The sequence below is a fragment of the Pelophylax lessonae genome, assembly GCF_965119305.1.
Source record: "Pelophylax lessonae genome assembly, chromosome: 6".
NCBI classification, from domain to species: domain Eukaryota; kingdom Metazoa; phylum Chordata; class Amphibia; order Anura; family Ranidae; genus Pelophylax; species Pelophylax lessonae.
In genome coordinates, this window is record NC_138773.1 from 30,328,848 (window position 1) to 30,400,936 (window position 72,089).

General features: G+C 45.4%; 2 protein-coding genes across 2 annotated transcripts; both read right to left on the reverse strand.

Moving 5' to 3' along the window:
• Positions 1 to 3,037: 3,037 nt before the first annotated feature.
• LOC309558515 (NACHT, LRR and PYD domains-containing protein 1a-like) lies at positions 3,038 to 37,598 on the reverse strand (the record flags this gene model as incomplete). Its single annotated transcript, XM_082261595.1, has 11 exons — positions 3,038 to 3,366; positions 7,739 to 7,789; positions 9,487 to 9,622; positions 11,429 to 11,554; positions 13,720 to 13,997; positions 18,007 to 18,233; positions 23,420 to 23,475; positions 24,440 to 24,552; positions 34,531 to 34,815; positions 37,420 to 37,485; positions 37,574 to 37,598. The coding sequence occupies 11 exons, from the start codon at positions 37,596 to 37,598 to the stop codon at positions 3,038 to 3,040; spliced, it is 1,692 nt and encodes a 563-aa protein (XP_082117721.1).
• Positions 37,599 to 56,527: 18,929 nt separating this feature from the next.
• Positions 56,528 to 65,102, reverse strand: LOC309557571 (uncharacterized protein; the record flags this gene model as incomplete). The annotated part of the gene is made up of 3 exons (XM_082260358.1): positions 64,788 to 65,102; positions 62,123 to 62,210; positions 56,528 to 56,792 (listed from the first exon to the last, which is right to left on the reverse strand). Exons 1-3 carry the CDS (start codon positions 65,065 to 65,067, stop codon positions 56,528 to 56,530), a joined length of 633 nt encoding a protein of 210 aa, XP_082116484.1. The 5' UTR covers positions 65,068 to 65,102.
• Between the last annotated feature and the right edge of the window lie 6,987 nt (positions 65,103 to 72,089).

The window sequence follows — 72,089 nt, forward strand, 5'->3', positions numbered from 1 at the left end:
ACTGGAGAGGATCTGCAAGGAGGAATGGCAGAGGATCCCCAAATCCAGGTGTGAAAGACTTGTTGCATCTTTCCCAAAAAGACTCCTGGCTGTATTAGATCAAAAGGGGGCTTCTACTAAATACTGAGCAAAGGGTCTGAATACTTAGGACCATGTGATATTTCAGTTTTTCTTTTTTAATAAATCTGCAACAATGTCAACAATTCTGTGTTTTTCTGTCAGTATGGGGTGCTATGTGTACATTCATGAGGAAGAAGAATGAACCTAAATGATTTTAGCAAATGGCTGCAATATAACAAAGAGTGAAAAATTTAAGGGGGTCTGAATACTTTCCGTACCCACTGTATATATACACATACACACAGTATCTCGCAAAAGTTAGTACACCCCTCACATTTTTGTAAATATTTTATTCTATCTTTTCATGTGACAACACTGAAGAAATGACACTTTGTTACAATGTAAAGTAGTGAGTGTACAGCTTGTATAACAGTGTAAATTTGCTGTCCCCTCAAAATAACTCAACACATAGCCATTAATGTCTAAACCGCTGGCAACAAAAGTGAGTACACCCCTAAGTGAAAAAGTCCAAATTGGGCCCAATTAGCCATTTTCCCTCACGGGTGTCATGTGACTCGTTAGTGTTACAAGGTCTCAGGTGTGAATGGGGAGCAGGTGTGTTAAATTTGGTGTTATCGCTCTCACTCTCTCATACTGGTCACTGGAAGTTCAACATGGCACCTCATGGCAAAGAACTCTCTGAGGATCTGAAAAAAGAATTGTTGCTGTACATAAAGATGGCCTAGGCTATAAGAAGATTGCCAAGACCCTGAAACTGAACTGCAGCACGGTGGCCAAGACCATACAGGGGTTTAACAGGACAGGTTCCACTCAGAACAGGCCTAGCCATGATCGACCAAAGAAGTTGAGTGCACATGCTGAGCGTCATATCCAGAGGTTGTCTTTAGGAAATAAACGTATGAGTGCTGCCAGCATTTCTGCAGAGGTTGAAGGGGTAGGGGGGTCAGCCTGTCAGTGCTCAGACCATACGCCGCACACTGCATCAAATGGGTCTGCATGGCTGTCGTCCCAGAAAGAAGCCAGCAAACAGTTTGCTGAAGACAAGCAGTCTAAGGGCATGTATTACTGGAACCATGTCCTGTGGTCTGATGAGACCAAGATAAACGTATTTCGTTCAGATGGTGTCAAGCGTGTGTGGTGACAACCAGGTGAGGAGTACAAAGACAAGTGTGTCTTGCCTACAGTCAAGCATGGTGGTGGGAGTGTCATGGTCTGGGGCTGCATAAGTGCTGCTGGCACTGGGGAGCTACAGTTCATTGAGGGAACCATGAATGCCAACATGTACTGTGACATACTGAAGCAGAGCATGATCCCCTCCCTTCAGAGACTGGGCCGCAGGGCAGTATTCCAACATGATGATAACGACCCCAAACACACCTGAAAGACGACCACTGCCTTGCTAAAGAAGCTGAGGGTAAAGGTGATGGACTGGCCAAGCATGTCTCCAGAACTAAACCCTATTGAGCATCTGTGGGGCATCCTCAAACGGAAGCTGGAGAAGCGCAAGGTCTCTAACTTCCCCCAGCTCAGTGATGTCGTCATGGAGGAGTGGAAGAGGAGTCCAGTGGCAACCTGTGAAGTCTGGTGAACTCCATGCCCAAGAGGGTTAAGGCAGTTCTGGAAAATAATGGTGGCTACCAGAGATGTAACTAGAACCTTCAGGGCCCTGGTGCAAGAAACCATGAAGGGCCCCCTGGACCCCTGGCCGAGGCCCTTCCCTTCAAGTCTGGGGCTCTTCCCAATGATCCTGGGGCCCTTTACTCTCATTGTGGGACCCTTTATTATGGTCCTGCAGCAGGACCTTTTCACAAGTTCTGCAGTGGGCCCCCTTCCTGCCATCTTGGGGACTCCCCACGGTGGTGGGATGCCAGAGCCCGGTCGCAAGTGTGACCTTTGCGATCCTGGAAGTTCACCCACTGGTGTCAGTAGTTTTTATATTTTGGTACTTTAATTGTATTATTTTTTATCATTTTATTTTATTTTTTTATAATGTCACTGACTATGACTCTGTCCATTCAGAAAAGGGAGGAGCTGGTAAATTACATAATTACATATTTACCGACCCCTTCCTGGTTCTCTATTGTGGCACATCCCCTGCAGCAGCCGGCAGGAGAGGGAAGGGAGCACAGAGGGCGGGGTTCAGCACAGTGGGGGGGGAGGGGGCAGCACAGTGGGGGGGGGGGGAACACAGGGGCCCAGAGACAGCAGAACACAAGTGAACTGAATACAAGGAGTGGCGGGGGCAGCATACAGAGGAACTAATCTCCTCGATTTTCATCCTGCAGCTACAGGAGGTAAAAGGAGGACAGTGATTTCTCTACATGCTGCCCCCGTCGCCCCTCGTATCCAGGTGTACAGGGGAGCCGCAGAGGCCCCCTGGAGCATGGGGCCCGGCTGCAATTGCAACCCCTGCAACCCCTGTAGTTACGCCCTTGGTGGCTACACAAAATATTCACACTTTGTGCCCAATTTGGACATTTCCACTTAGGGGTGTACTCACTTTTGTTGCCAGCGGTTTAGACATTAATGGCTGTGTGTTGAGTTATTTTGAGGGGACAGCAAATTTACACTGTTATACAAGCTGTACACTCACTACTTTACATTGTAGCAAAGTGTCATTTCTTCAGTGTTGTCACATGAAAAGATATAATAACATATTTATAAAAATGTGAGGGGTGTACTCACTTTTATGATATACTATATATATATGTACATAAGCAGGAACTATCCTTATGCAGTAGCCTAAGTAGATAGGAAAGGGAGAAACAAAGAAGAGGGGGGAGGGAGTAAAAGTGGGTAAGGATGCCAGGAACATCCCAGTTGGAACCCCAGGGCCTCAGTGCTTATAGCAGTATATAACTGCCCATGGTATAGAACGGTGAGTGTATTGGATCCATGGAGTCCATGTTTTTAGAAATTTCTCATACGTATTTAGAAGAATAAAATAGCACTGATTTCATTGTAGGTCTTCCCACTCAGATAGAACAGTCCTTTCCCAATCCTCAATCAGATGGTCGATGAGAGGAGCACTGTGATTCTCCAGAGCATCATAGAGCCTGGCCTTGTCAGACGCACGCCAGCCCCTGATGATCCTGTACAGCTCCCTCATCTTCTCCTGGGTGGTGGTCTTGCTGCGGATGTTGTCATACTCTTCATCGGTCAGCAATTCCTGAGCCAAAAGAGTGTCCAGGGTGCGATCCACGAGGGCCACGCCTTTAATCAGAGCCTCCCGATACTTATCGATAAATTGTTCCTTATTTTTATCACTGTACGGGCCCGATCCATCTGCAACAATAAAAATGTAGGTTACCATGAAGTCTCTATAAGTATAATTATTATTATTATTATTATTAAACAGATAAGAAGTTAGCCTACCTAAAAGTCATATTTTAATTATAGGTGTAGCACCCTCCTAGTTAGGTGCTAGGATTAGGTGAATAGGTATTAGGAATTGGTCATTTAGGTTTGGGCTCACTGTATCTAATGGAGCTGTGGTTCATTGTTAGGTAAATTTAGTTTGGCTCACTGTAGTCAGTGTGGATGTGTTTACTGCTCTGGTCTGTTCTATGTTTCAGAGGTTGCCGGATTGACTGCTTCCCCCTGGTTGCCCATAAAGCTCTGGTAAGTTAGTGGGCAGGAAGAGTCTAATCAGCAGCTGTATATTTATACAGCCCTGGCCAATCCCTGGGGGTGGATGCCCAGATAGTGACTGGGAGACTGTATAAATACTCTGTCACTAAAGGCTCTGTTCGCACATAGGCATTTTGAATCCCGGGCAGATTAAATCTGGAATTTCTTTTGGGCAACACGCATCGTGCATTTTGGTTTGCATGATTGCAGCACAATATGTCACGTGGTAGAATCGCATCATGTTTTTAACCGCTTGCCAACCGCTCACTGAGCTGGTACTGCGGCAAAGTGGCTCGTTATCGTCTGGCGACGTAGACCTTACGTCACCAGACTCTCCGCTCTCTCGGCGGCGGGCACGCACCTCCGGAGGCTCACTGCCACTGTATTCAGACACAACGGGAGTCGGGCCAGGGGAGGAGAGGCGGTGATCACCGCTGCTCTTCCCCGATCGAGTGAGGAAATCCGCCCGCTTGTGTAAACAAAGCGGGCGGATCTCCTATTCACAGATTACAGGATTCAGCATAGCTGAACCTGCGATCTGTGTCTGTGTCACACAATCCCCTCCCCCCACACACGTCAGTAAGCATGAGGCATACATTTAACCCCTTGATCACCAACAGTGTTAACCCCTTCCCTGCCAGTGTCATTATTACAGTAACAGTGCATATTTTTAGCACTGATTACTGTAGTAATGTCACTGGTACCCCCAAAAGTGTCAAAAATGTCAGTTAGGGGTCCGATCTGTCCGCCGCAATGTCGCAGTCCCGCAAAAAAAATCGCATTACTAGTAAAAAAAAAATAAACAATAAAAATGACAAATCTTTCCCGTAGTTAGTAAACGCAACTTTTGCGCAAACCAATCAAAATACGCTTATTGTGATTTTTTTTTACCAAAAATATGTAGCAGAAAACAAATTGGCCTAAAATGTTAAAACATTTTGATTAATAAATTTTTTTGGGGGCATGTTATATAGCAGAATGTAAAAAACATTGTTTTTTTTTTTTCAAAATTGACGCTCTTTTTTTCAAAAATTAAAAATCGCACAGGTGATCAAATACCACCAAAAGAAAGCTCTATTTGTGGGGAAAAAAAGGACATAAATTTAATTTGGGTACAGCATCGCACGACTGCGCAATTGTCCGTTAAAATAACGCAGCGCCGAATCGCAAAAATAGACTGGTCAGGAAGGGGGTAAAATCTTCCGGTCTTAAAGCGGTTAAAAATACACTCATTGAGAATTTTTTTGTCAAAGACATGTAGCTAAATACATTTTGGCCTAAATATATGACAAAAATTGAATATATTGGATATTTTTTAACTGTAACTAGAAAATGTAAATTTTTTCGCAAAATTTTCGCTCTTTTTTTATTAATATCGCAAAAAATGAAAAGCGCAGAGGTGATCAAATATGACCAAAAGAAAGCTCTGTTTGTGGTTAAAAAAGGACGTAAATTTCGTTTGGGTACAGGGTTGCATGACCGCGCAATTGTCAGTTAAAGTCGCGCAGTGCAAAGTTGCAAAAAGTGGCCTGGACGTAAAGCAGGAAAATTCTCCGGTAGTAAAGTGGTTAAGTGCCATTGAAATGAATGGGACATGAACATGCTGATGTGTGATTTGACATTTTAACAGCGTGTTTCTGCGATTCCGCCCAAGATTCAAAATGCCTATCTTTGAATAGGGCCTGAGAGCAGCGGGGAGGAGAATGCAGTCTAGGGGGGCTGCTTGCCCCCTAAGCCTTTCTGCCATGTGCCTGCGAGGTGTCGGTGCCTGAGGTGGGCAACCTGGAGGCATGCTTTGCTAAAAGCCGCTGAAAGCTGACTGAAGGGCCCTTTTCTGAGGATCTGGTCTGGTATGACACGGTGGAAGTTTCGCGAGGATATTGGAAGGAGGCAACCAATATTTCCAGGGACATTTGTGAGTACAAATTGATGAGCGAGATCCTGGAAGCTGTGTGCCGAGGGCATCCCTTGTGTTCTAAAGTCAGTGGGTTCAAAAGGGACATTGGGGTTTATTTACTAAAGGCAAATAGACTGTGCACTTGCCAAAGCGCAGTCGCACTCTCCAAGTGCAGTTCCTCCAGGACTTAGTAAATGAGGTAAAACGTCATTTGCAAAGAATACCCAATCACATGCAAGGAAAATAAAAAAACAACAGCATTTTTACTTGCACATGATTGGATGATGGAAGTCAGCAGAGCTTCTGCTCATTTACTAAGCTCTGGAGCAACTGCTCTTGCAGAGTGCAACAGCACTTTGCAAAGTGCACAGTCTATTTGCCTTTAGTAAATCAACACCATTGTGTCCTGAGGAGCTCAGCCTATTAAGATTCCTAGCGAAAGGACTTTGCTTGGACTGTCCATACATTTCCTCAAGTCGCTACTTTATAGCCCGGTTCACTCTTTACTTGTACAAGGACTTGGCTCACAGTTCTGCAAAAGAAAGTTTAGTGTCTTCAAATTGTTGCTAAGGGTTACTGGAGTTTCCTACCCTTACCCACTACCTATCCAAGTTCTACATTAAAGCATCAGAAAAGGCATTCCCCTAGACTGGTTAATGAGCTTGAATAATGATTGATCTGTGCGTTGTGCTGCATGGGAACTATTGGGAAAAGGATCCGGGCAAACTTAGTGGCTACTATGGAGGTAGGTAGGTATAGAGTAAAGCCCCGTACACACGTGTCGAAAATTGGCAGGGAATTTTCGTCCAACGTCCGATCTGCCGATTTTCAGATTGTTAGTATGATGCTTCCGACAACCGACTCCAACTTTTCGGCCGAAAAAAATCTGGTGTGTATGCTATAAAATTTTTGTTGGCCGTCAACACAACGGCCGATTTTCGTGCAGTCAGTACAGATTTCTACAGGGAAAAATCTGATGAGCAAGACTAGGCATGCTCAGTGAAGAAAGAACACAAAGAAAGTAATCCAACACATGACATCACTTCTGAAGTAGATTTTTGTTGGCCGAGAAAATTCGTTTGCAGTCTAGAGCACATTCCAACCAACACAACACAACTCTGGACAAAAGTCGGACGATCGGTCGGCCGATAATCGTTGCGTGTGTACTAGGCTTTAGTCTCTGGATTTTTTTATATCATGGATATGCCAAAATTGAGATCTCCCTTTCATAGTTCCAGACTATTTCCCTTTTCAGTTGGGATTTTTGAGTGTATCTACCCACTTTTTGTGTTCCAACTCCTCAACAGGGATGGTTGCAGCCCTTCATAATGGTCACAGTAGATGTGCAGACCCGGAACCTCAGCACAGGGATGATTTGAACCCTTTAATGGACACAGTAGGTTTGCAAGGCCAGAAACCCAGCCCGGGGATGGTGGGAACCCCACATAATGGGCAAAGTAGATGTACAGACCTGGGAACTCAGCACAGGGATGGTGGGAACCCCTCATAATGGGCACAGCCGGTGTGCAGACCCAGGAACTCAGCACAGGGATGGTGGGAACCCCTCATAATGGGCACAGCAAGTGTACAGACCCAGGAACTCAGCACAGGGATGGTGGGAACCCCTCATAATGGGCACAGCAGGTGTGCAGACCCGGGAACTCAGCACAGGGATAGGGGAACCCCTCATAATGGGCACAGCAGGTGTACAGACCCAGGAACTCAGCACAGGAATGATGGGAACCCCTCAATATGGGCACAGCAGGTGTACAGACCTAGGAACTTGTTGCAGGGTTGACGAGAGCCCGATCATGAGTGAAGCTGGGAACAAAACTGTCAGAAGATTTAACTCTATAGCATCTACCAAATGCTAAAATATCAGTTTGTGATGGACTGACAGAGTGCTGATCTCATCCTCAACTGTCCTCCTGTAACAGTTTTGAGAAAAGGAACTGGGAAATGATCTGTAGACTGACAGGTAAACAGCAAGTTTGTTCCAAAAATGTCAGGTTACAGTTCTGCATCACAAACCAGTACAGACTTCTTTAAATTATCTAAATACAGTGTGTATATACAGTATATATATATATATTTTTTTTTTTTTTGCACAATAAAATCTCTATGTATTACCTTTGGGCTTTGTGGGTTTTGGCACTTGTGCACGTAATTCCTCAACTTCTCCTGCAAAAAAGAAACCGGTTAAATCTTTTTCTTATCTAAAAAATGTATATATATATAATAGATATAGATACAGGGCTTTTTTTCAGCGGGAACGCAGTTCCGACACCTCCAGCACAAAATGCTTGCAATGGCAAAGGGTAGTAGAGTGTGCTGCTGAGGGATCTATGGTCACTGGGGGGGAGGGGGTGGGGTATATTGTTGTGGGGGGGTCTAGTGTTGCTGGAAAGGGATCTACTGTTGCGGGAGAGGTCTATTGTTGCTGGCTGCTGGGAGATCTATTGTTACTAGTGGGGGTTTATTGTTGCTGGTGGCAGCTCTATTTTTGAGGAGTAGATCTATTGTTGTAGTAGGGGGGATCTATTGTTGTTGGCTGCAGGGGATATATTTTATTGCTTTTCTTGTTAGTGTCAAATTCCATACAAACGACTTCAATACAAATGATAGATAGATAGATAGATAGATAGATAGATAGATAGATAGATAGATAGATAGATAGATAGATAGATAGATAGATAGATAGATAGATAGATAGATAGATATATGTGTGTGTGTTATAGAAGCATTGTCTGTTTCATGTTTATGGAGATATATTCCTTTTTAACAAATATTTGTATAAGTGAAATGTAAAAACCTTTTTATTACATAATTTGTGCTACTTTTTGGGTGCCAAGATAGTCCTTTCTCCTCATGCTGAGGGTTAAGTAGGGGTAACCCTTGGCTCTATTACCATATATTGATATATTAATATATAGATATATATATCTATATATATATCTATATCTTAGTAATTACGTTATTTAGCTTGCTGTGAGCAAACAGTTTCTTCTACTTGCTGATCGATATGTATGTGCAGTGCTGTATTCTGGCCTAGGCCAACAAGGCCCAGGCCTAGGGCGGCACTTTGCAGGGGGGCAGCAAAAAAATATTTCATTTTTTGTATAATGACTATGGGCTTCCTATGTAATATACAAATAAGTGAAATAATCCTATAATTACAATCAGTGGCAGCAAACACAAGTCCAAATATCTTAAAAGAGTAATCTTACTAATCCCGTGACATAAGGCTGTACTAATGGGCACTGATGAGGCTGCACTGGTGGCCACTGATGGGGCCACACTTATATGCTGCACTGATGGGCAGTAAACAGGTGGCACTGATAAGGCTGCACTGATGAGGCTGAACTTATGGGAACTGATGAAGCTACACTGATGGGCACTGATAGACTGTGGTTATGGTCTATGGTTTACAGATGACAGGGTGCGTCATAATTAGGAAGGGGTGTGGCCTTTACAGGAAGGGGTGGATCATATTTAAATTAGAGGGTGCACAAGTTTAGTCAGGCCTAGGGCAGCATAAAACCTAAATACACCACTGTGTATGTATTGCTATTTACACCTAATCTGTTACAATATAGATACTTTATTTACAGCTGAGTGGTCTGGTGCCTATTTTCTAATGTCCTAATGTAGTTCTGTATAGGAACCCTTACTCAGCCTGGTGTGTCTCAACCCGGTCTATCAGCATGGAAGAGGCTGTTTGCAGGGTCAAGACATAAGAAAAGAGAACCTGATATACCAAGTGGCTCCTCCAGGGGTAAGTACTACTTAATTATTAGTAACTGAGCTCCTATTTAAGATAGATGACATCACTGATACATACAAGCAGCCAGTCACATCACAGAGTCTGTAGATCTTACCTCTGGACATACGACAACCCCAGATCTGGTCCTTGCCACCTTCTTGCACCAGACATAAGTCAATCAGTTTTACTTTAGCATCCATGGTGATATCTGTGTAGCTCTCAAATGGGGAAACACACTGCACATCCAACCCCTAAATCATGTGTAAATAAAAATGTATATTATTATGTGTACAATTCTTATAGCGAAGGGCAAAAAAAAAAAATGATATATATATATATATATATATATATATATATATATATATATATATATACACACACAGCTGAAGTTATATGCTAATCTCTTTCTTCCCCTTGAGCCTTCAGCTTGCCTTCCCACCACCATTCGGTCTCTTATTGCTCACCTTCACCCTCTGCCTCACTTTCTTTCATTTCACCCCTATCCCGATCCTCTCTCAGATATTTTTTTTAATTACCTTTCTCAGGGAGAATTTCCCTTTCCTCCTGGATTCTCGCCTAGGCAAGAAGGACGTATGTAATATCCCGCAGGGGTACTCTCCTGCACATGCCCTGTGGTGCATCATCAGAAGCCAGCTGTCCCTTCCTGGTTCTTGCAGCTGGCCCCCTGATATAGGGCTAAGGCACATACGCGTCATCAATGGGCAGCTACATAACTCAAAAGAGACCACTGGCTTCCTGACGATGTCAGAGAAAAAGATGGTGGGACCAGGTGTAAAACAACAGAGAAACAGATATCTAGAGAAAAAAGTTGGATGGCTGTGTGCATATTTTTTTTGTGGATAAACCAGCAAAAAAAGCATGGGGGAGAATAGTGGGTGGTAAAGTTCCTTCTTTAACCACTTTACCACTAGAGCATTTTGCTGTCTTACGTCTGGGCCACTTTTTGCGATTCGGCGCTGTGCAACTTTAACTGACAATTGCGCGGTCATGCGACGCCGTACCCAAACAAAATTTACGTCCTTTTTTTCCCACAAACAGAGCTTTCTTTTGGTGGTATTTGATCACCTGTGCAATTTTTACTTTTCGCGCTATAATTTTGAAAAAATAACAATATTTTTAACATTTTTTTATATGAAATTCCCCCCAAAAAAGATGTAAAAACCAATTTTTTTTTAAATTTTTGGCCAATTTGTTTTCTGCTACCCATGTTTGGTAAAAAAAAATCGCAATAAGCGTATTTTGATTGGTTTGCGCAAAAGTTATTGCGTTTACTAACAAAGGGAAAGATTTCTGTCATTTTTGGTGTTTTTTTTTTTTAACGAGTAATGGCGGCGATCTGCGATTTTTTTTTTTTGCGGGACTGCGACATTGCGGCGGACAGATCGGACCCTTGACTGACATTTTTGACACTTTTAGGGGTACCAGTGACATTACTGCAGTAATCAGTGCTATATATATGCACTGTTACTGTAAAAATGACACTGGCAGGGAAGGGGTTAATTTTATTGGAGAGGGAGGGGTTAATGTATGCCTGGTGCTTACTGACGTGTGGGGGGGAGGTGACTGTGTGAGACAGGGACAGATCGGATGTCCAGCTATGCTGAACAGTCCGATCTGTCACTCCCTGTCACTGAGGAGATCCGCCCGCTCTGTTTACACAGGCGGGCGGATCTCCAAACTGGATTCCCCGACGATCAGGGCAGAGCAGCGGTGATCGCCGCTGCTCCTCCCCTGGCCCGACTCCCGCTGTGAATGAAAACAGCAAGAGCGCGCCTCCGGCGGCGCGCGAGCGCCGCCTACAGGGGGAGGAGTCTGGCGACGTAGGTCTACGTCGTCAGACGGGATCGTGCCACTTTGCCGCAGTAGTACTCTGGTACATAGCGGTAAAGTGGTTAAATGGGAATGGTGGTCCCACTGACCAATAGGAAGGTTTGAGGTAATAAGAGGACAGGCTCGACTTTAGCAAAAAAAAAGTAAAACTTTGCATATAAGTTCACAATATATCTATATGTACTGTATGTGTTTATTTATCTTACCATGGGTTGTACATGGGCATTCTTTGGTCCCTTCACAATGTAGCTTTTCTTAGTGTAGATGGTTTTGGTTCTGGGGGGTTTATCTATCTTCACAAATCCATTACTAGTCTTTTCTTGTAAAAAATCCTGGAATTGATAAAAGCACTTTTAGCAGAAAATTTGTACAGTAACATGTGTTTTGTCTTTGAATATTTCTTTGATTAAGATTTTTTTTCACTAAAGTGAATAAATATCCTAGGACAGCTATGTGGTGATGAATAGAGTAGATATAGGGGTAAATGCTCAGTGTAATTCAACCTGGAAGACTGAGGACATTCTGTGGGTGCAGAGGGTCAGACACACATCAGAGGAAGTCTCACTGTGGCACCCTGCCTTCACATCATTGAGGACCTCCCACCACTGGGAGAGGATCTGAAGAAGACCCAGTGTATCATATTACTGAAAGCTTCTGAAGAAGGTAAGTATTAAAAAAAATAATACATAAAATACAAGTCTGATTCTGGGGGGTCGACTGAAGGCTGGGAGTATGAGTCCCAACTTGGGCTTTAAGTTAAGGTTAAGTGTTAAGGATTACTTAGTATTTAGGAAGTTAGAATTAGTTTTAGGGTTAAGTGTTAGGGTCAGGATAGGTATAGAGTATTAAGAGGTTAAGGGCTCATTTTGTGGGTTTAAAATGCTTTCATGTAGGGAAGGGGGTGACTGAAGGCTAGGAGGATTATTCCCAACTCTGGCTTTAAGTCATAGCAGATCTTCCTCCTCCAGATCATGATCCCTCCTCTCTAGACCTCTTCTCGTCCTCATTAGGAATAGGGCTGGCTTTTTTTTTCTTTGTTTACCTTTTTTTTAATTATTATTATTATTTTTTTTTTTTAAATAAAAGGTCTGCCTTGCCCTCTTTGCACATCATTCGCCTATTGCAGGGGTGTTAAATTCAATTTCATCATGGGCCGCATCAGCATTATGGTTGCCCTGAAATGGCCCGTTATATCTGTAAGATTAGATGTCTAGAGCACCCCACGCCCTCTTACACCCTTACATGAGATGTCAAGAGCCCCCCCCACCATCAGAAGTCAAGAGTCACCCACCTTTCCTTACATCACAATGCACCCCCTTACCTTGTGCTGCTGTCAGAAAGAACATGCGGGTGGGTCTGGGAAGAAGAAAGTGCACAGGGTCTGGAGGAGAACCAGAGGGATGGCTGGAGTCAGCTTCCAGAGTCTGGTGAATGCTGAGACCAGGGGAGGCAGAGGCAAGGTGGTGTTGCGGCTGCACAGAGAGGTGCGGCATCTGTAGGAGGAGTTCTGCTCTCCTTTCTGCTGCAAACTGCTGAGAAAGGGGGGGAGACAAGCCTTTCTGCAGCTTCACAGAGGAGTGCAGGATCTGGCAAAGGAGTCCTGTCCTCTCTGCTGCCGACTACTGAGACAAGGTGGGGGGCAGAGATAAGGGGAGTGCCACAGCTGCAGGAGAGGTGCGAGGGCCACATGAAATGGCCTAGGGGGCCGCATTTGGCCCACGGACCTTGTGTTTGACTCCTGTGGCCTAGGGGAATGATGTGCACTCTCCTCCCTTTATATGTGACGTGCATATCCCAGGAGGCATAGCCTTTAATTTGGGAAAGGAGAAGGGGGTGGGCCTGTCTGCATGTCTTCGGAAGGCACGAAGGCTGAACCCAAAACAGCCGGCAGCTAATAGATGGCGCCATAGGGAAACATGGTGGTGCGGGACCAAGCGTTGCCAGAAGAGAAGAGGCTCTCAGCTGGCTAGTGCTGGATCAGCTTGGTAGGTGAGTATCTAACCTTAGCAGAACTCTCCACCAGGTAGGTAGGGGTTTAGACCAAAAAAAACAGGGAGGGGAGGTGAAAATCCTCTTTAAAAATAAATGTTACCTTAGTGTTTATGGAGCTAGGTTAAGTTTTAGGGTAAAGTGTTGGGTTGGGTCAATGTTAGGGTCAGGTTAGGTGTCAAGTGTTAGAGAGAGGTTACGGGTCAATTTGTAGTTGTATGGAATGTTTTACAATTTATGCACTAGACTAGTCAATCTAAAGAGGAGGTCAAGATTTGGGATTAAGACAAGTGTGGGAGTTTGTTTTGACCTTAAAAACCCCATGCTGAAACATACAAACACCAGGTCATGTTGAGTGTTTCAGACTACAGTAGCAGCCTTAATTAATAAAATTAAGTACTGGTAATTGCCAAACAAAGCTTATCTGTGAGATCCATTGTTTCCCCCAAGGTTTACAATAAAAAACAGTCCTGGCCCCCCATAACTTTCATTGACTGGTTTTATTTACCTTGTCTATTGGGGCAAACGCAGGCAGAAGATACAGGTGAATTTTATACTCCAGACATTGCATTCCAGCTTTTTTGAAGTACAACAGAACTTTGCCATGAATTGGGATGTACTTGGTCACTGCTTTTGGTAACAAGTTCCAGAAGAAAACCCCAAGCGAGGAAAATGAGGGATTTTCCAGAACAACATGGAACGGTAGAATTTGTGTTGGTGTTTCCACATTCAGGATTCCATCTTTGAAATGAGCGCATTTAATCGAAGATATGTCTCCACTCAGTTCTGTAAAACAAGATGCCAAAGTATACACATATACAGTATGTGATACAAGCATGCATACATAGCATTTCTATCATAATCTTACTGTAAATGTAACAATATAAGTGTATTGTAACCTATTTGAAGCAGATCCCCACTATAATGTTTTAAAGAAAAACAGCCAAAGTACTTCTCATCCTTTCAAACACCCGAGCACTGACTTCTATGGTCTCCTCAGCTGCTGGCCACCATTGGTCTTCCAGGTGCCATGATGTCTAGCGTCATTCAACCCACTTTCTTCAAGCCTAGGCAGGTACGGTGATGCTCCTCCAAGCTCACAGAAAAATGCTGCAGAGAACAACTGTCAGGAACATCCTTCCGGCTATCAGGAAGATCATTCCTGTGCAAATCACAGTACACATGGACAAATGGGCATGTCCAACACAGAGCATGGGGGGAGGGGCAGCAGTGCTATCCCACGGTACATAGTCTACAATGTAACTCAGGCAGGCTTGATGGAAAACCTTGAAAAGTTTATTTATAAAAAATATATATAGTGATGATTAAAACATAATAGAATGTGTTCCAAACCAGATCTGTGGCGTTGCTGGGGGGGTCACAGGATGACCGAGCTGCTGGGTGAGCCGGATCTGTGTAGATGATCACAACAGGGAACCAGGCAGAAGGGAGAAGGATCTTATGTGTCAAAAGCAGACCGGACCAGCCGGTAGGGTGGCGTGGCTTCCTCCCATCCGATAGTGTGGCTGCTCGCACCGAAGCAGTGTAGACGTGCCGCGGAGCCGCCACCCAGAGGTATCCACAACGGAGGCCGCTACCTGGAAGTGACGTCAGCAAGCGTCAGGACCCGGCCTGGAAAGCATCAGGGTTCCCGTGACGACATGTTTCGCACTGCTGTGCTCTCTGGGTGGCGGCTCCGCGGCACATCTACACTGCTTCGGTGCGAGCAGCCACACTATCGGGTGGGAGGAAGCCACGCCACCCTACCGGCTGGTCCGGCCTGCTTTTGCCACATAAGATCCTTCTCCCTTCTGCCACAGTTCCGGCTCACCCAGCGGCTCGGTCATCCTGTGACCCCCAGCAACGCCAAAGATCTGGTTTGGAACACATAATTTTCTATTATGTTTCAATCATCACTATATATTTTTTATAAATAAACTTTTCAAGGTTTTTCATCAAGCCTGCCTGGGTTACATTGTAGACTATGTACCGTGGGATAGCGCTGCTGCCCTTCCCCCCCATGCACTGACTTATGCTGAATCAGCATTAATTAGCAGCAGCACCACACGGTAATTTGACTTTATTCATTCCTGAGAGTGAGAGATATCACAGTTAGCGCTGGAAGTCCCTTTGTTGTTCGATGTCCAACACAGATACTGGTGCCTAGATGGCTAATTAAACCTGAGTTCTGCATAGAATCATTGCTGAATTGTCTTTGAGTCTTTATTCATGATCCTGAACCTTATCTTGACTTTTTTATTGACCCGGATTTCATCTGACTTGCCTCTGGATTATCCTTGACTGCCCATTTTTGCTGCTCATCTCGATTACCAACCTTTAACTAGATGTCTGATCAAGATTTTGACTATTGACTTGGTACCTCACTGCCTGCACATTGTCTACCTCTGCTTGTTCCTAAACCTTGATTCTGCCTATGATTTGGTGCCTTTCCGTTTGGCTGTTACCGAACATGGCAGGGCTTGTGACCTGACTCCCTGACTCCACTCATAACTGAACTTGGTGTGTCCTGGATGCCCTACCAACCTTACTTTTGCTTGTCTGATACCAGCACTCCCAGGTTCCAGTCTTTCTTTTAGCCCCCTGGCACTTGCCTTTAAAGACCCTGTCTCAACATGCAGGCATGTTGGTACAGGATTTGTGCAAGAGGCCACTCTTGACTCCTCATACAGGTATATAAGGTGCATAATAACAATGCTCAAGTCATATCTATAGGAAATCAAGACTGAAGCATCACACCTGAAATGTCAATGTTCAGATACAGCTTTATTTCAAAGGAGAATGTAATTTAGCCACCGCGTTTTAGCATCAAACATCCCCTTTATCAGGGACATGCAAAAATCCGGAATATTGCTGCACTCCTTCGTATCTTTACTGAAGCATTAACATCACATCACAGATATGACAGGAACATAAAAGTTAACATGTTTCACGCTAAAGTAAACCTCATAGGTTTGAGTAAGCGCTGACTTTAGCATGAAATGCGTTACCTTTTACAGTCCTGTCATACCCATGATGTAATTTTAATGCTTCAATAAAGATACCAAGGATGCAGCAATATTCCTGGATTTTTGCAGGTCTCTGAATATCACAGGCGATCCGTGCGGCATCCTGGGTTCCTGTTCACAACATGTGAGAGTCAGTCACTCACCTAGAGCGGCATTTCTTTGGCTTTACACCCACTTTATCAGGGATTAAGATTAATTACATTTGTTTACAACTACACTTGTTATGGATGTAAGGTTTTAACCAGATTGGTAAAAGAAGCACTCAATCGGTCAGCGACTGGTACAAAAGGCAGCTCAAACCCACTGTCGACAGATTGAAGGGTGTATTGTGTGTCATCCAAAGCACATTGGCTTTGTGCTAATTCCTTTTTATTTAATATTGGAATAAAGCTGTATGCGGATGGTGAAATGTTCAGTATGGCACATCAGTCTTGATTAACTTCCTTCAGGTCAGAGGGATAGAGGAGATCCCGTGGCATGGTGAAGCAGCCTACCCACAATTCAGATATCCTGCCCGAACTACCACTTTTGGACAATCCTAAGACTTCTGTGCTTCCACTCCATTTTCTCCTAATACGAGCATCTGAAAAACTGTGGAGTATTGGTTTGAAGAACAGCAGGAAGAATCAGTTAGGCTTTATTCACACCTGAGCGTATCGTTTTTAGGCATTTTTTGGGCGTTTTTCAGGCGTTCTTTTGCAGGTGTTTGGAGGCAGGCATTGACATCTACCAAAAATGATGTAATCTGCCAAAAAATAAGCTCATGTACTTTTTTGAGCTTCAGGCGAAAATACGCTCATATATGAACAGGAGCCATTGAAATGAATGGGATTTTGCTTGTTGGGCATTTTAAAACTTAAAGCGGAGTTCCGGCCATGAAAAAAATGTTTCACTAAAAATACCCCCGGGACAGTCAGGGCTAGTACATTCCACAATGGCTAGCCTCTAATCTGTCCCGGTTCACACTTACCTGCAAGAAGAAATACCTTTAAAATTTCTTCTCCAGCGTTGCCATCTCGGATGTGGGCAGCTGAAGCCAGCGCAATCCTCTTCTGCGTCCTCTTCCGTGTCCTCTTCTCCCAGAATTCGCCTGCACCGGCCCGCTTTTCACTTCCGGTGCGGCGCCGCATTCCTCCACAGCTTCTGGGCATGCCCAGAAGCTGCTTAACAGGGAATGCAGCGCCGCACCGGAAGTGACGAGTGGGGCCGGTGCCGGCGCATTGATTCCTGGGAGCGATGACGTTCAGCTCCCAGGAATCATTGCAAACTGGAAGTGACGGCGCGGGCCGCGGCCGCCGAAGGAGGAAGTGGAAGAAAGGTGAGTATATTTTTCTGCAATTACAAGGTAAGTAAAAAAAAGAAAAAAAATTGTAACTATCCATTTCCTTTTCAGGTGCCGAAAAGCAAGCAGATGGCCACAAAATCGATTATGTCAATTTTGTGGCCCGAACTCCGCTTTAAGAGATGAGCGTTTTACGAGCTGAAAAATGCTCAGGTGTAAACAGGGCCTAAGAGTTGCGGGGGCCCCAGGAACGCTCCTGGAAGTGTTGGTTTCCGTCTAGACTTCACATGAAGATTTCCCAGGATCATAGTGGTGTTCTGCAGTGTGGGCAACAGGAAGCCTGGGTGTTCATAGTTTTCTTATACAGGTATGGCTTGATTTGAAAAATTTAGTTTAGAGGGTCATTTTTAAGTAAAGTTGTTCTGCTATTGTGATGATGAGAGCTATAAGCAAAATTTGGTGCAAATTATGTGTAACCTTGACTTACTTTTCAAGCACAGATAATGTGGAAGGTATACTGCAGACACTATATTTGGCTCCGCCGTTGTCTTAATGTTGAAAAGAGGTCCCAGGACCCCAGATTCTTGGAGTTGCGGATGATCCATGTATTTAGACCAGGAATCCAGTTCATACTCAATAGTTATCGGATGGGTCACCTGGAATTTAATCCCGGTCTCTAAACAGCAGAAAAGTCCTGCACATTTGAGTTCCAACCTGCATTAGTGAGAAATAGAAATAAGCAACTGAGGTCCATCATCAAGAGCCCTTATAGGGCTATTTAAAGCTATTTAAAGCTGAGACTGTTTCAGCCATGGTGTGAAAAAGTCCTACAGGGTCTATAAAGTAGATTTAAACCCTAACTGAATGACTTTGGTTTGCAAAAGTATCATAAGGCAAGTCCCATGTTGTTGTTTTTAAATAAAATGCAGTTTTTTCCTTTTTTATCCTTTGTGGCATATCGATGCTGCTGATCTCCTTCACCCTTGTACCTGTTTACATACACTCTAGGGATGGCTGCATGGCATTTCTCAGGACGGGTTACTTGATGGTGACAACAGCAGATAATGCCTGCACAATGTGTGTCATCACAACCACTTGTAGTCTCCATTGGAAAAGCTTGTGACAACACGACAACACAAGAGAACAATTGGGAGACAGTTGTCACCCTATTACAGGAAGACCTGAGCATAGACCTTTATGGCAGGGCCACCAAGTTTTAATTTAAAAAATGATGTATATTTAGGAACATTCAAGAGTTTACATATACTTTAGGCTTCTTTAAATTCAAAATCTGGTGTGGTTCATGGTTCACCCCTTAATCCTGTAGAAGGAACTGCGTTGGGAGTGGGAAGGCTAGGTGCAAAAAGCTATCCGGATAACTGGGTCCAAAAAAAGTTGATATAAAAATTTTTTAAATTGTCTAAAGTAAATTCTATTCCAAATCAAGATGAGAATCAGAATGGTTATTTCCATATACAGTAAAACCTTGGATTGCGAGCATAATTTGTTCCGGAAACATGCTTGTAATCCAAAGCACTCTTATATCAAAGCGAATTTCCCCATAAGAAATAATGGAAACTCAGATGATTCGTTCCACAACCATTTATTTATAAGTCCTTCAGTTTATAGTCCATATAAAAAGATTATAGCATTGAGATAGGTTGTGTAACCATAAAATGTCCATCTACAAATAGCCGCTTCCATAAGGGGATTAGAAGCAAAATCCAGCAGGAGCTACAGAGTATCAAAGAGAAGAGAGGCGCCTCTAAGTGTAGCAATATGGTTCCATTTAATGAAGGTACAACATTTAGCAACTCACATGGTTGATGAATAAAACAGGCACATCTAAGTATGCAGGCATCCGGGGTAAAGCTGTCCACATAGACTATCTTCTGCACCGCCGGCTGCTAGTCTGTAATCCTGACCGGGAAGACCACCCTGCAGTAAAGCGATCTGAAAGCGAGGGGCAGCATGGAAGGGATGACATAGATGTCGGTGCGGAAGATGGTCTATGTGGACAGCTTTACCCCGGATGCCTGCATACTTAGATGTGCCTGTTCCAATCATCAACCATGTGAGTTGCTAAATGTTGTACCTTCATTAAATTTAACCATATTGCTACACTTAGAGGCGCCTCTCTTCTCTTTTATACTCAGCTGTGACTTGAGGCTACTTGCATATCAAGACATCGCTTGTATATCAAGTCAAAATTTATTAGAAAATTTTGCTTGTCTTGCAAAGCGCTCTTAAACCAAGTTACTCTCAAACCAAGGTTTTACTGTATTTTGAACCACTTTAATACAGGGCACTTCCCTCCCTTCCCGCCCAGGCCAATTTTCCCCTTTTAGCGCTGTTGCATTTTGAATGACAATTGCGCGGTCATGCAACACTGTACCTACACCAAATTTATGTCATTTTCCCCCCACAAATAGAGCTTTCTTTTGGTGGTATTTGATCACCTGTGCGATTTTTACTTTTTGCTAAACAAATAAAAAAAGACTGAAAAGTTTGAAAAAAAAAAAAAGTTTTTTTGTTTATGTTATACAATTTTGTAAATAAATAAGTTTTTCCTGCGCTGATGAGCACTGATGAGACAGCACTGACAGGCACTGATGAGGAGGCACTGATGGGGTGGCACTGATGGGGTGGCACTGATGGGGTGGCACTGATAGGCGGCACAGATAGGCGGCACTGATGGGCACCGATATGTGGCACTGATAGGTAGCACTGATATGCAGCATTGGTGGGCACTGATAGGCGGCACTGCTGGGCACTGATAGGCAGCATTGATGGACACTGATAGGTGGCACTGACGGGCACTGATATGTGGCACTGACGGGCACTAATGGGCACTGATAGGCGGCACTGGTGGGCACTGATGGGCGGCACTGATCGGCACTGACGGGCGGCACTGATGGGCACTAATGGGCACTGATAGGCGGCACCGGTGGGCAATAATGGGCACTGGTGGGTGACACTAAAGGATGACAATGATGGGCACTTGTGGGCAGCACTGATAGGGAGGGCACTGGTGGGCAGCACTGATGGGGAGGGCAATTGGGGGCTCCCTGAGCCCTGATTGCCATCCCTGGTGGCCATAGTGGGCATCCCCGGGGTCATAGTGGGCATCCCTGGGGTCATAGTGGGCATCCCTGGTGGATCTAGTGGCATCCCCCCCGAGGGTCTGCACTGGTAATCAATGATCTGATTACCAGTGCCGACCCCCCCCCCCCTGTCAGGGGAGCCGTCGATCGGCGCTCCTTTACTCGTGCCTGTCAGGCACGAACTAAGGAAATCCGATCAATGGCTGTTCCTATTTACTATGTGATCAGCCGTGATTGGACACGGCTGATCACATGGTAAAGAGCCTCCGTCAGAGGCTCTTTACCGAGATCGGAGATGCAGGGTGTCAGACTGACACCTCGCATCACCGATCGCCGCTCTGCGCGCCCCCGGGGGGCGCCCAGAGCTGTGTTATCCTGCCGCCGTCATATGACGTCCGGTCAGGATAACTCAACCACATTCCCGCCGTCATTTGTCTATAGGGCGGGCGGGAAGTGGTTAATAGCTTAACTTTATTTTTTAAATTCTCTTTTTTCTTTTCCTAATTCAAAATTTTAATTTTACCAAAATAATCAAGCAACAGGAACGCTGTCTGCAAAAGCGTTCCTTTGTCTTGCCAAATCCTGATAATATCCTGATACATAGATCCCAACTGTCCCTGATTTTGAGGGACTGTCCCTGATTTGGAAGTCCCTCTGTCCCTTTTTCCTCCTCATTTGTCCCTCATTTTGGTCTGATCTATATAGTGTGGGAGTTAGCTCAAGTGGGGATCACCTTTCCTGGGAAAACGGCAGTCCAAACGGCCAACCCAAAAACAACAACTTTTTATTTTCTCATACAGAGCAATGTCCACGTGCAGGTCTCTAAGGTATTAGCTTTCCTGAGTCCCAGGCTAGAGCAACTTCTTACTCCAGTCCTGCTTTATTTATACCACTTGCTGGTGCCCAACAACAAATTGGCCAAAAAAAAAAAAGCATAAATAATGCAAAACGCATAAAAAAGCGTGAAAATTGCACCAACCTACCAGATTGAAATTTACTGACACAACACCCAAAATTTACTGGCACAGCCAACTTTTTACTGGCATTTCCAAAAGTTAAATAATTACAGTTTTAAGTGCAGTTTTCAGCATATAGGCTACAAACAAGCGCAATATGCAGTTAGCAATGTGATTTAAGGTAGATATTAAGGCGATTTTACTTTATTTTCGATATGGTAAGTAAATAGCTCAGGGACAGAAATTGGAATAGACAGTCACACACACATGAAATTGACTGTCACAGTGACACTGCCAGCAGTGTGCAGCAGCACAGATGATGGTGGCACCTCACCAACACATCCCCTCCTGAGTCACAGTGACATTCTCCCTGCACACCAGGTGGTCCCTTCAGTCCACTTAAGTCCAAACAGCATGGACAGTCCCTGGATTGCCTTGCTCCTGTCCCGCAGACCCGCACACGAGGCACTGGCCACTCCACCTAGCTCCCTTGCACAATGACATCACACAACACGCTCAGACACCATCCCTGCCAGACCCACCACCCACTGGCGCCACTCGGATGGTCCCAGCTGGCTCCAGATCAGAACTGCGCATGCCGAGCATCTCCGCCATATTTTTTTACTGGCAAACTTTTCCTGTCACTGGCATTTACTGGCAAAAGAAAAGTGCCCAATTTTTACTGGCTGCCAGTAAAAATACTGATGGTTGGCAACACTGGCAACAGATCAAAAGAAGATTGCATAGGTGTGAACCAGGTCTCAGGACACCAACGACACTATATGGTCACAGTGTGTGGAAGCTGACCTTCTCATTATTTTAAGCTTGTTGAACAGTCCAAAATCATGGCTAGTGATATCAGGTTCTTGCTCTTTGTGGCTATGACAGCCTTCATCTGTCTGAGAAGGCTTTCCACATTATTTTGGAGTGTGTCTGAGATTTTTTGCTCATTCGTGGGATCAGTTATGGATGGTGGATGAAAAGGCCTAGCTTGAAAGGTATTTAATAGGATTGAGGTCAGGGCTCTGTGCATCCAACCTGATTTCCTCCCGAGTCCCCACCAGTCTCAAACAATGCCTTTATGTAGCTGTCCTTAAGCTGGCAATAGATGGTTCGAATCTTGACCGGAGATTCGAACCATTAATGGGCAGGCTGAATGTACCCAAGTTGATCGATCGATCAACTTGGGTATAACCAGCCTGTCGGATTTTACATGTGATTATTGCCAGCGACTGTTATAGCCAATGGCAGTAATTACTGTGTTCTCCTGGCATGGACGGCTTCCCTTACCCGGAGAACCTCAGGAGGGATTCTAACTTCTATGGCCAGCTTTAGGCTCCATTCACACCTGGGCGTTTTTGTTTCAGGCGTATTTTCAGGCGTATTTTCAGGCGTTTTTTCAGGCGTTTTTTATGGGCGTTTTTAGATTGACTAGAAACCAATGGAAAACGCCTGTAATCTGCCCAAAAAGAAGCTCATGTACTTTTTTGAGCGTTGGGCGTTTTGCTTCAGGCATAAAAGCGCTCAGATGTGAACAGGGGCCATTTAAATTAATTGGGTTTTACTTGTTGGGTGTTTTGGAAACGTTTTTTTTTTAGCGTTTTTAGAGCTGAAAACGCCCAGGTGTGAATGGAGCCTTAGGGAACAGTCATCAAGGAACAGAAAAGGTCTTTCACCAAAAGGTCGGAAGAGCACATTTGTCAAAAACTTTTTTGTATGTTGTAGCATTAACAGTACCCTTCAATGGAAATACCTGAAGTGAATCATTTGGAGAGTTGTCCACATACGTTTGGCCATATAATGCATAAAATAATAATTATGACTAGACTGCTGCTCTCACCTGTATGTATTTCCACTTATATTTGGCATAACTGGAATATCAGCGGGGTCATGATTCTAAGATAAAGTAGAAAGTGTAATGTGAAAAAACAAAACTTTCAAAAATTTGTTACATTTCTTCTAGGAATTTAGAATAGTATAGTTGGACTTGAAAGCAAAAAAATACTTTAAAAAAAAAAAAAATAATTAGATATATAATTATCAGATAATTAGAAAATGTGATTATCATAGAATTTACATAGAAAATGTTGGTACTGTTTATATGAATCAGGTTGCTACAGGTCTGGTACTTGAAGGCTACTATTCTATGAAAGTTTAACCATTTCTGTAGCTAACAGCCAGTGGGGTATTAGCAGTTAATTCTAGCCTTTATATGGTCCTCTGAGTCTGGAAATGTCCAGCCTAGTCATTAACACAGCCTGGGAAGAAATATGTTTTAAACTGCTGCTTAACCTGTGGATACTTTCATTTATCTTCATGGTATCATCATTCTGTTGATGATGATGAGAGGTTATGAGATCATGAATGGTCCCCAACCTCCCTGCTGGATGATTTATTTATTTTATTTTATTTTAATAAATATAATGTAAAGTAGGAGATGAAACACGCAAAGGTGATCAGCAACAGCCGAAACATCCAGGTGGACAGGATTCTTGATTTATGAAAGGGAGATCTCATTTTTGAGAATACAAATAAGTTATTAGGGACTGACTTAGCCCACCAGGTTTCAACTTTACCTGAGCCATCATCTTGGGTGGTCTGACCATTTAGTCTGATGAAGGAATGGGCCACACTCGAATGCTGGCCAAACACTTGGGAAATGTTATAGCAATTTTAACCAATGTTCGATTACAGTCATGACAAAATGGATCTTGGCAACCTTTTATCAAAAGTCTTAAACTAAACTGTAAAATTATCAAAACTTTTGGTGTTAGGTTGGAAAGGAAGGATGTTATGGATAGGTCAGATAATTACTACATTTACAAAATCTAAAATAGAATAAAAGAGAATGACCTCTTACCTTCCCACAGAGGTCACAGTCCATCTCGACTTTACGGGAAGAAGAAAAAGAGGATTTTGAACTTGAACTTGAACTTGAACTTGATGGTAATAAAATGTATCCCTCAAACTCAACTAGAAGAGAACATATATTATTACTAGAATATTGTGAGTAAATTGTGGTGACTGTAGGTATTTTTTCTTTGAGTGATATATGACAGTAAAAAATTGGAACTCCAGCCAAAACATTTTCTAGTATAAGCTACAGTAGGGGTTAGAAACGTTGTCAGTTTTTCTTTCACTGTCTGTGTCCACCATGGTAGCTATCTCAACACTTTCTGGAGGTAGAAGTGTTCTCCCCAGAGAGGATGGCAGGAAAACTGAAAACATCACAGGAGCTGTAACCCTATGCCACAGTACCCAAACCTAGAATAAAGCTTTAGCAGGAGTTCTAGTCCTGCAACCAGTGCCAAATCGAATAACAGTACCGCCTTTGCTACCAGAACCAGTCCTGTTACCAGTACTATCTCTACTACCAGTGCCAACTCTGCTATCAGAACCAGTCCTGCTACCAGTACCAGCCTTCCTACTAGTACCAGTCCTGTCACCAGTACCAGTCCTGCTACCAGTTCAACCTGCTACCAGTACAGCCCACTACCAGTTCCACTTCTGCTATTAGGATATTCTGCTACCAGTCCAGATTGATACCAGTCCTGCTTCCAGTACAATCCTGCTACCAGTCCTGCTATGTGTGCTGCCTGCTTCCAGTGCAAATTTACCATTAGTGCTTCTAGCTACCTGTAAGAAGAGGTTTGCTGTTCAGAGTTGTGTTTCTGTTCAATCCCGCCGGGACTTGGCGAATGCGCATGCGCGAATGCACGCAAGCACGCAACGTGACAGATACTGGTGCCAAAAGGGCTATTTAAACCCAGCCCTTGCTCAGCTCCAGTGCTGCTTTGTCTTCAGCCTTGTTGACCTGAACCTGCTAACCTGTATCCTGTTTACCAGTACCAGACCCGGCTTGTTCTGACTATCCTCTGCTCTCCGCCTGCACTGACCTCGGCTTGTCCCTTGACCTCCGCTCCAGTCTGCTCCTTCTGGCTCCTGTATGACCGTTTGGCTTCTGACCCGGCTTGTCTCACTACGCTCCTGCCACCAGCATTAGTTGCCTCCATACCTGCTCTGGACCTACCCGGCTATCCCTGTCTGTGGACATTAGCCTGCTTCCAGCTACATCAGGCACTCGTGCTACTCTATATTCGTAGCCTCCTGTCTGCACTATCAGGGGTCCCTAGTCAGAGGTGTAAGAGAGGCCTTCCTCACCGTTCAGGCTCACCTCCAGGTACGTGATAGTACAAAGCAGCCAGATGTCAGAGCCTGAACGAGGAACCTCTCCAATGGACGAATTATGCCATCACCTGGCGGCACTTACACAGTCTGTCAAGGACCTGCAAGAGGGCTATAACCGACTTGAGGAACGTGTCCAGTCATTAACCTCATCATCTCCTGCATCTCCTGCATCTCTTGCTCCTAGATGATCTTCTGCCTCACCAGCTGTAATGTTTTTGCCACCAGAACCCCGGGTACCAACCCTGGAAAGGTTTTCAGGCAATCGCAGCAAATTTAGATCCTTCCATAACGCCTGTGAGCTGTACTTTGCCCTACAGCCCCGTACCTTCTCCCTGGAGGCTACCAAAGTAGGCTATGTTATTTCCCTTCTGCAAGGAAAACCCCAGTCCTGGGCCCACCGTCTACTTGAACATAATGATCCTTGCCTATCAAATCTGAACTTATTCTTCGGAGCCATGGCTCAGTTGTATGAGGATCCTCAGAAGACCAATACTGCCGAAGCGGCCCTTCATACCCTTCAGCAAGGCCGCAGAACGGCAGAGGATTATGCGTCAGACTTCAGATGCTGGAGTGCTGACACTGATTGGAATGACGCCGCCCTCCGCTATCAATTCCGGTTGGGACTTTCCGACCCTCTAAAGCAGGGGCGAGGAACCTTTTTTCTGCCAAGGGCCATTTGGGTATTTATAAAATCATTCGGGGGCCGTACAAAATTATCAACTTAAAAATGTGCCTGTTATATTTGGTCAAACATTTAATTAACTCACCCCTAATGTGATGGCTGCAACTGCTTCTCTTTGGTGAGGTGTGTGATGTTAGCTGGTATTGATGATGTTGCTACTCACAACTGGTTTTCCAGGTTTGCGTCGGTCAGTCTGGAGCGCAGTCGACTTTGTGGTGGTAAGTTTTGAAAAGAACTGCTGGCAGGTAATGTTGGTGAGCATAGCTGGCTGGTACTGCTGGTGGGTACAGCTGGCTGGTACTGCTGTGGGTACTGCTGGCTCAGGCTGGTACTGCTGGCTTGTACTGTGCTGTGGGTACTGCTGGCTCAGGCTGGTACTGCTGTGGGTATTGCTGATTCAGGCTGGTACTGTGCTGTAGGTACTGCTGGCTGGTACTGCCTTGGGTACTGCTGGCTCAGGGTGGTACTGCTGGCTGGTACTGTGCTGAGGGTACTGCTGGCTGGTACTGCTGGCTCAGGCTGGTACTACTGGCTGGTACTGCTGGCTCAGGCTGGTACTGCTGTGGGTACTGCTGGCTGGTATTGCTGTGGGTACTACTGGCTTGTACTGTGCTGTAGGTACTGCTGGCTGGTACTGTTGTGGGTACTGCTGACTCTGGCTGGTACTGCTGTGAGTACTACTGGCTCTGGCTGGTACTGCTTTGGGTACTGCTGGTTCTGCTGTGGGTACTACTGACTCTGGCTGGTAATGCTGTGGGTACTGCTGGTTCTGGCTGGTACTGCTGGCTCTGGCTTATACTGCTGTGAGTACTGCTGGCTCAGGCTGGTACTGCTGTGAGTACTGCTGGCTCTGGCTGGTACTGCTGTGAGTGCTGCTGGCTCTGGCTGGTACTGCTGGCTCTGGCTGGTACTGCTGGCTCTGGCTGGTTCTGCTGTGTGTGCTGCTGGCGGGAAATGCTGGCTAGCAGCGCTGCCGCGCTGGAGGAAGAGGCGATGTTTCCTGTATTGGTCACAGGCGGAGTGCATATGATATCACTCCACCTGTCACTCACACAGACTCAGCTGCACGGGGGGCCGGACCAAATTACTTCGAGGGCCGCATACGGCCCCCGGGACATAGGTTCCCCACCCCTGCTCTAAAGGACGAATTGGCCTGTGTGGGGTGCCAGGTTCTCTGGAAGCTCTAATTAATCTGGCTATCCAGATCGATCGGCGCCTAAGAGAACGCCGTTCAGAAAGGGCCGGTGAGCAACTTCGACCTATGTGGGTGATGCCGCGAGTCTTCCGCCCTCAAGGGCCTACACCCTCAGTTTCTGCCACACCTGCTGCTGACACTTCAGAGCCGATGCAGCTCGGCATGCTTCGGCCTTCTCTCTCTCTAGAAGAACGCCAACACCGTTGGTTGAACGATCTATGCCTGTACTGCGGAGAGAGTGGACACTATGTGAGATCCTGCCCCGCCAAGAGCCGTAAGTGCTTAACTCTTTCTTCTATCAACCAGGAATCGAGTTCCCACAGCTCCTCTCACCTGACTGTCCTTGTCTCCTTACAGCCTCCAGAAGGGGCTATCCGGGTACCCGCCATTATTGACTCTGGAGCCTGTAGCTGCTTCATCGACCAAGAATTTGCTAACCAATTCAAGGTCCCTTTACAGCTGAGATCTAATGGAATGGCAATCCATTTGGCAGATGGGTCACATATAAAGTCGGGGCCTGTCACTCAAGAGACTCTTCCCTTACCTGCCACCATATCTTGCAACCACAAGGAACTACTACGCCTGGATGTTATCACTTCCCCCTTATTTCCTATCATTTTGGAAATGCCATGGCTACAGGCGCACAACCCCTGTATCAACTGGAAAACAGGAGAAATTGAGTTCCTATCCCCTTACTGTCGACAGCTTTGCTTCTTCCAACAACCTCCTCAACCATCTTCACTGCTATGCATGGAGTCTGATGATGAAGCTCGTTCCTCTGTTCCTGTGGTCTATCATGACTTTTTAGACATCTTCAGTAAGAAAGGAGCAGAGACACTTCCTCCCCACAGACCATAGGACTGTCCAATCGAGCTCATCCCTGGAGCCGAAATACCCTTTGGACGAATTTTTCCCCTCACAGAGCTTGAACTCACAGCTTTAAAGGAGTACATCGATGACAGCCTAAGGAAAGGTTTTATTCGCCCTTCCACGTCCCCGGCAGGAACAAGGTTTTTCTTTGTGGAGAAGAAAGACCACTCTCTCCGACCCTGTGTGGATTATCGGGACATAAATAAGATCACAATCAAAAACCGTTACCCCTTACCCCTGGTACCAGAACTATTCCAGAGTCTTCGTACTGCTACCGTGTTTACCAAGCTGGATCTACGTGGGGCATATAATCTGGTATGAATCCGGGAAGGTGACGAGTGGAAGACTGCATTTCGCACTCGTTTTGGGCACTTCGAGTACCTTGTAATGCCCTTCGGACTCTGTAATACCCCGGCCACCTTCCAGCATTTCATAAATGACATTTTCCGAGACTTTCTGGACTTATTTGTCATTGTATATCTTGATGATATCCTGATCTTTTCTGTTACCTTGGAGGATCATCATGGGCATGTAAGGAGTGTTTTGGCCCAACTCAGGCAACATGGCTTATACGCAAAACCCGAAAAATGTGAATTTAGCCGACAGGACATTCAATTCTTGGGTCTGATTCTTTCTACAGAGGGCATCAAGATGGATCCGCAAAAAGTGTCTGCCATTTTAGACTGGCCGGCCCCCACAGACAAGAAAGGGGTACAATGGTTTGTGGGATTTGCGAACTTTTACTGGAAATTCATCAAGAACTTTTCTGCAATTATTTCTCCTATCACCCAGCTGACCAGACAGGGTATTCAGTTCCAGTGGACTCCTGAGGCACGAACCGCTTTTGAAACCCTGAAGACCCTGTTTACCTCCGCACCTGTGCTCTGACATCCTGACCCTGCTCTACCTTATGTCCTGGAGGTAGACGCTTCCGAGTCAGCGGGTGGAGCAGTATTATCCCAACGCCAAGGAGCCAAGGCCCTGTTACATCCCGTTGCCTTTTTCTCACGCAAACTGTCTCCTGCAGAAAGGAATTACGACGTGGGTGATCGTGAACTCTTGGCAATTAAAGCAGCTCTAGAAGAATGGAGGTATCTTCTAGAAGGAGCAGCTCATCCAATCCTGGTATACACAGACCATAAAAATCTGGAATACCTGCGAGCTGCGAAACGTTTAAGACCACGTCTTAAGACCTCTATTAAGCAGACCCCGTTCTTTGCCAATTATGGCTACCACCCTTCCTTCCTGGTCACCACAGTTCCCGAAGGCCCTGCTCCTGCGGTCCAGGACACGGTTAATTTTTTTACATCCAATAACAGATTACTACAGGAAACTATGGCCAAAGCTCAATAATGTAACAAAAGGTTCTATGACAAGGTATGGCTGGCCACAACCAACCTAAAACTAACCTGCCCGTCAAGAAAACTTGGGTCCAAGTACATAGGCCCCTTTCCAGTTAAAAGGAAAATTAATGATGTGACCTATGAATTACTGTTACCTGAGTCTTTTAAAATCCACCCTGTCTTCCACGTATCATTGCTGAAGTCTACATTACCAGACCCTTTCCCTGGACAGATCAATAGGCCTCCTGAACCCGTGCTAATCGATGAAGAAGAGGAATTCAAAGTAGAATCTATTATTGATTGCAGGAAAAGAGGCAACCTAGTCCAATACTTAATTAAATGGAAAGGTTATGGATCTGAAGATAATTCCTGGGAGCCAATAACCAATATTCATGCAAAAGGCCTAATCCAAGCATTCAAACGTAATCACCCTGAGAAACTAGCCCGTTTGGGCATCCGGAGGCTGCCCATTGGGAGGGGGGCAATGTAAGAAGAGGTTTGCTGTTCAGAGTTGTGTTTCTGTTCAATCCCGCCGGGACTTGGCGAATGCGCATGCGCGAATGCGCGCACGCAAGCACGCAACGTGACAGATGCTGGCGCCAAATGGGCTATTTAAACGCAGCCTTTGCTCAGCTCCAGTGCTGCTTTGTCTTCAGCCTTGTTGACCTGAACCTGCTAACCTGTATCCTGTTTACCAGTACCAGACCCGGCTTGTCCTGGCTATCCTCTGCTCTCCGCCTGCCCTGACCTCGGCTTGTCCCTTGACCTCCGCTCCAGTCTGCTACTTCTGGCTCCTGTATGACCGTTTGGCTTCTGACCCTGCTTGTCTCACTACGCTCCTGCCACCAGCACTAGTTACCTCCATACCTGCTCTGGACCTACCCGGCTATCCCTGTCTGTGGACATTAGCCTGCTTTCAGCTACATCAGGCACTCATGCTACTCTATGTCCTGGGGGTAGCTTTCAGCTGAATCTAACCCCCCATGAGGTGGTCCCTGGTGGAACAGCATCTATTCCTTAGACTCCAACCTCAGAGAAAACATTCGTATTGAAGTAAATCCCACAATACATGACACAGGTGTCCCCATGGGAATGTTTCCTGCTACTTCGGTTCCAAACCTTAAAACTATACATTTCCCATTACTTTTTATACCTGGTGACAATGATCACCTGGACAAAGAGTAGTGTTGGGCGAGCGGTTCAGACCGAGCATATGTTCGGCCCGAACAACGTCGTTCACTCATGAACACATGAATTAGTGGGGCGCTCAGCAGTATGTTTGCCCACCGAGCGCTCCACAATGCACCAGCCGCTGTGTCCCTAACAACGGATGAGTCTTCAGCTGTCAGCGGGCAAAAAAAAAAAATATTGCCGGCAATAAAAAAATGTGAAACAAAATGGTGTAGGTATGGATTTTAAGGGGAAGCCCCCGCCACATCCATACCAGACCCTAATACGAGCAGACGAGCAAGCGCCCCCTCCAGAAGCATATCAGGACACGTGAATGAGTATGGGGTACATAGTACTTCTACCTATTCACCAAAAAAGTGTCAAATAAAAACATACACACAGTTTTTGACAATTCCATGATTAAAATGAAAAAAATAATGTCCCCCAATGTAGATCTATTGTAAATTACACCCCACTGCAGGACCCCAAAAAAGAAAAAAAAAAAGCTCTGCCCACAGTGAAGACTAACCACCTACTGCCCCCCCCCCCCTTCCTGGCCTGCCAGCCTCCATGCTCAGCTAAAGGTCTGGTGTGGATTTTGGGGAAAACCCCATGCCATTTTTTCATTATTTTTTTTTTATTGCGGGCAAAGGCTCTTCTAAAGGCGGAAAAATCAATTAAACAGTCATTTTTTATTCTTTTCACCCCCAGGCACTGTATTTAAAGACATTTTTCATTTTTATTATTTCACTTTAAGCAAAAACAATCTTTTAAAAAAATTTGCAGTGATACTAGAAATGCAAATGTATTTATTTTTTGCAAATATCATTATTAAGGAGCAATGATTTTAATGATGCTTAAAGTGAAACAATCAAAATGAAAAATTCCTTTACATATAGTGCCTGGAGGGTCCCCTTAGTATGTCTGTAAATTGGCGCATCTGTACCGTGTATAGAACCTGCTGCAGCAAAACTGACATATGAAAAGAAAAAAAATGACACTGAAATACATTTTCCTGGCTGCAGAAAAAAAAAAAAAAACATTGCCGAAAATACAAGAGAAACATTTTTTTTTAAAATGGTGATGGGAGTCCTCCCCCCCCCCCCCCCCCCCGTTCCTCAATCTAAACCCTTTGGGTCTGGTATGAATTTTAAGGGGAACCCCATGCATACGTTTTGAAAAAAATTACGTGCCCCCCCCCCCCAAATCCACACCAGAGCCTTATCTGAGCATGGAGCCTGGCAGGCCAAGAAAGGGAGGGGGCAAGCGAGCGCCCCCCTCTTCCTGAACTATACCAGGCCACATGCCTTCACCATGGGGGGGGTGATTTTGGGTGGGGCTCTTCCCCACAACCCTGGGCTGTGGTTGTGTTGTGGGGGTCTGCAGGCAGGGGGTCCCCCCAGATTCTGTCTCCCCCCTGTGGAGGAGTATGGGGTACATAGTACCCCTACCCATTCACCGAAAAAGTGACACACAGTTTTTGACAATTCCCTACACTGTTCAAAACTACAAATAAAAGGTTTTAAATAGATATACACTTCCAAGAGCTTAATTTAAAAGCTGAAATTGAAAGGCCTGAATGAAATTGCATAGAATAACATAGGTAACAATGGTAAGAACAGGTACCAGGGCTAGATTTAAGAGGCTTGAATGAAATAATGAAACAAAAGAACATAGTTAGAATAGCAAAACTAGGAACCAGGGTTGAATTTAAAAGGCTTGAATGAGGGGCGTGGCCTGGAGCGGCATGGAATAGGACGTGGGTGAGAGCAGCTCCGCCGGCATACACTCCTTTTAACAATAATCCTGCATTATAAGATTCTGCTCAGCCTCCCCGACACCCCCGCTCGAGCCCCAGACACCCTACAACATGTCCCCGCCGAAAAAGACGCTGGATTCGGCCGCCAAGCTGGAGAAATTCCGCCGAACTGACAAAAGGCTTGAATGAAATAATTAAGTAGAAATGGGATAAACAGGTACCATTGATTGATTTAAAAGGTGTCAGGAATGTGTGAATGCTCCTGTTCTTTGACAGCTGCTGGCCCCATTCCAGCATCCAGGTTTGCCTGTCCACCTGTAAGATGATTGATGTGGTCAGTCTCCGGGTGGAGACCAAACCTGATTTAAGCCAGCCAAGCCTTCAGTCTCATGCTTGTGATAGCGTGTGTAATACATGCAAACCCTCTCTCTGTCTGTCCTGCTCTGCTATTTGGATTCCACTATTTATGACTTTGACTATTCTGTCAACTCTGCATGCCTTTTGACTATGGATTGACCCCCGACTATTCTGAACCTTGCCTGCCTTGTACCTGGACTGTCATTGAACCTGTCTGTCTTTCAACTGCAAGTACCCGTTTGCTTTACTCAGTTTGCGCCTGCCTTGACCTGGTTGCCAGGTACTATAGCACTTTGTATAAGTCCTGGGGGAAACAAGTACTGATAGGCCTGCTTCAGAGGCGTAACTAGAACCTTCAGGGCCCCGGTGCAAGAAACCATGAAGGGCCCCCCGGACCCCTGGCCCAGGCCCTTCCCTTCAAGCCTGGGGCTCTTCCCACTGACTCTGGGGCCCTTTACTCTCACTACAGGGCCCTTTATTATGGTCCCGCAGTGGGACCCTTTCGCAAGTTCTGCAGTGGGCCCCCTTCCTGCCATCTTGGGGCCTCCCCACGGTGGTGGAATGCCAGGGCCTGGTTGATAGTGGGACCTTTACAATCTTGGAAGTTCACCCACTGGTGTCAGTAGTTTTTACTTTTTGGTATTTTAAATGTATTATTTTTTATCATTCTATTTTATTTTTTTACAATGCCACTGACTATAACTCTGTCCATTCAGAAAAGGAAGGAGCTGGTAAATTACATATTTACCGACCCCTTCCTGGTTCTCTATTGTGACACATCCCCTGCAACAGTCGGCAGGAGAGGGGAGGGAGCACAGTGGGGGGTGGGGGGCAGCACAGTGGGGGGGGCAGGGGAGCACAGTTGGGGGGGCAGGGGAGCACACAGGGGTCCAGAGACAGCAGAACACAAGTGAACTGGATGGCGGGGCAGCATACAGAGGAACCAATCTCCTCCATTTTCCTCCTGCAGCTACAGGAGGAAAAAGGAGGACAGTGATTTCTCTACATGCTGCCCCCAGCTGTTCCTCCTATTCAGGTGTACATGGGAGCCACACGGGCCCCCTGGAGCATGGGGCCCGGTAGCGATTGCAACCCCTGCAACCCCTGTAGTTACGCCCCTGGCCTGCTTGCCTTATGGGAAAGGGGGCTGCTATAAGTGAAGAACACAGAAGCCAGATATAGTGTCTGACCACCTGCGTTAGGTGGTGTGTTTTCAACATCAGTAGGAATAATCACCTCAAATAAATTTATTCACATAATATCACAATATTCTCTACCAGGTTAGGACTGAGAAATGTCCTGGGATTGTCACTTAGGAACTGAAAAGTTTTACATCTAAAGGCTCCAGTAATGAAAACTTGACACACAACGTATGGCAGAGACTTACCGCTCTCCTCTTCTGGAATACCATCCCTCCTCTGCATGGCTGTTATAAGCACGCTGTTGTGTTTCTTCAGGATCTCAAAGAAGGTGTCCTTGTCCCCCGAATCCCAGAGGTAGACATATTGATAGAGCTGCCTCATCTTATCCTGGGAGGTCCGATAACTGCGAATGTTTCTGTATTGTCCATCGGTCAGCAGTTCCTGTTCCAGGAGCTCATGCAGAATGGTATCTACTTTATCAATCCCTTTTATCAGGTCATCTTCATGTCTATTCACAAAGTGCTGCCTGCCTGGAAAATTCAAAAACATCAACATAACTATCAATTTCACATTGCCAGACACATAGGGAAATAAAAACATTTTTAAATTGAATTTGTCAGGATCATAAAGTTGGAGCCGTCAATGCTCAGTGGTGTATTTGGGTTTTGTGCTGCCCTAGGCAAGACTAAAATTGGGCACCCCCCTCCTATATAAATTTTCCCCACTCCTCTGTTAACAGATGTGACTCCCTCCAAAATTGAAGGACTACAAGTCCCAGCTTGAACCCCTGAGATCTCACGAGGGGGGGGGGGTGAGAGGGGGTTGGAGAGAGAGCGGGGGTGGGTGAGGGAGAGAGAGAGAGGGGGGTGAGTGAAGGAGGGAGAGAGAGATGGGGGATAAGAGAGAGAGGGGGGGTGGGTGAGGGAGGGAGAGAGAGAGGGGGGATGAAAGAGAGGGGGGATCGAAGAGAGAGAGAGAGAGAGAGAGGGGGATGAGAGAGAGAGGGGGTGAGAGAGAGAAAGGGGGATGAGAGAGAGGGGGGGTGAGAGAGAGGGGGGATGAGAGTGAGAGCGAGAGAGAGGGGGGGGTGAGAGAGGGGGATGATATAGAAAGAGAGGGGGTGAGAGGGAGAGAGAGAAGAGGGGTGAGAGAGAGAGAGAGAGGGGGGATGAGAGAGGAAGGATGAGAGAGGGTGGATGAGAGAGGAAGGATGAGAGAGGGGGGATGAGAGAGGAGGATGATATAGAAAGAGAGAGGGAGTGAGAGAGAGAGAGGGGGGTGAGAGAGGCGGCTCTAGCAACCAGTGGCCAATAGAGTCTCAGGTGGAGGGGGGTGCAACTTTTTTGCTACCCCCCTGCAAAGTGCCGCCCTAGGCCTGGGCCTTGTTGGCCTAGGCCAAAATACAGCACTGTCAATGCTACCTTGTTTTTAAAGAGGAAGTGTCTTTCTGCCCAGCCATGGAAAGTGGCAACATTTTTGTAAGCCCCACCTTGAACCCTTGATACTCCACTTGCCAACATTCCCTTGTAGCCCCTGCCTCAATCACAACTGGTGCCAATATCTGATGCTTGTTTGGTGTGCATCAAATTAGGAGCCATTGGTACCACATCTAGGCACAATCTTTTTATTTTTTCTTTCTATCTATCACCCAAACATTCAAGAACTGCATCGCCATGCAACTTGCTGAGCCCCTTGTGCCTCCTGGTTTCTTCCTAAGCCCAGCTCCATGCTCCTGGTCCCATCATCTATACCAAACCCTTAATAAAGCATGCAGCCTAGCTGGCCAGAAAATGGTGGATGAGCATGTGGCCTTTTCCCTCCTGAGCCATGCCAGGCCATATACCCTCAACCTTGACCCCTCTGACAAAGCATCTTGTTCCCAGGTTGATAAGGACACGGGCCTGTTCATCACAACTCTGGTTGTTGGGAGCTTGAGGAGTTCTTCTTGGCTGAACAATGATTTAGGTTGGCCATTTGTCAAATCTCTGAACAAGCAAAATTTGGTCTGAACTGGCAGTTTATAGCTAGTCCACAGCTAAGTTCCCCTCCCCTACCCCACAGTAAATGATTTCCACCACTAGATGTCCTCAGGCTTCCAGGTTAAATGACAGACAACATCATTCAACCTTCTTTCTCTAAGCTAAGGTCATTCTGAACCCATCCCCCAGCCTGTGACTGGACAGTGGAAAGAGAAGCAGCACAGTGATGGGCTCACATCTTCATCACTTTGCTCTACCCACCTGTCAGCATGCTCATTGCCCATATCTGGACTGAGTGGCACCTCATGCTTCTTCTGCTAGTCTAAGCTCATCTGTACATCGACTGCAAGAGGCTGATACCTGGCCATATACTGCAAGGGTTAAGTGCTCATTATGTCTACGGGTGCTGCAATATGGAGTAAATACTTATCTTAATGTCCCTGAATTGTACGTGATGATGCAGGGGCTCTGCCATCAGACCAGAGCATTGGGGAAAGAAGGAGAGTGCTGGAGTAAATTACGTTATTCTACCTTTACTATATCCTATTCACATTGTGAGCATTGAACCCTTGAAAGGCCGGGTTGGGAGTTGGGTTTTAATGATTACAAAGCTGTGTCTTTTATATTTTCTTTCAGGCTCAGCTTTAATGAGCAATTTACCCCATAGTCTGTGCACCTTTAATACAGAAATTTTCATGAACCTATTTAGGCCTTTGAATTGCATGTATATTAGTATGAAATTACCCTTCTAGTAAAACACACTTTGGGGTCTTTTGGACGAATGTCACACATAAATTTTCTGCACACATTTTGGCTGGAAATTCAGTATCAGATTCATGCCTATGATCATTATCGCCATCTAGGGACCAAAATGTGGTATATTTTATCATTGGGGAATTTTAGAAAGCTATACCACATTTTGGTCACTAGAAGGAGCCAGCGATCATAGGAATTAATCTATTACAGGAATTATGGGCACAATTTGTGCAGTCTGCACCCAGGGAAGATCACACTGTTTTTACACAACTGAGTTTTTTATGCAATGATGACATAGTAGAAATCTGGATTTAAGGGTAATACCATTTAAAGGCTACCCAGAAGATTGTTGTGCAAGCTTTTGAGATATATAAGCAATGCAATGAAGACAACACTCACTGGTCTCTGGTGCTTCCCTTTCCAGGACATTCAGCATATCATTTGGATTATCGACTAAGACTCTGTCTGCAAAAAGAAGAAGAGAAGACAATGTTAAAAGTTCATAACAACTGGGTTACATTTTACATAATCTCTTTAGATCAGTGGCTCTCACCCACCAGGCTGTAGTCCACTGCCATGGCCTTCCTTTTCCCAGGCCTTCAGCCAGCTGCAGGTCTCCTAATCTCCTCCAGTGCCTCCCAACTTTCTATAGTGGCCTACAGTGCCCCCAGGCCCCAAGAGCCCTCAGCATCTACAGTGGCCCCCAAACTCCCACAGTGTCATCCAGCCTTCCACAGTGCCCCCAGGCTCCCTGAGAGCACTTAGTGTCCACAGTGTCCCCTCCCCCCAACCTCCCACATAGCTGCCCAGCCTCCCACAGTGCCCCCAGGCCCCCTGAGAGCCCTTAGCCTCCACAGTGACCCACAACCACTTTTGGTGCTGCCCAGCCTTCCACAGTGCTCCCAGGCCCCCTGAGAGCCCTCAGCCTCTACAGTGCCCCTCAACCTCCCACAGTGCTTCCCAGCCTCCTAGAGTGCCCCCAGGCCTCCTAAGAGCCCTTAACCTCCACATTTACCCCAGATCTCCCATGGTGCTGCCCATCCCCCCACAGTGCCCCAAGACTACCTGAAAAGCCCTTAGTGTCCATAGTGGGCCCCCCCCAACCTCTCACATAGCTGCCCAGCCTCCCACAGTGCCCCCAGGTCCCCTAAGAGCCCTTAACCTCCACATTTACCCCCAATCTCCCATGGTGCTGCCCAGCCTCCCTCAGTGCTCCCTGGCCCCCTGAGAGCCCTTAGCCTCCACAGTGACCCCTGCATTGATAAAATGTACTGCATGCAACCCAGTGGTGTGAACCGGGAATATAGGTGACAAGGTATTTTGCCTTGTCCATACAGTGGGACTGTGCTTACTTTGTGAATAAAAACGTTACTTTTTTTGTTGGGGCATGGGTAGTTTTGGAAGGTCTCAAAAAGATTTCTAACCACAGCTTTAAGTGGGGTACACACTAGTAGAAAATCTGCCGAAAATTCCCGTCCGAGGTAAAATCGTATGATTTTCGGCTAGTGTGTACACAACTTTCAGCAGCCGATGCCGACATTTTCAACGAAAAAAAAACGGAGGGACAAACACCAAATGTCCCAAAAAAAAAAAAAAATCGGACGAGAAATTTAGTGAACATTTATGCACTCTCAACTAAAAATGGTTATGATGAACGCTGAGCAAGGGAGAGAAAAATCTGAGGATATTTCGTCCGATTTCCGTCAAGTGTGTACGGGCCTTTAGATGTTGCTTCTCTGTAGTCAGCTGGTTTCTTTTCTTTATCAGCAAGAGGCAAACACACAAGACAAGGAGGAACAGGATATCTAGATAAACAACTCAGATGACAAATAAAAGTCATTCATAGGGCCTGTGTCAGCAGGATTTGGGCTTGTGTGGATGGGGCTGTACAGCACCTCTTATATACAATCCTCTCGGATTTAAAAAAAAAAAATCTGCTTTAGATGCTCCTGAGATCAATAAGTATTCATCTCAAATTCACTGATAAAGGACGGCACGTGTCTGGGAATAGGAGCCAGACTATTGGATGTTATGCCATGGTCACTGCCAGGGCTGGCCCAAGACATTGTACTGCCTAGGTCCAAGAATAAAATGCTGCCCCAACCCCCACAAAACAAAACACGCCCACCAAAAGCCCCCCACATTCATTATTTTATATCATGATAAATAAAACTAAAATAAATTTATCAGGAAGTCAGATTTACATGCAACAGCCCTTTTTCCATATGGAAAATTTGTAAGGGGCTGCATTGTGATGGGGGGGGGGGGGGGTTATAGGGGTTGTTTTGTGGGGGCGGTGGGGTTAAGGGACTGCTTTGTGGGGTATAGGGACAAAAAACAAACAATAAAAATAAACAGTAATAACTTTATTATTAAATATAAAATGTGGAAAATATTATATATACTGTTATCTTCTTCCATAACTCACCACTGGACTGGTCCACCAAACACCCACCGTCACTCCTGTGTCTGCCTTGGCCACTGTCCTAGCAGATCCAGCCTGCCCCACGTGAGATGTAGTGCGCTGATGTCTGACGTCATTGCGCACACCACAATCACGTGGGGGACGTTCGAGGATGGGGACCAGTCTAGGAGAGTACAAGGGATAGGAGGCTGGGGGCCGATCTAGGAGAGTACAAGGGATAGGAGGCTGGGGACCGGTCTAGGAGAGTACAAGGGATAGGAGGCTGGAGACCGGTCTAGGAGAGTACAAGGGATAGGAGGGTGGGGACCGGTCTAGGAGAGTACAGGGGATAGGAGGGTGGGGACCGGTCTAGGAGAGTACAAGGGATAGGAGGGTGGGGACCGGTCTAGGAGAGTACAAGGGATAGGAGGGTGGGGACCGGTCTAGGAGAGTACAGGGGATAGGAGGGTGGGGACCGGTCTAGGAGAGTACAAGGGATAGGAGGGTGGGGACCGGTCTAGGAGAGTACAAGGGATAGGAGGGTGGGGACCGGTCTAGGAGAGTACAAGGGATAGGAGGGTGGGGACCGGTCTAGGAGAGTACAAGGGATAGGAGGATGGGGACCGGTCTAGGAGAGTACAGGGGATAGGAGGGTGGGGACCGGTCTAGGAGAGTACAAGGGATAGGAGGGTGAGGACCGGTCTAGGAGAGTACAGGGGATAGGAGGATGGGGACCGGTCTAGGAGAGTACAGGGGATAGGAGGGTGGGGACCGGTCTAGGAGAGTACAAGGGATAGGAGGGTGAGGACCGGTCTAGGAGAGTACAGGGGATAGGAGGGTGGGGACCGGTCTAGGAGAGTACAAGGGATAGGAGGGTGGGGACCGGTCTAGGAGAGTACAAGGGATAGGAGGGTGGGGACCAGTCTAGGAGAGTACAAGGGATAGGAGGCCGGGGACCGGTCTAGAAGAGTACAGGGGATAGGGGGGTGGGGACCGGTCTAGGAGAGTACAAGGGATAGGAGGGTGGGGACCGGTCTAGGAGAGTACAAGGGATAGGAGGGTGGGGACCGGTCTAGGAGAGTACAGGGGATAGGAGGGTGGGGACCGGTCTAGGAGAGTACAAGGGATAGGAGGGTGGGGACCGGTCTAGGAGAGTGCAGGGGATAGGGGGTGGGGACCGGTCTAGGAGAGTACAAGGGATAGGAGGGTGGGGACCGGTCTAGGAGAGTACAGGGGATAGGAGGGTGGGGACCGGTCTAGGAGAGTACAAGGGATAGGAGGGTGGGGACCGGTCTAGGAGAGTACAAGGGATAGGAGGGTGGGGACCGGTCTAGGAGAGTACAAGGGATAGGAGGGTGGGGACCGGTCTAGGAGAGTACAGGGGATAGGAGGGTGGGGACCGGTCTAGGAGAGTACAAGGGATAGGAGGGTGGGGACCGGTCTAGGAGAGTACAGGGGATAGGGGGTGGGGACTGGTCTAGGAGAGTACAAGGGATAGGAGGGTGGGGACCGGTCTAGGAGAGTACAGGGGATAGGAGGGTGGGGACCGGTCTAGGAGAGTACAAGGGATAGGAGGGTGGGGACCGGTCTAGGAGAGTACAAGGGATAGGAGGGTGGGGACCGGTCTAGGAGAGTACAAGGAAGAGGAGGCCCAATTTTAATTACACAACACGGAGAAGAACCATCCCTGAGACTGAATGTTTCTCAGGCCCCATTGCTACATAAGGATCAGTGTACTTGGGACATTCCTTCCCTCCTCCCTAGATGTAAATGATCATTAACCCTTGCAGTACGAGGACTGCCCCACCGCAGGGGTGGATTTTTACTTCTCCTGGAGTTGGGCTTCAAGCATTTTCAGAAGAAGATCAGAAATCATAGGAGTTTTCTGTAAGGCGGCTGCAGATCTTAGATGTTAACACTTCCAGTTATGTTCAAGAGATAAAAGAAACAATGTACTGAGCAAAAATGCAGAAGCAGCACATTCAAATACCACACACGCGCGTCAGACTCCGTACACAGACGCACACAAACACTTCTTTTGTTCCTACTAAAGAGAAAAAATTGTTTCGTTAATTCTGAACTTACGAGCCATATTTGTGAAGACGGGCACGACCACCAAATGTGAAAGTGAAAGTTAAAGTGGATTTCCTCTACCGTGCAAAGTCTAAGAGGTGGGGGTGGGGTGGCGCCTGCACTCTCTCACTGCTGTGTGCAGATGTCGAAGAAACAAATTCTCATAAAATGGACGTATAGTGCATGAGAGGGCCTATTTGTCTCCTTCTCACCGGCTGTGATCTCTCCCCACACACAAACTGTGGAAAAAAGACAAAAATGATGACTGTGGAAATAAAAAAAACATAAAAAACAACTCATTTCACAAAGCTACCTCACCAGGATAAAACCGGCCATACAAATACACAAAACATTTTGTTTTTGAAGTGTTCGTTCAGTTTTCTAATAGCTGTTCGGAATAAACCGATGTTTGTGTTAGACTGTATGGACAATACAATTCAAAGGCTCAGGATGGAAAATTGTTGTCATTTCTTTTGTGATCTCAGTTGGGAAAACCCCCATTTGTATTGTATTTGTATACTATTGTAAAGGATTGAAAAATCAAACATTAAAATGGCAATCAAACAAAAATGAATTGAGCCATGGAGGGCACGCGTGAAATGCTGTGTCAAACTTGTTTTCACAAAAGGTTATTCGAGAATCTAACCGTGTATAGTCAGCTTGAGGGCAGAAAAAAGTCAGCACTCCTTAGGCCCCTTTCACACATACTGTCCGTTTTTCATCCATCCGTTGACGGATGAAAAATGGACATCAATGTATCTCTATGTAAAAACGGATGACAATGGATGATCATCAGTTAACATCCGTTTTCATCCGCTTCCGTCAATGTCCGTTTTTTTGAACGGATGAATGCCCTATTTTTCATCCTTCAAAAAAACGGATCGGACGAAAAACGGATGACAACGGACGAAAAACGGATGACAATGGATGAAAAACGGATGAAAAACAGATAACAACTGATGAAAAACAGATGAAAAACAGATAACAACTGATGAAAAACGGATGAAAAACGGATGACAACTGACGAAAAACGGATGAAAAATGGATGAAAAACGGATGAAAAACTGATACATTTGACGTGACTGAACTGATGAACTGAACGGACCGTATGTGTGAAAGGGGCCTTAGCCCTTCTTGCAGTATTTTTGATATTCAGTGTATTGACTGCATACAGTGATGTCTCCAACCCTAAGGCCCCTTTCACACATAGGGTCCATTCAGTTCATCAGTTCAGTCACGTCTCAAAATGTATCAATTTTTCATCCATTTTTCATCCGTTTTTCATCAGTTGTCATCCGTTTTTCATCAGTTGTTATCTGTTTTTCATCCGTTTTTCGTCAGTTGTTATCCGTTTTTCATCCGTTTTTTCGTCAGTTATCTGTTTTTCATCCGTTGTCATCCGTTTTTCATTCGTTGTCATCCGTTTTTCGTCCGATCCGTTTTTTTGACGGATGAAAAATAGGGCATTCCTACATTCAAAAAAACGAACATTGACGGAAGCGGATGAAAACGGATGTTAACTGATGATCATCCGTTGTCATCCGTTTTTACATAGAGATACATTGATGTCCGTTTTTCATCCGTCAATGGATGGATGAAAAACGGACAAACGGACAGCATGTGTGAAAGGGGCCTAAGGCTGAATGAAAAACAGATAACTGACGAAAGACAGATGAAAAACGGATAACAACTGACGAAAAACGGATGACAACTGATGAAAAACTGATGAAAAACGGATGAAAAACGGATGAAAATGGATGGAAAACTTATACATTTTGACGTGACTGAACTCATGAACTGAACGGACCGTATGTGTGAAAGGGGCCTTAAGCGGCCTCCTTTGCCGCATTTCACCACTTCTGGCTTGATCACAAGGATACGGGAAGTCTTCTCCTTTAGGATTGTGCTATATATTTGTGAATTGAGCCTAAAATACTTATCTCAGAGCTTGTTCAGACCAAAACTAAGGCTAGGTTCACATGTGAGCTCCTTCAAGCTTATTTTTGTAGCACTGCCCCCGTAGGAACTGCTGAATATGAAGATCTCTGGGTTTCCCTCTGATTATCCTGCAGCCAGATGAATATTGTTACAGTTAGGTGCACACCCATCCACTCGTTATCCAATGATCAGTCCAGGGGATTTGGTTTTTGTATTTAATCCCTTATATAAGGGATTAGTTCTCTAACTTGAACTATGCACAAAAGAGGACAACTCTCACTTGGCCTCACTTAATTAAACTGGGTAGCAGACCCAGAGGCGCAACTAGAACATTCAGGGCCCCCGTGCAAGAATCCACGAAGGGCCCCCCCTGGATCCCTAGCCAGGGCCCTTCCCTTCAAGCCTGGGGCTCTTCCCACTGATCCTGGTGTCCTTTACTCTCGTTGCGCGGGCCTCTTTATTACGGTCCCGCAGTGGGACCCTTTCACAAGTTCTGCAGTGGGCCCCCTTCCTGCCATATTGAGGCCTCCCCACGGTGGTGGAATGCCAGGGCCCCGGTCGCAAGTGTGACCTTTGCGATCCTGGAAGTTCACCCACTGGTGTCAGTAGTTTTTATTTTTTGGTATTTTAATTGTATTATTTTTTATAATTTTATTTGATTTTTTTTACAATGTCACTGACTATGACTCTGTCCATTCAGAAAAGGAAGGAGGTGGTAAATGACATATTTACCGACCCCTTCCTGATTCTCTATTGTGATACATCCCCTGCAGCAACCAGCAGGAGAGGGAAGGGAGGAAGCCCACAGCACAGTGGAGGGGGGACCAGGGGAGCACACAGGGGCCCAGAGACAGCAGAACACAAGTGAACTGGATAGGAGGAGTGGCGGGGGCAGAATACAGAGGAACCAATCTCCTCCATTTTCCTCCTGCAGCTACAGGAGGAAAAAGGAGGACAGTGATTTCTCTACATGCTGCCCCCGCCGCCCCTCCTATCCAGGTGTACAGGGAAGCTGCACAGGCCCCCTGGAGCATGGGGCCCGGTAGCAATTGCAACCCCTGTAGTTACGCCCCTGAGCAGACCCTCTGCCGAACCATACAGGATTTGTATGGAAGAAAAGTCCTTTGCACACTCTGGCAGCAGACCCAATGAACATTGACTCTTCAGGACACTACTCAGTATCCTCTTTAGCTAGCACCCGGCCACTGACTTCACTAGCACGAAGGGATGGCCCTCACCGAACAGGCTCCTAGACGTAGATCTGCACTCTCAGCAACCCGAATCAGATCCTTTCCAGGTATATCCCCCTTTTCAGTCAGTTGTGCCGGACATCAGGGTTGCAGCTTCTGTAACTCCGGCCCTCAGGTCGACCACCTGAGACCACAGGGCAGCCCCCTTCCTCCGGGACCCCGCTCTCCAGCCGAAGACTATCTGCACACGTACTTTCTTGGTATAATTACTGTCACTCAGCATGCCTTGAGCGTTGAGCCACTTTCCTCTGACAATGGCCAGGGCTGTATCTACTTCCATGCTCCCATTTGTCAGGTTTCCATTCACTGTACAATATGCCCCGTCCTATGGGACCAGCGTAAAACTGACAGACAACATGAGCAGCATCTGATCACACTGAGAAGATCCTATCAATGGATCACTGCTCTCTGTTAGGCAGAGAGTACTTACATTTACCTGACTGTTCCCCTGGTAAGCAGAGAAACCCAAAAACAATGCACTCTCTAGCACCTACCTAGAAGGGTACTACATCTTTATTCAAGTTTGTATATTGAGGCTTGAGCGGGTTTTAGCCAACGGAAAGCAAGTTATTAGGATAAGGTGAGGCAAGAAATCACACAAAATCAGTGTTTTTTGGTGTCTTTCAGGCGCTATCATTAATGTCTTTAGGGGCCAAAAATGTGCAAATCTGCCCCAAAGAAGCTCATGAGCAAAAAGAGGTGGAATACCAAACTATCACAAGTGTCTAAATAAATTTATTGCTGACTATTACACTAACAGTAGGTAGACAAGTGGTAGCCAAAGTGTTAGCCAAGTGGCCCCCCTCATCAAGGCTTGGGGTAGGCATCTAAAGCTCCTATATAGACTATACAACCCCCTAGGAAAGAATCTCCCGTAGAAGAAATATAATAATGGCCCCAAGGCAAATAGGTAAAGAAGTAGTCATCTAAACCTCTTTGTCTTTGTTCCACTACACTTATCTGTTTTGATGAATATCCCTTGTTGTATTGTAGGCCATCTGCCATCTGTAGATAAATATGTCAATTAGGATTCCAGACAATCCAGCTAATAAATTATATGATTTGATGCAGATTGAACCATTCTCGTTTTCTGCAATATAAGTTTCAGGTCTGGTTGCCCACAGCAGTAAACTTCAGCTGTACTCCCAAGATATTCTTCTGTCTATCTTTGGAATGGTGTCCCTCCAGCTGGATAGAACTCCTGGCCTGACCTCCACCAGGAACTGGGCATGCAATACTTTGTTTGGGTCTGTACTTTGGAAGTGTCCAACAATTCCAACCACACCAGCAGAAGCTCTAGTGAAGACCAGGAACTTCCAGAGGCTGCATCCTGGTGACAGCCTATGACCATCCTGCTGGTGCATTTGAAAAGTTGGCCTTGACCATGCTAACTAACCTGCAGGAATCCCACCATCTAGGGATCTGTGCATCTAGGCACATCGCCCATCTGGGATCATTACACATTCCTTGCAATTTTGCTAAAAAAAATATTGCACTTATAAGATAATGCCTTTACGTTTTCCAGGTCTACCCTCCTTAGCTCATCCCAATCATGTCTTTTTTATAATTTGCCTTTTGTCGTATGCCCTGGTAAAACCTCAAAAAGCTATTTTCACTTCCTCTTTGGTTTGCCTGTGGTAAATATTGCCTGTATACAGAAACCTAGGATGAGATGTTTCCGCAATCTGAAAATAATCAGTGTCGGTTTACTTTTCATAATGCCGTTCTATACCCTACCATACCCTGAAAAGTCAAACTATATCTTTGGGGTCTAATCACTATGCGTACAATGTGTGTACACAGGTTAGCTATTCTGGTTGTAATTCACCTCTGTGATGACTTTGTGTGGGTTGTCATAAATATTGCAGCCTACTGATAAAAAAGGCAGTGCGTGAAAATGCATGACTGTTGATAATGAATGTAAAAAAGCATGAAATCATGCACAGAATAGTCCAGCATACAGTCACTGCTACACTTACCTTATGTCATAATGTAGGGTCCTCTTTAGAAGTAACTCCATGTGTGTTATGCCATAACGCCCAAGAACATAAACCCCTCAACTATGTGCATTATACAGTATAAGCCTGCCGCTCCCATTCCTGTACATAAATAGATAACTTACTTGTGTTGGGTCCTGACTGTGCAAGTATCAAAGTTCAGTTTCTGAGAGTTATTGAGGGACAGCCTACCTGTTTATTCCTTTTTTTTACTGCATGCTAAACAGATCCAGAGAAGAAGAGAAACAGGCAATAATGCTGTACATAGGGCCAGACCTGTCTCATACCTCAAAAAAGCAGCTACCCTCTGTGATCCAGACCCAATCCAGCCACAGGGCTTTTTTTCAGCGGGAACGCGGGGAAACGCCTTTCCGGCACCTCCAGCACTGAAAGTATTTAATGGCAAGGGGTGCTGGAGAATCTATGATGCTGGCTGCTGGGGAATCTATTGTAACTGGTGTGGATCTATTGTTGCTAGGGGACATTTTATGGTGCTGAGGGGTCAGTTGTTGCTGGGAGGGATCTACTGTTGAGGGAGAGGCTTATTGTTACTTGCTGCTGGAAGATCTGTTGTTGCTGCTGGGGTTTATTGCTGCTGAGGTGGTATTTTCTAACAGGGGTCCCATTGTTGCTGGGGGAGGGGGGGTTATAATGTTGTGTGAGGGATCTATAATTGCGTGGGATATATTTTTGCTGGGGTGGGGTCTTTTGTTGCTAGGGGGATATATTGTTTCTGGGGTGGGGTCTATTGTTGCTGGGGGGATCTAGTGTGGCTGGGATGGGGTCTATTATTGCTGGCTGCAGGGGATCTATTTTACTGATTTTCTCTGTTATCATTAACAAATTGCATAGAAATTACTTAACACCACAGAATAATACTTGGTTCTGTATTCTCTAAGAGGGGTTGTATTGGGAGGTGGGTAGGGGGTGGAACCAAGGCGCAGTACTCGAAGGTGTAGGGGGCGGGAGACAAGGGGTGACATAAAAGGGGGGAGTTCCTGCACCTATTGTCTGAGAAAAAAAGCCCTGTCCAGCCATATTGTTTTTTGAGGCTTGGGTGGAATAATCTCCGGACCAAATTCTAAAGGAATCTGTAGACATTTGTGAATGGTAACCCAATTAAACCTTTTATGGTCATAGAGTGTTTGTAGGCCTTCTTTGAGATCTCTTGCTGAGCCTTTGGAGGGGCTTTTGAAAATAGATTTTTCCTGGCCAATAGCTATTGGATTTTCCTTATATAGGCACCAGCATTGGGATTGTTAGCAAACTGCTTCTCCTTTCCACTCCGAAGGAGCAAGCATGTCACATAAATGCAATTGCATGTGCTGGTGGATTCATTAGAACCTTTTTGCTTATTCTGCAAACAGTACACTACTTAATGTATCAAGGTGTGCTTAAAGAAGAATTCCAGGTATGGATATTTTATACATAGTGTGACAGTGAATGACCCTGTCACTGTGAGGGAAATGTGACGCAGGATTCACATCTAGGGTAAATGCGATGTTCCAGCATAATGTTTCTGAGTACAGAAACCTGTGTTTTTGGCTTTCTCCATATTCTGTAGTTCTGGATCAGAACTTTCACTCCTGTGTCCAGACAGATGTTTACCATGTGCCTGCAATCTGTGTTAGTACACAGGGGTGCAGGGTCGTTATATACTCAGGTCTGAGGATAGCTCAGGGCTTCCAGATTGGAGATAGCTCCCAGTATGGGAGATGGGAGGTCTCACCCAGGGGCCGGGGGTCTCAGCCTGAAGCCAAGAAACAGAGGGTCTCATTGAGGAGTCAGGGGGCCGCAGCCAGAATCCAAGAGAAAGAGGGTCTCATTGGGGGGAGGGGGGGGGTGTAAGAGGTGCCCAGCCTGAAAAAGGGGGGTCTTGTTCCAGGAGTCAGGTTGGCTCCTATAGGGGTGTCAGAAGAACCCCTATTCATAGGCCAGAGTTGAACAGTGCAGCAGGGTGCTGCTATTAAAGGCTAGAGAGCCAAGTATCCAGGAGAGCTGGACAACACAGTCAGAGGGACTGATAAGACGTGCAACGTGGTACTGCAGTTGAAGCTACGTGAGCCTTTGAGCCAGGTGGCTCTGCATTTTCCAGTGTTTGTATTCTGCTGAAGCTGCAGAAGATCCCCTGCATGAGAAACTTTATGTTGGACTGTTTTGCTTTCTGCTGTTTTAATAAAAGTGTGATACCAGGCCCAGGGCCGGTGCTACCACTAGGCACTGCACTAGGGTGCACTGCTGCCCTGGGGCGCAGCCACAGCAACAGCCACTGATTTACAAAGAACTAGGGGGAAAGGCGCCTCTAAGTTCAGACTGTATAAGTCTTTAATTAAAAAAGGATGTCAAATGGCAATTCACATAACAAGGTAGATAATAGGCTCATCAGAAAGGAGTCCAGGATGCCGTGCAGGATTACCCGCCGAAGAGCTACCAGGGGCCACGCTGCAGAATGTTTAGGAAAGTTGGTAAGACAACTCCAAGAAAGGCCGTCAGCATCAGCAAGATAACATCACTGGAGTTAGAGCGAATTATTTCAGGGAATGCGTCGTGCCGTCTATAGGCAGGCACACTCTTTAATCAGGCTGAAGATACAGAGAAGAAGAGCCTCTATATATTGGGAACAGCCCACTGACGCTGACATTTATCAGTAGTTGGACTGGAAATCATATGCTTTTTAATGTAATGTTATCACCATGGTAATATTCTTGAAGTTTTTTTTGTTGGGGGGGGGGGGGGCGCAGCAAGTAGAGGGCTTGCCTAAGGTGCAAAATAGTCTAGCACCAACCCTGGCCAGGCCCTTAAATAGTTCCTGTCTGCCATGTATTTACTGTAAAAATGCATCTACCATAAAAGCTAACTACCATGTTACAATAATTACCAAGGTAACTATTGGACCAAGGTAACTATTCATATAGCATACCTGGTCAATGCTCCTGGAAGCTGGAAATCACTGAAGTATTGTATGCTCCAGTCTCCTGAAGATGCTTATTGGTAGTGAAACATGTTGGGTGGGGCTTAGTTGGTGACATTGTCACGCTTGCTGTGTCTCGATGGTGTGGTGTTCTCATCTTGTGTAATCTGTCTCCCTGGCTGTGTCAGTGCTTTTATATTGTGGATTTCCACAATAAAAGAACCTGCTGGGCGGTGTAACACTATGCTGGCTCCCTTTGGTTCTTTTTGGAGGATGAGTATGCTGCATGTGTACAACTATTAACCCTTTTGGGTCTGGCTGGAGGTCTGGAGGATCACATTGATACAAGCAAGGGCTCCTTAACTCCTTTACGACCGCCCGCTGCAGATGTACTGTGGCAGGCAGCCGCTCTTGGGCGAATCGCCGTACATGTATGCGTGGCGTCATATGCTTGCGCGTCACGACTTTGTCAGTAGGGGTTGACAGGGGTGGACTGACAAAGTCGTGACGCGCAAGCGTATGACGCCACGCGTATAGAGGACGGAGACTCCGACGGACGAGCAGCGGTCTTACAGCACGGCTCCTCACCTTGCATTGTATTGCCTGTACGGTCCACACAAGCCCGATTGTGAGTGATATACTTTTTACGTTTGAATAAAGGTTTTTTTTGCAGTGAGCACTTAGATCTCTTGCAATTGTTTTCATGTCCCCCCAGTGGTGCTGAGCCCGAGACATTTACAGCCCAGCAAGTGGCATCCAGTGATGCGGATTATTATTATTGTTTCTTATATACTTATTTGAGGTGAGAGGCCATCTTGTGGCTAAATGGTGGTGGTGTCTTTGAGCACATTGTGAATTGATACACCTATCAAGCACTTTACTACTAAGTTTACACTTGGGACTTTCCTGGATTGGACTTGAATATTTATATTTTTTATGCACTTTATAGAATATATTTTTTTTTCTACACTTGTGGATAGTGTGAGACATCTATATATATTAATTTTATGAAGCACTTGGTCACTTTATTGTTTATCAAGCACTTTACATTGGTATTTTTATATAGCGCTGTACTTTTACATTTTATACATATAGCAGAATGTGAATAATATTGTTGTTTTTTTTTTCAAAATTGTCGCTCTTGTTTATAGCGCAAAAAAATAAAAATCGCACAGGTGATCAAATACCACCAAAAGAAAGCTCTTTTTGTGGGGGGGGGGAAAAATGGATGTAAATTTTATGTTGGGTACAGCATCGCAGGACCGCGCAATTGTCCATTAAAGTAACGCAGTGCCGAATCGCAAAACATGGCCTGGTCAGGAAGGGGGTAAAATCTTCCGGTCTTAAAGTGAATAAAAATATGCTCATTGAGAATTTTTTTGTCAAAGACATGTAGCTAAATACATTTTGGCCTAAATATATGACAAAAATTGAATACATTGGATATTTTTTAACAGTCAAATTAGAAAATGTAAATTTTTCGCAAAATATTTGCTCTTTTTTTATTAATTTCGCAAAAAATAAAAATTGCACAGGTGATCAAATACCACCAAAAGAAAGCTCTGTTTGTGGGAAAAAAAGGACGTACATTTTGTTTGGGTACAGCATTGCATGACCGCGCAATTGTTAGTTAAAGTCACGCAGTGCTCCTTGAATTGTGAAGATTCACTTTCACTAAGGACATTATATATATATATATATATATATATATATATATATATATATATATATTTTTTTTTTTTTTTTTTTGAGCACAAAAAGTCACTGTTTACTTTGGACTGTTCATTTATCTGATTTTACTGCTGATTGTGATTTATCTACTTCTCCATTTTATTATTTTACCACCAGTCACTTATGCACTTTATGACACTATTTTATTATTTATTGGAAATTTGATGATCCACGTATATATATATATTTATTGGTAATTTATGATATACTTTCTGTACTATTTACTCACATTTTGAGAATTGGAATGGATATTGCTATCCATTAATTTGCATCACAGCAAGCGCTGTATTTGGTCCTAACAGACCATTCACATATAAAGTCACACAGTGCCAAGTTAAAAAAAGTGGTCATTGAGCAGCAAAATCTTCCGGTCTTAAAGTGGTTAAGGGGGGTAAAAATCTTCCAGAGCTGAAGTGGTTAATGTTACTTTTGTTCACAATGGAAAAATATCTAAATAGAGTATCCTAACATTAAGAATAACCCAGACAGGGAAAAAACCAGACCCACATAAATGCAAGCAGGGCGGCTGATGGGGGGGGGGGGGGGGGACCACCAGTCCTCCTGTAGGGGGCGCAGGCACACGCGGAATCGAGCGGAGGGGCAATTACAGAATCAAGACCTGTGCGGCTCTCTGCAGCAGCTGAAAGCCAGTTTCTCCCACTCCTTCCAGCTTTCAGCCACTGCAGGGAGAGACACAGACACAGGGCATCATTCCTGTAATTGCTTCTCCAACACCGATCCCCCCTCCCTGTTCTGCGTGCTTCTGATCCCCCCTCTCCCCGTGTTACCCTTTTTCACTGTGCCCCCCCGCAGCACTGCAGGCTTTCCTGTCCTAATAAAACAAATATTTAGTTGTAAAAAAAAAAATAATAATAACAATTAAACATTGTAATAAATTAATTTTAAAAAATTGGAAAATAAAATAATTGTAAACATTTTTAAAATAAATTTTACGTTTTTTTTTTTTTAATGTAAAAAACAATTAAAAAGGGCAAATTCAGAGAGGTTCTCTTTTATGTTTGTTTCCAATAATAATGATTTTAGTGTATTTTTAGTGAAAATATTGTCTTGATATATTCGGGGGCAGCCTGCCGGGTAGGCTGTACGGGCCCCGTGATTTCTAACAGCAGCCCTGAATATCCAAACTCACAATAAAGGAAGAAAAACACACAACATGGAAAAACACAGGAACAACAATGGACCGACCGGACGCCAGAAATTATTCCACACAGGAGGAATGCAATCAGCAATCGCCGTGTCCTATCAAGAGTGAGGTAAATGTGGAATACCCCTGTGACCCCTGGGAGCTCAAGCTGGGGAGGCTGGTGACTGAAAAAACGGAAGTATGGTGAACCATAAAGGTATGGAGAACCCCCTGGTGTTGCACTACGGCATAGCCTAATGTCAATGGATGTATTGGCTCTATAATAATCCCGGTGGTAAGCAGTTCTACAGGTGTGTCCAATGGAAAATTCCCCCTATTGGATAGATGGAGATGTTTGGGAAACTGAGTTCATACTGAGGTACTATGTATATTTTCCACATCATCCAGGATTAACCAACAATTGTGAAGTTGTACACGGGTGTAAGAGCAATCATGAGATAGTCCTGATAGAGATGACACCATAAGTAAAATGTGGCCACCACGGAAGTGATACAGCGTGTATTGCTGATCGGCACATGTATGGCACTGCTGCATATAGCGAGTGCTGAGCATACATTTGGAATCCAAAGGTACTTTACCCTCCCAGATGGAAAAAAGGGGGGGATTTTGGGACTTTAAATGAGGCGCACAGTGGCACTTTCCGTGTGTCTCCATCCCTGTTCAATAGCATAAAAAAGAGAGAGGTTGGGACTTTAAATGAAAGACATGGGAGGCTGGCAGGGAAATTGTAAACAACATTTAGCATCTGGAGTATGCTGTCCAGTTCTGGGCACCGGTCCTCAGGAAGGATGTGCTGGAACTGGAGAGAATCCAGAGAAGGGCAACAAAAATAATTAGGGGAATGGAGGACATCAGCTATGAGGAAAGACTACAAGCACTGAACTTATTCTCTCTGGAGAAGAGACGATTGAGGGGGGATATGATATCAATGTACAAATACTGTACTGGTGACCCTAGCATAAGGAACAAACTTTTTAGAGAAAGGGAATACAATAAGACACGTGGCCACTCATTAAAACTAGAGGAAAGGCGGATTAACCTTAAAATACGTAAGGGGTTCTTTACTGTCAGAGCAGTAAGGATGTGGAATAATCTTCCACAAACAGTCATATCAGCAGGGAGCATCGATAGTTTCAAAAATCGATTAGATGGGCACCTTAAAGACCACAACATACAGGGGTATACAATGTACAACATACAGGGGTATACAATGTACAACATACAGGGGTATACAATGTACAACATACAGGGGGGAATACAATGTACAACATATAGGGGGTATACAATGTACAACATACAGGGGGTATACAATGTACAACATAAAGGGGTATACAATGTACAACATACAGGAGTATACAATGTACAACATACAGGGGTATACAATGTACAACATACAGGGGTATACAATGTACAACATACAGGGGTATACAATGTACAACATACAGGGGGTATACAATGTACAACATACAGGGGGGAATACAATGTACAACATATAGGGGGTATACAATGTACAACATACAGGGGTATACAATGTACGGTTAACAGCAAACACACACACATCATAGGTTGAACTGGATGGACTGATGTCTTTTTTCAACCTCACAAACTATGTAACTAGGTATTTATTGGTACATACATATGCATACACATGGCAGATAAAAATGTATTCATAACGATGGTAAAAAAAAATTAATAGGTAATCCCCAAATACAATTGCATAATAACCAACAGAGATGATTCCACAGAGTAATGCAATAATGAGATGTGTGCATGGCATCAAAAGGAGTACAAATCACAGACGTTGTAGTAATGTAGTATGTAACAAACACCGTAGCCTCAACGCGTTTCGTGGACCCAAATCGCCACTTCATCAGGAGCAGATACGTGTTAAAAATCTATGAAAAACAGATGGGGAATGTAGGCACAATGAGGATAAATGCAATAAAAAGGAGAAAACAATAAGGAAGGAAGAAATGGGATATGAAGCCCACAAAAAAAAACTACCAAACTTACATGGGCAGCTCACATATATTGGCAAAGAGTCTGGAGAAGGCCCTAAATGTCTCCCACGGGAGCTGAGGGCTCACAGGCAGGCGAGCAGGGTGGAACACGCCGCACACATGATGCGTGTGGCACAGGTAAGTAGAGTAGAGAACCATAAGTGTGGCCACCGTATACAGATGTCTGTGAAAAGAATTATATAATGTATATTGTATATATATATTGTAAGGGATTAGCTCGGTGGCGGGTGTGGATGACCCCTTGGGGGGTGCGTTTTCCCAGAGAGGTAGCCGACAAGTGCTTGCAAACAAACAGTGTGGTTTATTAAATGGTGTTTTCTTCACCAGGCTGTATGCAGCAAAACATCCAAAATAAAATAAAACAGAAAATAAATCCTTGCCTCTGTGGGCGGCTACCTTCTCACAACTGGAACCTGCCTAAGTGTCTGTCTCCAACCTACCGTCGGGCAGACTTCCTTGTCCTACAGCGGACACTCAATAGTCCTTTTATAATAGCTTCACAGGGCAACACAGTCCTTTTGTTTCTTTCACACAGAAACACTTCGTCTTCTCACCTTTGAGACGTATTCACCCTTGGTTACCGTCCCGGGCACACATCACTCCGGGGGGTCTTCTCCCAGGCCCACACATCCTGTCGGGAGGCACACGCTGACTGTCCTCCTGCTCCCAGCCCACATGGCTTCAGGATGCAGCTTCTGGAGGCAGCAAACAATAGATTTTCTCTGGACAAATTATAGAGTCCTTGATCTCCTCATTCTGAACAGCTGAATGGTTTTCAACTTCCTGCTGGCTCTCTCTGCAGCCAACACCCTAAATTAATTAATGGACTTCTCAATCAGGTGGAAATGTATCTCCTTCCTGTGACTACATTCCCAGATTTAGCTGACTTCCTGTCACAATATATATATGTATAAAAGGGAATATAGTATATAATATTGGATAAATGTATACGGGTAAGAAATGCCATATTACTCCTAAGGGAGTGTGATGAAAGTATAAAAAATATATATAGATAAAGCGTGGAGTGACATAAACGATATGTGAAAGTGTAACAGACCAGACAGTGAACCCAAAAATTAATGGGAACCCACATGATAAAGTGGTGAGAGAAAGCCAACAAAAAAGGAGGAGAGGAAAAATGAAGGGATGTGCACAGGAAGTGACCCTGCAAAAGAAAAAGTGCAGCAAAACAAAATATAACCATACCAGTGGGGTGAAGAGACAATAGATGGAATGTGATAGCAGAGGGGATTTCTGGGAAAAAAGGACATCAATTTTATTTATTGTCGCACGACTGCGCAATTGTCCGTTAAAATAATGCAGTGCTGAATCGCAAAATATGGCCTGGCCATTAAGGGGGCAAATCTTCTGGTCCAGAATTGGTTAAATAAGGACAAATGACTCATGTAACATTTACTTCCTGGAATCTGTCTGCCCTTAGCTCAAGCATGCATGCAGGGGAGTGCTTAGCTGAGAAAACCCCTCCTTCTCTCCTCCCCTCCTGAAGACTCCTGGGATGGATGACATAATTTGCCTAGGCAAGAAACCAGGTAGTAACCGAAGAAATGTAAAAAAAAAAAAGAAAAGTTAAAAACAAGTAAATATGATATACATGTCTATCTATTTGCTAATGCCAGCAGCATGAGGATTACAAATAATCAATGTTGGATAGGAGGGTGAAACTCCCATTTAAACACATCAATAAAAACTCATATTCGCTCACAGAAAATATACTCTGCTTTAGTTTTCAAAAGTAGAGAAAAACTTATAATTGCAGGAAGTGATATTAATCTGCATATACTCAGGGCCATCTTTAATATTGATTGGACCCCGGGCAAACATTTTCTTGGGCTCCCCCTGCCAATCCACTTATTAAGTATTTGCAGGGGGCGTGGGCTGAAGGTGCAGCTGCTTTAGGCCCAACAACAATGACTGGGCCCAGGGCAGCTGCCCCTTTTGCCCTGTGTTAAAGACGGCCCTGCATATCCTTTACATTACTTTCTACATTAGACATGTATTATTCGGTGCTATGGGAAGCATCTTCTTGATGAAGCCGATAAGCTTCCACTAATTCACACAATCTGAAGTTTCTGTTTAGCTCAGGCTTCCTCAGGTACAGTCTTTGGCACTCAGGACAAGACGCCTCTCTCTCATGCTGGTTCGCCCATGTCTTTTTAATGCAGACCATACAGTAAGTATGTCCACATGGCAGGGTCACTGGATCGGTGAAGATGTCCGCACATAAACAGGTTAGTGCGTCAGTCAGGTAGGTAGGTGCCAGTCTGGAACAAGAAATAAGGGTGATATTTTACCTTTCCATTGGAAACCATAGCATGCCTAAAGGGAGCAGATATCCGATAAATGGAACTTGTTCAATGATTAAAAAAAATGTCGGCCACACACTGCACTCCCTGCCTGTATGCTAAAGAAGGCTTTAGTAGGCCACCCAGTCACATTTTTTTGTATTGGGTAAATTATTTTATTGTCCCACTTGCCCTAAACAGTGTCCTAGACCCACATCATAGATACTGTATCTCAGCATAGCCTATCATAGGTTAAAGTAGTATTAAACGTTCGGCTTTAAAATAAACAAAAAACAAACCTGCCATACTTACCTGCTCTGTGCAGTTGGTTTTGCACAGAACACCCCCGATCCTCCTCTTCTCAGGTCCCCCGCCAGTGATCCAGGCCCCTCCAGCTTAACTAGTGCCCTCAATAACTATGGAAGCACTGGTGCATGCTCGCTCCTGAGCCCTGCTCTATGCATCCATAAGGAACATAGAGCCATGGCTCGGCCTGACCCCCACTTTCCTTATTGGCTCTGTGACAAACTTACTCAGGACAGAGGCTTTTGGAGGGGACTGCAGGCTAGCCTCTTGCTACTGACTATGGGCCCTGGCATTTAAAGGATCACTACTCTTTGTGAGGTGTATGCTGGGAGTAATGTTACTTTGGATTCAAGTCCAGGTCTCACCAAGACACACAGACTCAGGGACTCCAGGCCCGGGATCCAATAAGGACTGCTCCACAAAGTCAGACTCATAGCAGATGGTAATCTCATCAACTCAAGCCACCTGTTTTTCACCCATTGTTAATTGTGCTAATTAACAAACCTATTGTCTTCTAGCAAAATATTGGGGGAAGTGTTTACACTTATAATAATGTGTACTGTTCTTTGGGAGCTTGATGCCGGCAGTCTGACCTGCAATTAGATCCCTAATTGTCCAGGTGGTTAACTGTTGATTGTGTCACCTAATGTTTGCCTGCTAGCATTCTGTGCACTCCACCTAAGCTGGTTTAAGTGCCGAGTTAATTAGCATGACAATTATATCATTGTCAGCTAGTAGTTGCTAGAGGGGAATTAGCCAGGAGTCACCCCTACCTCGTTATCTAAACAATAGTGTGATGTTTTGGGTAAATATTTGAGTGGTCACTGACATACTTCTCGAATGTATAAAAAGCCTGTATTCTTGTTTAATAAACAGTACCAGATTTGCAGCTAAAACGAGTTTTGCCTAGTTCTTGGTTGCTATATTATCTGATATCTATGTTCAAGACTGGAGGAATCGGTATACTGACGGAAGCACTCAAGCACAGTGTGGGTCGGTTCTGTCACAAGTTCACTGTCTTTGATTGACAGCAGTGGGAGCCAATGGCTCCTGCTGCTGTCTCAGCCAATGAGGAGAGGGAGTCCAGAGGTTCTCGTGCACATCGCTGGATCGAAAGGGGGCTCAGGTGAGTATTGGGGGGGGGGTGTGGGGGGGAGCTGCACATAGAAGGTTTTTTACCTTCATGCATAAAATGCATAAAGGTAAAAAACCTTCAGACTTTACAACCACTTTAAGCATAGCTTTCTAGCTCGTATTTTTATGTGGAAACAAGTCCTTCATGAATCAATGTTAAAAAAAACAATCAATAAAATTAGGCTTTGATGGTGTCAGGAGAAAATATAACCAAAATAATGCTAACTTGCAATAGAAGAAGGGGGTATACTTAACTCTCCGGCAGCCCATGTGTCCTACCTTCCCTCTGTTTTTGGTGCTGCAGTTTCCACCAGTGTCTTCGCATTCAACACTTCTGGGAGTGGTAGTGTTTGCAACATGAGCAAGTCTGCCTCTGTTGCTGCCACTCTTGGTGGCAATCGAGTCCTCCCCTGCCTTGTTCCGGGACTACTCCTGAATTGTTGCCTGAACTTGACCTCAGACTGTGTACTGGATTACGCTTGTTCGTTACCTGTTCTGACCTTGAAACTGTCTATTGAATTATGTTTGCTTATTAACTGCCTTGACCTTAGAACTGTCTTTTGGATTATGTTTACCCACTAGCTATCCTTCCTTGTCATATTCTTTCAGTTCCAGTGCCATCTGGCCATGAACTATAGCAGGGGGCCATCAAACTTTCTAAACAAATGGCCAGTTTACTGTCCTTCAAACTTTAGGGGGCCAGACTGTGGTCAGTGGGAGTAGAAAATGTCCTGGCATCAGCGGGAGTAAACAATGCCACATCATTGGTTCATTGGTATTAGGGGGAGGAATTTTGCCCCATCATTGGTATCAATGAGAGGAATATTACACCATCATCGGTGTTAGTGTGTGTGTGTGTGGGGGGGGGGGTAGTGTCCTATTGTTGGTGTCAGTGGGAGCAATGGTGCCCCATCACTGGTGTTAGTGGAAAGAATAGTGTCCCATCATCAGTTTCGGTAGTGGGAATTGTGCCCCATAGTTGGTACCAATGGCAGGAATATTGCCCCATAGTTGATGTCATGGGAGGAATAGTGCCCCATAGTTGGTATCAATTGGAGGAATAGTGCCCCATTGTTGATATCAGTGGGAGGAATACTGCACCATCATTGGTGTCCGTGGAAGGAATAGTGCCCCATCATTGGTGTCAGTGGAAGGAATAGTGCCCCATCATTGGTGTCAGTGGTAAGAATACTGCACCATCATTGGTGTCAGTGGAAGGAATAGTGCACCATCATTGGTGTCAGTGGAAGGAATAGTGCACCATCATTGGTGTCAGTGGAAGGAATAGTGCCCCATCATTGGTGTCAGCAGGAGGAATAGTGTGCCAATATTGGTGTCAGTGGGAGGCATAGTGCCCTATCATTGGTGTCAGTGAGAGGACTACTGCGCCATCGTCGATGTCAATGGGTGAAACTATGCTCCACTGTTGCTGACAGTGAGGGGCATAATGCCCCAAGGGCCAGATAAAAGCATTCAAAGGGTTCGGGCTGCAGTTTGTAGACAACTGAACTTTAGTATCATGTTCTAAGACCTGTGGGGAATTATTACTGGAAGATCTGCTTACCTTATAGGAACTGGGGCTGCTAAGGGCAGAAGAAACGCCAGCCAGCTATAGTTCCTGACCTAGGCATCGGGCTGTTCATTATGCTGTGTGCCATGATTTCTTCCTTTGACCCCCTATGTCACTGTTGTATCCTGTGGTAGTGTAGGGTTTGGGTGGATGGAACTATGGTGTGTGGCAGGGTAAATATGCGTCCAAAGCTTGTGGAAGTGTCTAATGCCTGAATAATGTCAAATAACTGACGGAGGCTGCAGCACTGGAATGGAGGAGAATTAGTTATATTACATTGCATAGTTACATAGTAGGTGAGGTTGAATAAAGACAATAGTCCATCCAGTTCAACCTGTGTAGGTGTGTGTGGCTGTAATCATCTCACATACCCCTGAATGTTCTGATCCTTGAGATGTAAGTCTAAGAGTCTTTTGAAAGCCACCATACTTCCCCCAGAAACCACCTCTTGTGGTAGAGAATTCCACAATCTTGTAGCCCTAACAGTAAAGAACCCCCCACGTTGCCTGAGGTTAAAACGCTTCTCCTTTAATCGCATTGTATGTCCTCGAGTCCTCATGCAATCCCTTCGAATGAACAGCTTTCTTTCTAAGCTGAGATCCCCATTAAGATATTTATAAATTGCTATCATGTCCCCCCTCAGACGTCTCTTCTCCAGGGAGAATAAATCGAGCGATTGCAGACGCTCTTCATAGTTAAGGTCCTCCAATCCCCTAATCAGTTTAGTTGCCCTTCTCTGGACTCTCTCCAGCTCCAACACATCCCTCCTGAGGACCGGCGACCAGAACTGGACAGAATACTCCAGATGCGGTCGGACCAGAGTTTTATAAAGTGGAAGGATTATAGTCTTATCTCTGGAGTCTTATTAGGAGGTACGGGCCATCAGAAAGGTAGGTACTTCTATTGCAAGCCAATTTAATTACAGTGATTTTTTTCCCCTGATGGGGATCACTGCCTAAAATGGCATGCAATAGCTTTTTGCAACCAGATAAAAGCTTTAGTAATTAATCATAGCAATGTGGGAGGATTGTTAGTTGGTTGCTGCAGAACTAATAGTGAAAATCAGTTACCTTTTATTTTCAGCATTCTTTTGTGGTTTCATGGAAGAAGCTGCTTCTAAACTTGAGGCTTCTGAAGGCGAGCTTATGAAAGATAGAAATAGCAGTTCATATGTGTGCTCAAATACTGTATACCAAAATATGTCAGTTATATGCTGACTGTCGTGTCGACTGTCGTGCCCCGCCCCGATCGTCAGCGGTGAAGCCGATGCATGTGTCAGGCGGGTTCGATTGCTGCCTGACACCCGCAAACGCTCCCCGCTGAGAGAGGACGGTCGGCTGTTGTAAACACAGCTGACCATTCTTCTCTCTGAAATGATCACAGAGCTCCTGTGATCCTTCTATATAGGATCACAGGTCTCTATGGTCATCTCAGAAGCCACGCCCCCCCACAGTTAGGATCACTCCCCTAGGGTCACATTTAACCCTTTGAGCACCCACTGGGTTAACCCCTTCCCTGCCAGTGTCATTATTACAGTAACAGTGCATATTTTTTAGCACTGATTACTGTAGTAATGTCACTGGTCCCCCCAAAAGTGTCAAAAAATGTCAGTTAGGGGTCCGATCTGTCCGCCGCAATGTCACAGTCCCACTAAAAATCGCAGATCGCCGCCATTACTAGTAAAAAAAAAAAAAACACAATAAAAATGACATAAATCTTTCCCGTAGTTATCAGACGCGATAACTTTTGCGCAAACCAATCAATATACGCTTTTTTTTTACCAAAAATATGTAGCAAAAAACAAATTGGCCTAAAATGTTAAAAAATTTTGATTTTTACATTTATTTTTTTGGGGGAATGTTATATAGCAGAATGTGAAAAATATAGTTTTTTTTTTTTTTTTTCAAAATTGTTGCAAAAATCGCACAGGTGATTGAATACCACCAAAAGAAAGCTCTATTTGTGGGAAAACAAGGACATAAATTTCGCTTGGGTAAAGCGTTGCACGACCGCTCAATTGTCTGTTAAAGTAACGCAGTGCTGAATCGCAAAATAAGGCCTGGTCATTAAGGGGGCAAATCCTTCCGGTCTTAAAGTGGTTAAGATACCTAGCAACACCTTTGGCACACTGGAAACCATGCCCCACGCTTCACTATGGTGCACTAAGCACGCTGCTTTTTTTTTTTTGTATTAAGCAATGGGGCCCAAGTTATGATCTCACACACAGGGCCACTGACTTCATAAAGCAATTGTTGTGAATCAATCAGTGACTGATTTTTTAAAAATGACACATATTTACCCTTCATTCTTTGCATTCTCCTCCTGTTTCGTTGAACGTTCTGTTGGTGATGATGCATCTTTCGTGAAGGTTTCTTGTAGCTTCGGATCTAAAAGAAAGGATGGATTTTGTTTATAATATAGTTGTATTAAGCAAGGCATATACTAATCTACAACTCTATGTAGTCTATGATTCAGAAGTACAAAAACAAAAGTGAGGACGATGCTATAGAATTTATAGAATATGATATTTTTTATTCACTACAGGTAAGACCAGTCAATGTCAAATGAAACACATTGCATAAACATATAATGTAAAGGTGAAATGGACAGAGAAGCATTATCAGCGGTAGTGGAACGGAAGGGGGGGTTGGCATGGGGGGGAAATTGGGGCTTTCAAGTGAACCTGTTACCATGTCCTGAATGTTCAAAGTACAGGTTCACTTAATTCCACCCTTCAGCCTACGAATATGGAGTGTTGGATGTGCATTCAACCGCCCTCAGCCATTGACTTTATGAACAGAACATTCTGCTTAGCAATATGTTCCTGTTTATGTTAATACAGAGGCAAGCAGGAGCGGGAAAAGAAAGTGGGGGGTAAGTGATAATGGGACTTACACAGGGGCTGGGTCAGCAGGACAGGGATAGGTGACAGGGGCAGCATGTAGAGCAACCAATGCCCTCAATTTACTTCCTGCAGCCGCTGAATGTCTGTAGGAGGGAGAGGAGGAGAAGCGGCCATTCAGTTGCATGGAGGGATCGGTCCTTCTACATTCCATTGCTCCTGCCGCTCCTCCTATCCAGGTGTACAGGAGGGCCGCATGGCAAACGCAACCCCTGTACGTATGCCCCTGTAGTAGTGTCTATGTACACAAGAACCTTGAACCTAATCAAGCCACATTCTCTCAAAAGCTGGCCAAGAGGGGGACCCCCAACTTGACAGCAGTCGCCTTATATGGCTGAAAACTGTCTTCACTCTTCAGTAGATAGTAGATGAAGTAAACACTGGTGACTGCACGTCTTTGGGGAATTGTTAAACTTGCAATTTCCATGTAATGAGAACTTCACACACAGCTGGAGAAATGGCTGCAGATTTATCATGTATATATAGAGTGTGCATTGATCAGAAGCCTCTAAGAAGAGGAACTGATGAATAATGAAAGTAGACTACAAATCCCCAAACCCCCATTCCTGGTAGAGAAGTGAGGTTGTGGAGCGCTGGGTTCCCTGTTGTAGATAGGAAACCAATTTAATATATGAACTGAGTGGGGCGCTTTTAGTAGGGGGGTCTTTGGGCTGCATTTATTTATCCAAAAATTTAAAAAGAAGTGTGGCAGACTGATAATACATCCAGATATCTGTTATTGTTTGTAATATCACCAACTCCTTCTTGTAGTCTCCTGCTGACTGTACTGAACGGTCATGGTTTTAGCTTAATTGGAACTATTAAAATTTTTTGTATATTACTACTTACCCTCTATAAGCCTATGTACTAGATTGCTCACTATATATATATATATATAGGAAGATTAGCTTACAATTACACATGGTTTAGTCTTGTAGGGGGTCTATTATGTATTTTAGATGGGATTCCACACACAAAAAAAATGCATGAGGTCCTCCCAAAAATCCATGCCAGACATTTAATCCAAGCATGCAACCTGCCTGGACAGAAGAGGGGAGAAAGAGATGAGCAACCCCCCCTCCTCCGGAACCATACCAGGCCACATCTTTCACATGTGAGGGTACCTTGCCAATGAGCAAAATCGCCATGTTCCCATGTTGATGAGGACAAGGGCCTCTTCCTCACAAATATTTGGAGCCTTCCTAGTCGGCATGAGCTGTGTGTGCACCTGTTGTTACTCTTCCTCACATCCCAGACACAGTGGTTGCGGTGGTTTGCGGGCGGACCAGAACCTGCATGCCCCTTTTATTAATAAGGCCAGATATGGCCCTACCTCCCCATGTGAATGAATAGGGGCACGTAGTACCCCTACTCATTCACAAAAAAAAGAATTGTAACCTAGAAATAGTCACTCAAATGTTTAAATGTTTTAAGTTCTTTATTAAAAAAATAAAAATCAAATCCATGTGCCTCATTGTAAATCCATCATCTATTATGATTCTTGCTGCCCGTCATCCATCAACTTGAAAAACAAAACAGAGGATCTGGCTCCCTGAGCCGTCATCAGCTATAAAAGGAAAGGAGCGGGGATAGTGATGACATTATTGACTATCCAAATTTGGGCAGTGATGTCAGTGGTTTCTAAGCAAAGAGGCAGGGATTCACAGTGAGGTCAGTGGTTCCTAGGGACGATGCTGGTGCAAGCACTCGTGGCTTTCTTAGCAACCAGTGACAGCAGGAAGCTGTCAAATAAAGAAGCTTCTGTTTAATAGGAAGGCCAAATGAGCAGCTGTTGGGGCTTTTGCCTGAATGCCCAAACAGCCAAAGTTCGCTCATTCCTAGTCTTCACTTATTAAACTGGCTTAATAGCCTCCAGTAGCCAGCATCAGATGGTGACTAATTGCTAAGTTCTTCTGGCTGGTGGAGGACTTCCATATTGCAGCATTCAGGTCTAGGAACCTTAGTAACACCCATAGGTATGCTACCAGCCCTGCAAGTTTCTGACCAAATGTTTCAAATATACAGTGTATTGTTAATCAATATATAAAGAACAGATACTTACTTTTGGCTCTTGGTACCATCTCAGAGTTTTCCAGGTCTTGGATGAGAGGTGTATTATATTTTTTTAGTGCCTCAAATAAGATGTCCTTTTGGGGATTAGCCCAACCTCTGACATACCGGTAGAGTTCTCTCATCTTCCCCTGCGGTGTTTGCCTACTGCGCACAGTGTCATACTGTTCTTTTGTCAACAGACCATGCTGTAGAAGATCATCCAGGATGGGCTCCACCAGGGAGACCCGGCTTATCAGAGCTGCTCGATGTCTATGAACGAAGTGATTCATGTCCAGATCTATGAAAAGAAAAATAATTATCAAGTTCACTTTTTGTGTTTCCCTTTCACATACATCCTGAGCTAGGAATTCTATTTTCTGTAGTAGGCCAAACCAGCAAATCTGTTCTCTGCCTTTTGGCTAAGATCAAGTGTAGTATCTGTTCTTATCAGTTGGTATGGACCTTGATGGTTAGTATCGGCATGGGGCTGAAAGGTACCGGGGCGCTCTGGGCGTAACTGGAGGATCGGGAAGTAAGCCATGTCGGAGAAAGCCGGATGGGTCCATTGCCTTCTGATTTGAATGGGTCCGCCCCTATCAGTTTGAAGGGAGCGAGAAAACTGGGTTGTTCCATGACCAGTTAGTACTGCTCCTGGATGTGATTGGTAAGGAATGGCGGATAGCGGTGGGGGAGCCTTTCCTCCTGGGTTGAATATGGCCTTGCAAAAGGCTTGTCCCCAGTTGAAGGTAGGTTCTCCCTAAGCTGTCTAAAGTTCCAATGCCTCCTGGTAGGATAGGGCTACAATGGGTCTGGCCATGGGCCGAGATCGGAAAAGCCCGTGGTGTACGTGCCCCTGGGGTGGCAGCCCAGGGGTGCCTTAATTCTCACTGGTGAGGGGCAGCTCGCCTTGAGTTTTTCGGCACCTTGGTCACTGCACCATCACACTTTTTCAGCACCTGCCTCTTGGGCCAGGCCTTTTGGCTTAAACCAGAGGAATATTTATTCCGGCTGGAAGGCCTGCCTTTGTATTTTCACATTGGCACTAATTCACCTCTCCACTTCCCCTTCCCCACCTTTTTGTTTGTGTGTATTTTTCTTTGTAGTGTGTCGCTTCACTTTCACCTTTTCTTCCTGCACGATGAGTACGGTGTGGGTCTCCGGGCCTACCTTGAAAGTCTTGGGAGGGGGTGGACATGGCCTTTTGGCTTGGTTCGCCCTCTCTCATGGGGTCTCCCTTCGGGGGAGCCCCACCCAGTACTTGGGGTGGGCTGTTTTGGCAGTCCCCCTAGAGAACGGGGTTTGCCAGGTTTCGGCCAGGCAAACCATAGGAAGTACCTCAGTCCCTGTCAGGAGTCTTGCGCCCCGGGGGATCAAGGTATAGGTCCAACCTCTTCGGAGGCCAGACCATTCGCACACCCTGTGCAGTTTTTGTGTTCTTCACGTTTGCGTGTGTGCACTTTTTATGCACCGGGTGTTAAGTCTTTTTGAGTGTGATTCACACGCTACGGGCTTTAAAAAAAAGGAAGAAGGGAGGAAGAAGGTGAGTGCACGAGGGGGGGGGGAGGAGGAAGGTTAGTGCCTGAGGGGGGGGAGGAAGAAGAAGGTGAGTGCATAAGGGGGGGGGGAGGAGGAGGAAGTTTAGTGCCTGAGGGGGGGGGGGAGAAGGTGAGTGCCTGAGGGGGGGGGAGAAGAAGGTGAGTGCCCGAGGGGGGGAGGGAGGAGGAAGAAGGTGAGTGCCTGTGGGGGGAGGGAGGAGGAAGAAGGTGAGTGCCCGAGGGGGGGGGAGGAAGAAGAAGAGTGCCTGATGGGGGGGGGGAGGAGGAAGAAGGTGAGTGCCTGAAGGGGGGAGGGAGGAGGAAGAAGGTGAGTGCCCAAGGGAGGGGGAGAGGAAGAAGGTGAGTGCCTGAGGGGGGAGGGAGGAGGAAGAAGGTGAGTGCCCGAGGGGGGGGGAGGAAGAAGGTGAGTGCCTGATGGGGGGGGAGGAGGAAGAAGGTGAGTGCCTGAGCAAGTCTCCCTGTGTGACTGGATAGGAGGGGCATCCTTGGAATCCATCCACAGTGGCGGCCGGTTTACAGAGGGCGCAGGGGCGCCCCCTAATCTGCATGCAGGGGCGTTCAATGGGCTCTAATAGGGCGATGCAAAGGGTGGACCTGGGGCGCAGAGCAGTGCATCCCGAGCCCACCCATTGCGTGACAATAGCGAATGAAAATTCGCTATTGTCACACCGACCCAACTCCTGGCCAATCAGGAAGCGCGTCTGATATGCGCTTCTTGATTGGCCACAAGACAAACCCCTTGCCATTAGCCGAGGAGGAGGCGGAAGGACTCGTGGAGACGCACCGCCGGTCACCAGTACTCAGAAGAAGCTGCTGCTGCTGGAAGGACTCGTGGAGACGCGCCGCCCGTCACCGGGACTGAGAAGAAGCCGCCCGCTGCCGCTCCAGGTAGGTAAGGGGGCACGCACGCTGATCTCTGCATTGGGGGCATGTACGCTGGTCACTGCATTGGGGGCATGTACGCTGGTCACTGCATTGGGGGCATGTACGCTGGTCACTGCATTGGGGGCATGTACGCTGGTCACTGCATTGGGGGCATGTACGCTGGTCTCTGCATTGGGGGCATGTATGCTGATCTCTGCATTGAAGGGGGCATATACGCTGATCTCTGCATTGAAGGGGGCATATACGCTGCCCTCTGCATTGAAGGGGGCATATACGCTGATCTCTGCATTGAAGGGGGCATGTACTCTCGTCACTGCATTGAAGGGGGCATGTACGCTGGTCTCTGCATTGAAAGGGGGCATGTACACTGGTCACTGCATTGAAGGGGGCATGTACGCTGGTCACTCTGCATTGAAAGGGGGCACGCTGGTCTCTCTGCATTGAAAGGGGGCACGCTGGTCTCTCTGCATTGAAAGGGGGCACACTATACCTTAATTACTGAAGGCCCGTTTCTCACTTTTGCGACCTCAAAGTCATGCAATTTTTTACAGCGTTTTTTGCCGCAAAGCAATGCCTATTACATTTTTCTGTTTGCACCCCCCCTAAAATTTTTGAGCACCAGCCGCCACTGTCCCCAATATACCTAGATTATTGTGCACATATTAATCTGCAAGTGTTCACAGATATGTATAGGTCAGAGTGTTTAACTGACAAAGAATGATGTGCCATAGAACTGCTGATGTTGATGTATTTTTCTGCTCTGTATCTAATAAATGCATACTTTACACCCCCCTTTCCAGTACCCCCCAGAGCTCTTCAGGCCCCCCCCCCACCAGTGCTCTTTAGTTCCCCCCCCCCCTCCCCCAGGGCTCTTCAGCTCCCCACAGTGCTTTACAGCTCCCCCCTATTTTCATAGATTTAGGCTAATATGTATTCTGCCACATATTTTTTTGTAAAAGTGTATTTTGATTAGTTTGCAAAAAAGTTATTACATCTACAAACTATGGAACTTTTTATTTTTTAATTGTTTTTACTAGTAATGGCAGCGATCAGCGATTATTAGAGGCACTGCGACATTGCGGTGGACAAATCTGACACTAAATGACACTTTATATATTGACCCCCCAAAATAATACCTTGCCACCCCTTTGCCACCCCTGTTTTAAAAGTCTGTACAGGACTCAGGCATGCGTATTAAACAAGCTCATGGGACAGTACTTACATTTAACATGAAGCATCCCTTGTGCTGCTGACTGCTGTTCTATTTGAAATGTAAAGTCTTCTACCCACTGTGATGGGTCCCTTGGCCCTATTACCCCTGCAGCACTAGAAGATTACAGCTGTGGGATTATATGCACAGAGAATATAGACAGAGAGCTGTTATGCCCCCCAGCAATTTTCCCTTGTTCTCCCCCAAGCAAAAATCTGCCTTCCTTCAAGGGTTCCCCCCGAAACTAACCACCTAAATCACCTCTGCACACCCCTTTGCTTACCTCTGTGCCCCTATCCACAACTCACCTATGCAACCTTTGTCCACAGTTCAACTCTGCACCCCTGTACACAGTTCACCAGAGCACCCCCTTTGAACATAATTCACCTATGCACCCCCTGTCAACATCTCACTTCTGCACTCCTCTGTCCACAGCTTACACCCCTAGTCCACAACTCACCTCTGCACCCCAATCTATAGCTAATCCCAATGGCTCTCCCCTCTACACAAATTCCACCCTCCTTCCCAGCTCTCGCCTCTGTACAACCTGCCCCCTGCACTTCATAGCTCTCACCTCTGCACAATTTCTCTCCCTCTACAGCTCTCACCTCTGCACAATTCCACCACCCCCTCTACAGCTCTCGCCTCTGTACAACCCCCCCCCCCCTTTCCCAGCTTTCACTTTTGCACAACCCCCCCCAGCTCTCACCTCTGCACAAATCACCCCCCCTTTTTTTTTCAACAATCATCTCCTCTGCACCAGACCCACAGCCTTGGTTCACACTATGAACTACATGCGAATAGCACAGGAACCACACCACATTCCTGTTCAATTCACATGCAATTCAGTGCAGTGCAATTTGAGCCAATTAATTTTGAATGCGCTCAGATCGCACTGTGTCTGCACCGAAGTTGTGCATGCAGCAATTTTGGAACTGCACTGCATGGTTCTTTTGTACCATGCAATCTGGTGCCAACAAATGCACTGCATTTGCAACCTACATTTGGCGTGTCTTTATGATTGCACTGACAACCTCAGTAGATTTGCAAGGGCAAAGCATTTTGAATGCGGTTCGGGAAATGCACATGGATCTTGGCGTTTCCCGCATCACATTAGTGTAAACCTAGGCTCCACCTTCCTAGAGTTGTCTCTCTACACAACCACTTCCCCCCACTTTTCCTTTCAACATTAAGTTCCCCTGGTGTCATTACATGTGTGCGATAGATCCAATAGGATTCTCTGCAACTTAATTTGCATACAAAGTTGCCACCCCTCCAGTGGTGCCCAACTTTTTCCAAGCCCCAGAATTTTAATCCTGTTGGATCCCGCTGATGACAATTTTTACAGTGTCTGGGGACACTATGATTGACCTTGCCTTGCCCAATCTTACTAATGTGCTCTCCAATTCGCACATGGAGTGCCCTAGTCGTTCTCCCGACATATTGTAACCCGCACCTACACTCAAGCATATAAACTACACCCTGTGTGGTGCAGGTTATAAAATCCTTAAATTGGGTGAACCTCTTGAGTGGCAGTGGCAGTAAACTCCCTTCTCCTTTTTTAAATTGGTTTTAGAGTTCTTGCATGCTATGCATTTACCACACGCATAGAAACCCTTTAAAAAAGGAAATAGCCTGTTGTCTACAGCCACTGGTGGGTCCACTACCCCTGGTGCCACATGATCTCTTAATGAAGGGGGTTTCCTGTAAATAAATTTGGGCCGCACAGGAAGAGCTGGGCCCAAAATCCGACCACTCTTCAATATAGGCCAATATTTGGCTATGATGTTCTCAAATTTTCTATATTGGACATTGTAGTCCAATATTAAGCTAAATTAATTACTAGGAGTTTCCCTTCGTGTACCTGCTAATATAGTCTCTCTATCAATCAAACCAACTTTCTCTATTTCGCTGTTAATGTGAGAGGGATCATAACCCTTATCAAGGAACCTGGAGGCTAAGACATGTGACTGGGATCGGAAATCCTCCTCTGATGAGCAGTTGCGCCTAATGCACATGAACTGCCCCCTCGGGATATTACATAACCAAAGATTATGATGACAACTATTCTTGGAGATGTAAGAATTCCGGTCCGTTGGCTTAAAGAAGGTACGAGTCCGAAGGGAATCACCTTCCTTAAAGATCTCAAGGTCTAAAAAGACCATCTTGTCAGTACTTATATTTCATGTCAACTTGATGTTCCGAGTGTTATTATCCAACCTCGCCATAAACTGTTCAAGGCTTGTAATATCGCCTTTCCAGATCAGGAGGATGTCGTCAATAAATCGACGATAGCAGCTTAATTGTGGGGGGCGGTTTGTAAAGATTACCTCTTCCGAGCCCCCATAGCAACTCCCTTTGTTTGCAAGAAGAAGTCCCGGTCATAGAAGAAGTAATTTTTAAGCAAACAAAAGTCTATGCATTCCAACAAATATTTGCCTAGGGGGTAGCTCTGATTTGGATAAGGCCCATTTAACCGAGGACAATGCGTCCTCATGGTTGATGATGGTATATAGTTAGCCAACATCGGCTGTCACTAAGATACTATCAGATGTGTCAGATAAAGCAGCAAGCAACTGAATAACATGCTTAGTATCTTTTAAGTATGCTGTAGTATTTACTACTAACGGCTGTAGGAAATAATCAATGTATTGGCTCAATCTAGCTGTTACAGAATCAATTCCATTCATGATTCGGACAGAAACAGGGAACCAACAGCCAACGTTCCCACTGAGTAGGGAGGCAGAGGCGAACAGCCGCTACCGAGGCCTCGCCTTCGCCCCCTAAATGTATCAGACTTCACTGGAAGTGATAGCAAACCACTTCCGGTGCGCCCGTTCCCTGTTTCTGTCCGCAGGAGTTACTGCATGGTCACAAGGTAGGAAGCTTTATAGTATGGGGTTATTTTTATCTATCCAGCACACTGGCTTTTGGTTAACATGCTGCCATCTGGCTTACTAATATCTTGCATACTGAACGTACCTGTTTGTTTGTTCCCCATTAAGTTGGGTGGGAAGCTGTATTGGGGTGGTTTGTCCCGTTGGGCATTTGGGGTAATTACCCCTGCTTATGGGATAGCACCATTTGAGTGCTGTTATTTGGCTCATCATTATCCCTCTTTTTTTTCAGGCCTTTGTTTTTCAATATTTTTGGCGCTGTGCTGGATACCCCTGTGTTCCGTTTGCCCGTGAGTCTTAGGTGACCTATTCGAGGATTTTAGACTCGACACCCCCCCTCTGGGTATAGCTCTGGTTAATTTCTTGGGCTGTGAGCCCCCTCTGCTTGGCTCCCCTTGTTCGCTTGTGGTGTGGCATGCATGGTCGGTGACCGGACTTCATGGCTGTCCCAAACCATCACTCATCATTGTCTGTAACTTGGTGAGCGCAACCTAACCTTTTAGAGTATTATGTGTAAACATGAATGTAATAGTTGTTAATTAAAGATACAAAAATGTCATGTAAATTTTGAATTTAATTATGTATCTTCTTCTTTGTAATAGTCGGCCTGGGATACTACGTGGTCTTTGAGAAAGCCTCTGGGCAAAACACGTTAGACCCGTCCCTTCTGGCTGAGACTACAATGATTACACTAGATGGATACTTTGTATTATGTATTGTGAGATTTATTCTCTTTTAACGATTTTTTTCCCTTTTTTACTTCC